The sequence below is a fragment of the Phacochoerus africanus genome, chromosome 12 (genome assembly GCF_016906955.1).
Source record: "Phacochoerus africanus isolate WHEZ1 chromosome 12, ROS_Pafr_v1, whole genome shotgun sequence".
Lineage (NCBI taxonomy): Eukaryota > Metazoa > Chordata > Mammalia > Artiodactyla > Suidae > Phacochoerus > Phacochoerus africanus.
Window position 1 is genome coordinate 309321 of NC_062555.1, and position 72089 is coordinate 381409.

The following is a 72089-nucleotide window of genomic DNA, read 5'->3' on the forward strand; positions in this document are numbered from 1 at the left end:
GGCTAGGGGTCAAATCGGAGCTGTAGCTGCCAGCCTACACCAGAGCCATAGCAACATGGGATCCGAGCTGTGTCTGCAACCTACACCACAGCTCACGGAAATGCCAGATTGTCAACCCACTGAGCAAGGGCAAGTATTGAACCCTCAGCCTCATGGTTCCTAGTCAGATTTGTTAACCACTGCGCCACAACGGGAACTCCAGAAAACATTTTTAAGGTTGATGTCAGAGAATGTTTTGCCTATGTTCTCTTCTAGGAGTTTGATGGTGTCTTGTCTTATATTTAAGTCTTTCAGTCAATTTGAGTTTATTTTTGTGCATGGTGTCAGGGTGTTTTCTAGTTTCATTGATTTTCATGCAACTGTCCAGGTTTCCCGGCAAGACTCACTGAAAAGACTGTCTTTTTCCCATTTTATGTTCTTGCCCCCTTTGTCTAAGATGAATTGACCATAGTTGTCTGGGTTTATTTCTAGGTTCTCTATTCTGTTCCATTTGTCTGTCTGTCTGTTTTGGTACCAGTAGCATGCTATCTTGATGACTGTGCTTTGTAATATTGCCTGAATTCTGTGAGAGTTATGCCTCCTGCTTGGTTTTTGTTTCTCAGGATTGCTTTGGCGATTCTGGGTCTTTTGTGGTTCCATATGAAATGTTTGGATTGTTTGTTCTAGTTCTGTGAAAAATGTCCTGGGTAATTTGATAGGGATTGCATAGAATCTGTAGATTGCTTTAGGTAGTATGGCCATTTTTACACTATTAATTTTTCCATCCTGGGATCATGGAATATAATTCCACTTCTTTACATCTTCTTCAATTTGCTTGATTAACATTAATCAAATATTAATAAATATATAAAATAACATCCCTTTATCTTTGGCAAATATTTTTCATTCTGTTAGCTACTTCTGTGCTGTAGTTACCTTCTTATTTCTAAATAATTCACTTTTACAACTGCCAACATTACACATGCCCTTCTATACATCAAATAGTCAATAACCAGAGTTTATATTGTTCTGGCAAAGTTATTATTATTTCCTGTTGAACCAAGTAATGTAGTATAACTATGGTTTGTATTTTACCCTCTTGAATGTTTTTTTTTATTTTTTTCTGGAGTTAATGACTGCCTCACCTTTTCAATACACTAAGGTTTCTATGCATCTATTACTAGTTTTTTTCTGAATATTCTAAAAGAGTCATCATGTATATCAATAAATTTTCTACACATTATAACACAATAAAATTTATTATTTCCTTTCCTTACCCCTCATCCTACACTCCCCATAGACACTCATGTTGTACCATGTGGACTGGTTACCATCTAGTCCACTGCACAGCTGTTATCTTAAGATTTCTCCTTGTCCTTTAACTGGGCATTTCTTTGGGAGCCTTTGTGAATCCTGTATCTTCTCCTCTGAATAACAGTTAATGTGAGAATATAATTCTTGGTAGAAAGGATTTCTTCAGAATTTTTAGTTTCCATTCTTGTTTTCTGGAATCAAACTTGCCCAAAGAATTCTTAATCCTGGATTTTATCTGAAAGATTTTAAGATTTTTTTTAATTCCTGATACTTTGAAATTTCACAATTATGAACTTGTTTTGAAAGTGGGGGTGTCACTGCTTCCCCCATATTATAAACATTCAGGGCAGCTTGATGTCCTTAGACAAGTACAGTTCCTACACTTTTTTTTTTGGTAAATGATTATTAATTGGATGCACCATATATACCAGATACTATTCTAGGCTTTAATAATAGAGCCAGAATTGGATACAAGATTCCTACCTTTGGGGAGCTTCCATTTTCATATGACAGAAACAGACAATAAACATGCACTCAAATCAATGAAAGATTTCTACATGTAATAGCTACTTTAAAAAACAATAACAGGTAGAATGCCTTGGCAGGGGGCTTGGGGGAAAGGCATTGTAGATTGAATTTTTGGCTTGTATATAGGTATAATATGAAGGACTCTTAAGGGAGGGTGGAATGGAAATGATAAATTGTGTTGTGTTGGAGGGTGTAAAAAATTATTGATACATATGACAGCTTTGTAGAGCATTCAGGAAAAAAATATTGAAAGAGGCAGAGAAACCTTAACAAATGGAAATAGTGAGGCAAACTAACTCCGGGAAAAATATAAGGTCATAGTTTACATCAGACCTGAACAAGGAGACCTATAAAGTGTTTTCTAAGCAGAGAAGTAGCAGGTATTGTGAACAAGATAACTATATTCAAGAATTGGTAAAGATGTTGGTGAGCCTGGAGCAGAGGGTATGAAGCGAGGGTGGGGAGGAGGGGAGATATTGTGAGAGGGTTCTGAGCCATGATGTCCCAGTTCACATGGTAAGAAGGGTGTTTTTCTGCCATTTGAAAAATGCATTGAGACAAGAGCAGGAGTAGGGCCAGATGGGAGGTATTTCAGTTTCCAGGAGTGAGTCTAAAGTGCACTGATCCCTTTCCTCACTGGCATCTTCCAGGACAAGGTGAGGAGAAGGGAATGAAGGAGGCCAGCCCCATGGGACCCGTGAGCAGTGCTAGGAGGTGTGGTTTCAGTTCTTCATGGCATGATATAAACAGGGTATCATCTTCCCTCATGGCCCAGTGGCTGCAACATCCCAGTCCAACACACCCAAAACCAAGAGTCTCAGCAGCATTGGCAAATTCAGTGCTGCAATTCAAGTGCAGTGGGGCCTTGCCTAGTAAGGTCTCACCTGTCTTCCCAGCTAGAAAGTGAAAAGGGGTCTTAGTGAGAGGTTGCCAGCCTTTGGGATTTCATGAGCCCATTTAAAAAATTCTCTTTATCAGCAAGACTCTCATTAGTAGCAGTTTCCCATTTTATATATAAGGAATTTAAAAAAAGAAACTAAATACTAATTTCAAGGATGGTTGGTGCCCCTGTAACTGGAATATGTAAGCACTTTGAGGCCATAGAGCAATGGGGACTTGTGTGAATGACACCCACATCCTGAAATGAGAAGCCCCTGGCCATGTTGGTTGTGAAGTCCTTCTGTGTTCATGTCCTGGGCCCTGGGGTTTTGGGGGGGTCCATGGGTCTTTGGCCTTTGGACTTCTCACAGTGGAGCATGCATATGTTGCATGTTGGGTGCCTTCCCTGGGCAGTAGGGGCCTTGGGACTGTGAGCCAAGGAGGTGCAGGCTGGTTTGCACAGGGAGTAAAGCATTCTGTGTATGAGGTCATGGCTGCTGGGCCCTGCATGGCAGCTCTCATCTGCCCCCAAGGGAAGTGGAGTGATTTTCTTTGGTGAGCATCATCTTCCTGCTGCTGTTTGCAGCCCTCATCATGTATATTATACATCAAGGCCTGTGATCAGTACAGCTGCTCCCTGATGGCCCCGTGATGGACAACACTACCAGTCAGGTATGACTCTCTGACATCTGGGCCAAGACACCAGCTGTGATGAAGACCACATTCACGTTCTAAGCTGCATGGGTCATGTACCAGGTCAGCCCTCCTGGCCCTGGCCACCATAATCAGGGCTCTGTCATGCCAGGAAGGCCTGCCCCCTGGTCTGGGGTGGAATCCTGGCTCAAGTTGACATCCTCATTCCCAGGACCCAGCAGGGCATCACTTGCAGCCTGGTGGATTGGCTGCATTTTCAGATCCAGAGCACAAATCAGCATCTGTGCCCAGTTGGGGTCCACACTGAGCAGGAAGCTGATCCCACAGAGGGCATGAGGGCATGAGGGCATGGCCACCAGGGAAGTTTATTCTTGGACAGCCCATGGGAAGCAGCATCCAGCCACAAAGGGCCACTCTTGTGTATGAGAGATGCCACTGAGCAAAGCCAAGGCTGTGTCTCCAGCAGGTAGTTGCACAGGCCTGGCCAAGGACAGCTTCTGCTCTGCTATGATCCCACTGGCCTACAAACAAGGGGTTCACCAGAAGGCTGGCTGCATCATGAACTGGTGAACAGGCAGTGTTGTTTATTCTCTGAACCTAGAACATTTCCAGGGAAACAATGCTGGGAGGAGGCATGCCCCCCACCCTTGCCACTGTTTCTTTTTTTTCTGCCCTAGAAGAAGACTCTGACAACTATCAGTTGTTTCTTCCCATAGTCCCAGATTCTGGTCCTCAGATCCCCTCTTATTTCATATATCTTTGTCCCTTTGGGTTAAAAAATGATTCAGAGCAGCACAAGTCACAATAGCCTAAATATGGAAATGATCCAAATGTCCATTGACAGGTGAATGGATACACAAGATGTGGTCCACACACAGGTGGAATACTCTTCTGCTATAAGAAGGAATGAAGCTTTGACACAAGCTGCATCCTGAATGGACCATGAGAACATGCTTGGTGAAAGAAATCATTTACAATGGGACAAATCTTTTATGATTCCATTTATACAAAAATTCCAGGGCAGGCAAATCCACAGAGGCAGAGAATAGATTAGCAGTTGTCAAGGGCTGCAGGAGGGGCAGTTGGGAGTGCCTGCTAATAGGTATTGGGCTTCCTTTTGGGGTAATGAGAATGTTCTGGAATTAGAGGTTTGTGATATTTACACAGGCTGGGGAATGCACTGAACACCATGGAAGTGTACACCTTAAAAGAATGAATTATATAGTAAGTGAACTAGTGGGTTCTCCTGAGGGGGGTGACAGCCCGTTGTGGAGATGGCTTTGGGGCTCTGAGTGTCCTGTTCAGGACCACCTTCAAGGCCCACAATCAGCCTGTAGCTGGATCTCCCAGAGCCATAAACCCTTCTGGAAGAAATAAGCAGCTGTGTGCAGGATTTCTGCCATTTGTACATCTGTCAGGCCCTCCTGCTCACAGGTAATTTGCCTTAAAATCTGTGTTCTAACATTTCTTTAGCAGGAGCTTTATGGCCACATGACCATCTCCATGGTCTTGGTCAATGTCCTGTAGGTCTGTGGTCCATGGTGTTGGAAGCTCTGGTGTCCACTGGATTCAGGGAAGGCCCAGAAGCCCTATAGGTTTCAAAAGACCATAATCTGCCTCCTTTAGATGGTAAGTGGTCCCCTTCCCAGTATCCTGGCAGCTGACTAGTGAGCATGACGTCAAGGAGTTTTGTGTCTGCCAAGTGCTGCACTGGCCCTGGGGGCTTGAGTGGCCCATGGCCTCTTTACATTGGGATGCCTGTTAGGAGCTCAGGTGTCAGTGGTCCTGGAAACACAGTCCTGGCATCTCTGGGAGGACCCTGCACTGAGCCCTTGCACTGTGACCTGTCTTTGTCCCTAGCTTCCAGCCCTGGACATCAGTATCTGGGCCATTGCCAGGTGCTCCTATTCAGGACATCACATCATCTCAGACAGTAGGGTCTCTTGATGGGGACTCTGGCCCTACCCTACCCACCTTCCTCAGGGTCCCAGGCATGGTGGGAAGTATAGGAGCACCCCCATGGTGCTCATCACTGGAGCCCAGGGACATACACCCCAGTCTGCTGTGGTTTTCCCAAGAGCCCCATCAGTGCTTGCAGTCTGTACATGGCAACTCCTGTTTTGCAGGCTGTCTACATGCTGGACTTATAGAAGGAGACCTGGTACCTGAAAACCATTGATGTCTGACAATGAATACTTTGAGTGGTACCTCTATATGCTGCAGGTAAGGGCAGGGATCCTAGCCCCTGTGCCATGCCCAGCCCAGCAGGGCACTCAGATCTGGGGTCCCCAGGCATGTGCAGCACTGAGCAGACATGGCAGGGCATGTGCTGGGTCTTTTCCTCAGCCAAGTGTCTGTAGCTGTTGTGGGTGGAGCTGGCACTTGGAGAAGCAAGGCTTTTCCTCTGTTTCTCAAAAGAAGAAAAGTTTGGTGGATGAGTCAGATCAGGCGGTCATAACAAACACCATGGCCTGGGTGGCTCAAACAACAGACATTCAATGTCCCTAGGTACTGGAGTTTGTAGTCCAAGACCCAGGTGTGGGAAGGGCTGGGCTCTCTTGAGGCATGTAGAAGGCCCTCTTCTCCCTGTACTCTCACAGGTTGCTTCCTCTGTGTGTGACTGTCCTGAGCTCCTTTTGCTATAAGGCCCCAATCCTATGGGATTAGCCCCCAGCCTAGTGACCTTGTTTTACCTTATTCATGTATATAAAGGTCCCACCTCCAAATACAGTCACATTCTGGGGATCTGGGGATTAGGGCTTCAGTACATGAATTTGGTGGAGACACAACTCAGAGTGTAAGACTGAGAGAGGAAGATGATACAGAGCTTTGGCTTTGGATAAAAAGTAATAATTTGGGAAAATGGGTGGATGGAGGGGACATGTATATTGATATTTATTCAAATCTTACTGCTGAGAGGATAAGGGGCCTTCTCTCCTACTTTGGTTTTCCCCTTAAATACCTTGAGTGTCTACGTGCAGGTGGAGGAGACATAGGGGAGCCCTGCCCTCTCAGAGGGTATGGCTCAGGGAGAGGTCATGACAGAGGCTTCCCAGTGAGGACAGAGGTTTCTTGACAGGAAGTGGGGTGCCAACCCCTGGGAGAGGCCCAAGGAGGAGCCCCTAGCCTCAGGGAAACCCCAAGGCAGCCATAGCAAGGCTGAGAGTAGAGTAATGGATCTGTAGGTGAGAACACTCCAGAAAGGGGTACTAGCATGTGCAGTCTTCTTGGCCAGGGGGTATATCAGAGTCAGAAGCCTGTGGAGAGCAGAGGAGGAAATATAAAGCACCAGACAGTTGGGGGTGACTGGGTCACAGGACATGGGGGTGGAATGAAGCCTGGCCAGGTGAAGCATCTAGCATTTCCCTGCACTAGTTGTACAAGGGCTGCTGTAGGGTGCATCTGGGGTGGGGACAGTAGGCCTAGAAGAGGGCAGTGTTCCCATGAGAGGAGGATGAGGAGGTGGGGATGGGGAAGTCATGGGCTCTGGGTGAAGTTCCCATGAGTGACAAATCAAGCTGGGTCCCCAGGATAGCCTTGGCATGTGTTATGGAGTTGAAGGTAGAAACCTGGCCCAGGAAGCCAGAGGAACCTAGGTCTGAACCTCTATGTTGGCCACCATCTAGGCGAAATGGCCTTGAGCCCATTCCCAACCATCTCTGAAAAATCATGGGGGATGACACCTTCATTGGTGCTGGGCCTGATGACTCATGCTGGGATGGGTGGCTTTTTTCCTGTACCTGCCATGTGCTGTGTGCCATAGACAGCTTCCTTGGGGATTTCTGAGGCTGCTGGGGGACAGGGAAGAGCACCCTCCCCCACCCCTTCCAGCTTGCAACATGCCCTGCTTTCCTCTGCATGGTGTGGGCTCCTGTACACAGGTTGGTAACTGATAGGCTGGCCAGGTGCCACTTACTCATTTTGTAAACTAATGGGTAGGTGCAGGGATGGAGGAAGGAACTTTTTCTGGGCACTTGAGGGGTGAGCCATGGGTTGGGTGGCCTGCTTTAACCTGTTGTGTGAGAATGGAGAGAATCAATATGAGAAGAATCTATAGGCGGCCCAGAATGCACACAGGTGAGGCAAGTATATGATCACATCAGTCCTGCCAGTGATTATGAGACCAATGTCAGCTTGCCGAGGATTCCTTGCAGCATCTCAAAGCATGAACCCTGAAAATTCAGGAGAAAGCAGGGTTGAGGGGAAAGAGCTCTGGGTGGGTGGCCACAGGTCCTGGCTCTGGTCTCCACTCTGGATGCTGTGGACCTCTTTCTCCACTTGGCTGGTTGTAGGCTCACTGGTTCCTTGAATCTGTGAACTCCATTTTCCAGGCAAGCAAAACAATAGCAATAGGGCATATATATGCATACATGTATATATGTGTGTGAATATGTGTGTGATTATATGATTGTGGTCCTGTCAGGTCCAGAATCTACAGGTCAGCCAGTAGGCTGGAAATCCAAGGAAGAGTTGAGGTTATAGCTGGGACTATAGGTCCTCTGCTGGTGGAATCCACTCTTGTTCCAGGAATTCTTTTATTTGAAAAGCCTTCAACTGATTAGATAAGGCCCATCTATATAGTGGAGAGTGAACTGCTCCACTTAGTCTAATTGGACATTTTTTGTTTGTTTTTTGTCTTTTTATGGCCACACCTGAGGCATATGGAGGTTCCCAGGCTAGGGGTCAATTTGGAGTTACAGCTGCCAACTGACACCACAGCAACACAGGATCTGAGCTCCATCTGTAAACTCTACCAGAGTTCACAGCAACACCAGTTCCTTAACCCACTGAGTAAGGCCAGGGAGATTCATTTCTGCTAAATCATAATGGGAACTCTAGAAATGTTAATCACATCTAAAACATACCTTCAAGGAGTTCCCTAATGGTCTTGTGGTTACGGATCTGGCATTGTATTGCTGCAGCTCTTGTAAATGCTGTGACCTGGGTTCAGTCCCTGGCCCAGGAGCTTCTTTAAGCTGCAGGCACAGCCAGAAAAAAAAATAGCTTCATAACAACTATAATAATGTTTGACCATGTAGCTGGGTTCTGTAGCCTGGCCAGGGTGACACACAGAATTAACTGTCACAATTTTACATTCAAATGATGTTTTATATACTTTAAAAAATATATGTTACAGATTTTGTAATTTGTACAATATTTATAGGAAATAAAAACAGATTATTAAAATGAATGTATAATGTTTTTTCCAATAAAATATGAATGATATCAAAGAAAACTATATATGCTATATATTTTATAAAATGCTATATCATTTATATTTACACTATATGTGATATGTGCATGTATGTATATGTGTGTAGATAGACATAAAGGTGGCCAAGTAGGTAGGTAGATACACAAATTTGTGTATTTACTCCTTTGATTCCCACCTCAACTTCTCTGAGGCAGTTGCATCTATTTGCTGGAAAGTGAGGCAGAGCCTGGCTTTGTAGCTGGTCAGGGGCAGAGCTTGGCTTTGAACCCAGGCCATATTCCTGTGCTCATGGACTTCCTTGCTTCTCAGATGAAGCCATGTCTGACCTCTGCCCTTTTGCCCTGCAGGGCCTGTACCTGGTTTACCATCCTGTGCAGTGTTCTCCCCCTACACCATTGGCATCCTGCTGCTGTGACTGCTGGGCTACTGTGTCTTCTGGATGGCCAACAATTAGAAGGACCTGTTCCACTGCACATATGGACACTGGATGATCTGGGACAGGAAGCCCTAGGCTATCAGGTGTTCCTACACATAGACCAATGGCCAGAAACTACACAGCAAGCTGCCAGTGTCTGGCTTCTGGGGTGTGGCCCACCACTTCAACATACATAGGCAACCTTATGGGAAGCCTGGTGTACTGCCTGGCCTGCAGCAGTGGTCACCTCCTTCCCTACTTCTACATCATTTGTATGACCATCCTGCTGACCCACTGCTGCCTGTGGGAGGAACACTGCTCTGCCAACATGTACAGCCAAGACTGGGTGGGTTACATGGCTGCTGCACCTTACCACCTGCTGCCTGGTATATTCTAAAGGGCCATACAGGAAGAGCTCTGAGGGGTGGTGAAGAACACTAGGTCAGGGCTGCTGGGGAGGCCTCCTAGCTCCACCCTCCAGGAGACTCAGTGTCCTCTTCTGCAACACGGAAAGACCCCAGCACTTGTCTTGAGGGTTGACACCACTGCCTTCTCACCAGCAGGAAGGACCAGTTTTCTCTATGCAGTGTCCACAAGTGAGGGAAGATGGCCTAGTAACCTGGGGCTGCCCAGTTTGCCTGCTGATGTCACTGTTTCTTCTCTGACTGGTGGCCCAATCCCTCCACCCACCAGATAGCAGGTGTCTCATACTGAAGTGGATGCCATCTATCCTGAACTCAGCCCTGCCCTTATCTTGCTAAATAAAAGTGGAAGTGGAAACATGATGTATGCTGGTGATCACCTTCATTCCTTTCAGCTCCGGATGCACCCTTTATCACCAGATCTGTGGCAATGAGCTGTGCCCTTCAAGCTTTTCTGCTCTACAGTGTGCACGGTGCTACTTCTGTCCATAGAAGGCAAGGAGGGATGCAGTGTGAGGAAGGTGCTGATCCTGCTTCTGGTTCCTCCACAGATTCAGCTTAGCAAACCCAGGGAACTTGGCCACCATCCAGGTGCCTAACCAAGGCTTCCCTGAGGGGACCTGAACCTGATCCTTAAGCAGGGCACCTCCACATGCTTTCTTATTTGGGGCACCATCCTCAACTTGCAGGTGTTCTTGACAGCTCTCTTTAGGCATAACCACCCTAGTGGGATTCATGATTTTTTACTCAGTCCTACCTGGGAGACACTGCAGGTTCAGTTGCAAACTCTCCCCCAATAAAGCAAAGATGGCAATAAATCAAGTCACATGTGTGTTTGGCTTCCCAGTTCATCTAAATGCTATGTTTACATGACTCTGTACACTTTTCAGTATGAAACAGCATTGTCTTAAAAGACAGTATACATACCTTGGTTAAAAAAATGCTTTTTTGGAGTTTCCATTGTGGCTTAGCGGTAATGAACCCAATTAGTATCCATGAGGATGTAGGTTTTATTACTGGCCTCACTCAGTCAGTTAAGGATCCAGGGTTGCCTGAGCTGTGGTGTATATCACAGACATGGCTTGGATCTGGCATTGCTGTGGCTGTGGTGTAGGTTGGCAGCTGCAGCTCAGATTAGACCCCAAGCCTGGGAAATTCCACAGGCCACAGCTGCAGCCCTAAGAAGACAGGAAAAAAATGCTTTATTCAGCAACATGGATACAACGAGAGAATCTCACATTAAGGGAAATAAGTCAAAAAGAGAAAGACAAACACCATATGATACCACTTATATGTAGAATCTTAAGTATGGCACAAATGAACTTATTTACAAAACAGAAACAGACTCACAGACATAGAGGACAGACTTATGGTTGCCAAAGGGGAGGGGGCAGGGGAGGGATGGATGAGGAGTTTGGGGTTGGTAGATTCAACAATTATATTTAGAATGAATAAGCAATGTGGTTCTACTGCACATCACAAGAGAACTCTATTCAATCTCTTTGGATAGAACATAGATAGAAGATAATATAAGAAAGGGAATGTGTGTGTATATATATATTCATATATATATTCATGTATATATATTCATATATATATATATATATATATATTATATATAGGTCAATTTGCTGTACAGGAGAATTTAACACAATGTTGTAAATAAACTATATTAAAAAAATTGGGGTTCCTGTCTTGGCTCTGTGGAAACATATCTGACAATATTTTTGAGGATGCAGGTTCCATTCCTTGCCTCCCTCAGTGGGTTAAGGATCCAGTATTTACATGAGCTGTGGTGTAGGTCAGATGCAGCTTTGATCTGGTGTTGCTATGGCTATGGTGTAGGCCAGTGGCTACAGCTCTGAATTGACCCCTGGCCTGGGAACCTCAATATGCCATGGGTGCAGCCTTAAAAAAGATAAAACAAAAATATAAGGAGTTCTCAGTGTGGCTCAATGGGTTAAGAACATGACATAGTGTCCATAAGGATGCAGGTTTGATCACTGACCTGGCACAGTGGGTTATAGATCCAGAGATGCTGCAAGTTGAGGCATAGGTTGCAGATGTGGCTTGGATCCAGCATTGCTGGGGCTGTGTCACAGGACAGGCAGCTGCAGCTCTGTTTCAACCCATAGCCTATGAAATTCCAAACGTTGTAGGTGTGGTGGTAAAAAGGAAAAATAAAAGTGAAAAAAAGAAAATCAGAAAAAAATGTTTGACTGCTGAACAATGTCAGAAAAATGACCAAAGTAACATGAGTTGTCACTGATCACAGATCACCATCACAAATATGAAGCAAATATTTGGGAGTTCCAGCTGGGGCACAGTGGATTAATAATCCTACTGCACTATGAACAACTATATGCCAACAAATATGACAATCTGGAAGAAATGGACAACTTTCTAGAATCTTGCAGCCTACCAAAAACTAAATCAAGAAGAAATAGAGCAACTGAACAGACCAATTACTAGAAATGAAATTGAGTATGTCATAAAAACACTCACTACAAATAAAAGCCCAGGACCAGATGGCTTCACAGGTGAATTCCAACAAACATACAAAGAGGATCTGGTGCCCATTCTCCTTAAACTTTTTCAAAAGATTGAGGAAGAAGAAACACTCCCCAAGACATTCTATGATGCCACCATCACCCTAATTCCAAAACCAAACAAAAAGAAAGCTATTGGCCAACATTTTTGATGAATATAGATGCAAATATTGTCAACAAAATTTTGGCCAACTGAATCCAACAACACATCAAAAAGATTGTACACCATGCCAGGTTCACAAGGATGGTTCAACATATATAAATCAATCATCATCATACACCACATTAACAAAAGAAAAGTAAAAAACCATATGATATTCCCAATAGATGCAGAAAAAACATTTGACAAAGTTAAACATCCATTTATGATAAAAACTCTCACCAAAGTGGGTATAGAGGGAACATTTCTGAACATAACCAAAGCCACTAATGACAAACCCACAGCAAATATAATACTCAATAGAAAAAATTGAAAGCCTTCTCACTCAAATCTGCAACAAGACAGGGATGCCCACTCTCACCACTGCTATTCAACATAGATTTGGAAGTTCTAGCCACACAATTAGACAAACAAAAGAAAAAAAAGCATCCAAATAGGAAAAGAAGAGATAAAACTGTCACTGTATGCAGACAACATGATACTATACATAGAAAACCCTAAGGACTCAACCCAAAAATTACTTGAACTGATTAATAAATACTACAAAGTAGTAGGATGTAGGATTAACATTAAGAAATCAGTTGCATTTCTGCATACTAAAAATGAAATATTAGAAAAGGAATACAAAAATACAATACCTTTTAAAATCACACCCCAAAAAATCAAATACTGGGAATACACCTGACCAAGGAGGTAAAAGACTTATATGCTGAGAACTCTAAAACATTCACCAAGGAAATTAAAGATGTAAAGAAATGGAAAGATATTCCATGTTCATGGGTCAGAAAAATTAATATTGTAAAAATTGCCATACTACCCAAAGCAATCTACACAGTCAATGTAGTCCCTATCAAATTACCCAGGACATTTTTCACAGAACTAGAACAAACAATCCAAACATTTATATGGAACCACAAAAGACCCAGAATTGCCAAAGAAATCCTGAGAAACAAAAAACAAGCAGGAGGCACAACTCTCCCAGACTTCAGGCAATAATACAAAGCCACAGTCATCAAAACAGTGTGGTATTGGTATCAAAACAGACAGACAGTAAAATGGAACAGAACAGAGAAGCCAGAAATAAACCCTGAAACCTATGGTCAACTAATCTTTGACAAAGGAAGCAAGGACATAAAATGGGAAAGATAAAATCTATTCAGCAAGAATTTCTGGGAAACCTGGACAGCTGCATGCAAAGCAGTGAAACTAGAACACATCTTCACACCATTCACAAAAATAAACTCAAAATGGCTGAAAGACTTAAATATAAGACAGGGCACCATCAAACTCCTGGAGGAGAATATAGGTAAAACATTAACTGACATCAACCTCATGAACAGTTTCTCAGGTCATTTTCCCAATGCAACAGAAATAAGAGCAAAAATATACCAACGTGACCTAATCAAAATGACACGGTTTTTGCACAGCAAAGGAAACAAAAAAGAAAACAAAAAAGACAGCTTAAAAATTGGAGAATATAATTTCAAATGATGCAATGGATAAGGGCTTAATCTCTAGAATATACAAACAACTTATACAATGCAACAGCAAAAAAGTCAACCACCCAATGGAAAAATGTGAAAAAGGCCTGAATAGACTATTCTCCAAGGAATATATACAGATGGCCAACAAGCACTTAAAAAATGCTCAACATCCCTGATTATAAGAGAAATGCAAATCAAAACTACCACAAGATACCACCTCACACCAGTCAGAATGGCCATCATTAATAACTCCACAAATAACAAGTGCTGGAGGGGTTGTGGAGAAAAGGGAACCCTCCTTTTGTGGGTTAGTGGGAATGTAAGCTGGTAAAACCACTATGGAGAACAGTATGGAAGTACCTTAGAAAACTATGCATAAAGCTACCATATGACCCACTCTTAGGCATACATCCAGAAAAAACTTTTCTTAAAAAACACATGCACCCTCATGTTCATTGCAGCACTATTCACAATAGCCAAGATATGGACTCAACCCAAATATCCATCAACAGATGATTTGATTAGGAAGATGTGGTATATATACACAATTGAATACTACTCGGCCATAACAAAAGCAACATAATGCCATTAGCAGCAACATGGATGGAACTAGAGACTCATACTGAGTGAAATACGTCAGAAAGAGAAAGACAAATACCATATGATATTACTTATAACTGTAATTTTCTATGTTATACAAATGAAAATTTCCACAGAAAAGAAAATCATTGCCTTGGAGAATAGGTTCCTTGCTGCCCAGGGGGAGAGGGAGGGAGTGGGAGGGATCTGGAGCTTGGGTTAATGGATGCAAACTATTGCTCTTGGAATGGATTTACAATGAGATCCTGCTGTGTAGCATTGAGAACTATGTCTATATACTTACATCACAGCACAACAATGGGAGGAAAAATTATGTATACATGTATGTGTAACTTTGTCTCCATGCTGTACATCAGAAAAAAAAAAAAGAATCCTACTGCAGCAGCTCAGGTCACTGCAAAGGCTTGTGTTCAATCACCTGGCACAGTGGGTTAAAGGATCCTATGTTGCCATAGCTGCAGTTGGTGTTCATTCCATCACCTGGGAACTTCCTCATGCATGAGTGCAACCATAAAAAAAAAAAAGCTTGAAGTACTGCCAGAAATACTAAAATGGACACAGAAAAGTGAATAAATGCTGATGGGAGAATGTTACCAGTAGTCTTTCTTGACAGGTTTGTCACAAACCTTGAATTTGTAAAAATCCCACTATCTTTGAAGGACAATCAAACAACATGTGTGCATATTAAACATTCCTTGTTCAGGAGTTCCCAATTTGGCTCAGTGGGTTAACAACCTGACAAGTGTTTGTGAGAATGCATGTTTGGTGCCTGGTCTTGCTCAGTGGGTTAAAGATCCAGTGTTGCCACAATTTGTGGTGTAAAATTTGCGGAAGCAGTTTGGATCCTGTGTTGCTATGGCTGTGGAATAGGCCAGCAGCTGCAGCTCTGATTCCACCCCTAGCCTTGAAACTAGCCACAAGTACAGCCCTAAAAAGAAAAGGGAAAAAAAGGTAAACATTCACTGTTCAGATTCTGTCAGGTTGACCACTGTAGGGACTGGACCCTCAACAGTCTCAGTTCCTGGTGTGCAGAAGGGATGCCCAGGGAACACGGATCAGATGCCTGGTTGCTACCCCCAAGCTCTGGGTACCCACCGTGGAGTTCAGGGGAGTGTCTGTGGTTCCCCTAGTGCTGACATTCTGTGGAGGCTGCTCTTCTGCTGGGTGTAAGAGTCCATTGAATTTGACAGAGGAAGAAATTCCCATTTGTCCAATTGCCCTCAGGAAGTGAAGGGGGAAACCAGAAAAATGGCACTAGGCCTGCCTCACACCTGGAAGAACCTAGGATGGGGATGGCTGGAAGTTGGGTACCCATGCCTTGGGCAGGGAGGACAGGTGTAGGGCAGTGCCACCCCTGCACAAGGTGGAATTGGTTGAGCAGATATGTGGCCTCCTGTACAGCCAGAGGGGGTCAAATCCAGCCAACTGCAGAGCTATAGATTTTTGGGTGTTTTACCCCTTAATAGGCCTGCACACAGGGCATATGAAAGTCCCCAGGCTACATGTCAAATCAGAGCTGCACCTGCTGGACTGTGCCACAGCCACAGAAAAGCAGTATCTGAGCTGTCTCTGTGACCTACACCACAGCTTACAGGAATGCCAGATCCTTAACCCACTGAGTGAGGCAAGGGATTAAACCTGCATCCTCATAGATTCTAGTCAGGTTCTCAAGCTGCTGAGTCAAGTCACAAACTCCCAGAGCTGTAGTTTCTAATGCTGGTGGCCCACCACTGACCACAGGAGCTTGTACATTGAAGGGGGTCCCAGGCATGTGTATTTCCAAAAGCCACACAGGTGATTCAGTACCAGGTTGGAGCAGTCCTACCAGGGTGACCCAGAATTAACCCACCATTTCCTCCCAAATGTTGGGCAAATATATTTTCAGGAGGCTGAAGGAGTGTGGTTGTTAGTTCAGACCCTATATTCCCAACTCAATAACTGTGTGACCATGAGCAGGTGACTTCCCTCTCTGTACCTTGGCATCTCTGTTTGAAATATAAGGGTGATTATTTTTTTTCCAATCTTGTGTGAGATTTATCATACAGACTGCTTGGGAGAGCTGCAGGTTCAAGCCTTGGATCTGCCTCTCAGTTTGCTAAGATTTGTTCATTTTTATTAGTCTTGGACCTGGGCTACAGTCAGATCTGTTTTGTCTAGTGCACTAAGCAAACACAGTGAGGCAGGGTGAAATGTGAAATCTGGCAAATGGATTTGCCCTTGATCACCCCCTTTGCCAGTGGATGGATCACATTGCCCCCTCTCCAGACAGGAAGGTAGGAGCCTAGAGCTCCACCTTTGTGCCTGGTGATGCTGATGTGGGTAGTGGGGGGAAAGGATGGTTTACATCCTGGAGACATGCTCCCATGGCTATGAACTTGGCTTCACTGTGGTCTCTAGCAACAGCTATTCAAGGAGGGAGGGAAGCCTGGGCTGTTCCTCCAGATTTGGGTGCTCCCTTGTCTGGATTTTGGTGTTATTTAGATCATGAGAAGGCAGGAAAGATGGCGACCCAGCTAGGTTCTCTGGGTAAGAGGCTGAGTTGAGTGGTTGCAAAATCAGGACATAAGTATATGCCGCATGCTTATTTCCTAGAAAGGGCCGGTCATTCTTATTCCATGAAACCATGATCCACCCCTCACTGGGCTCAGCTCTCCAAACTCACCAGGAATGATTTTAAAAGCTGCCCTGGTTGTCCCATGGGAGACTGCAGCAACTGGAAGGTAGGGATGGGATAGCTTTGGCTTCTAGAAATTTGGTGTCTGACATCAACTATTCATCAGTGACCCTCAGACAGACCCACCCACACTGGCTAATTCCTGGTCCATAATATAAGCAAAGGTTGAAGGCTTGTGCAGGGCCAAGTTGATCATCTGGACAGACAGGGATACTGAAAGAGAGCTAAGAGGCAGTTTACCAGGTAAGCTCACCTCTCTGGGGAACTTAAATACCCACATGAACACTGCAAACTCCATCTCTGCTGCCTCTCTGGGCAGAGTCTCATCCACATGTCCAGCTGCCCCCTCTTATTTCATTTGGGTGGGTGTCTGAAAGGCTGCTAGAACTTCATGCTTCAGCCACCTCCGGTGTCCTCCCCAGAATTTGCTCTCAGGAGGTGGAAAGTCCAGATTCAAACATGGAATCACCTCCCTCAACCCAGATCTATGGGGAGAGAAATCCTGAAAGCTCTCCCTCCAGATGGTGTCAGGATTGGACTCTCCCTCTCAGCAGTCACCCTAGTTCCAGCCCAGCCCTCTCTCACCTGAAGTGCTGTGAACATAAAGCCATCTCCTGCCTTTTTCCCCACAGCCCCTACCTGCTCTTAGCATATTAGTCCAATATATCTTTTCAGATATGAGAGCCAGAGTGTGTCCCTGCTCTGCCCAGAACTCTCCAAGGTCTTATCTCACTCAGGATGAAAACCAAGGTTGTCTCAAGGGCCGGAAATCTGCCCTTCCCTCTCACACACATTCTCCCCCTTTTCCTCAGCAACAGCATTTCTGCCCACCTTGCTGGTTGCCGGTCCTCCAAGGCCCTAGGGCTCCTCAACCTCAGGATATTTGCGCAGACTGTTGCCTCCACCCAGAACCCTCTTCCCCTCAACCTCCATGTGGTTCCTTCAAAGACCTAGACTTGGCTCAAATAGGACCTTCACAGGGAGGCTGCCTGACATACTCACCCCAGGATTGTCTGTCTTACTTCTCTTCATAGAACCTACACTCCAGGTGCAGAATATGAACCACCAGCTCCCTTTGGTTACCTGTTTCCCACACTAGGATGCAAGCTCATCAAGGGTAAAGTTCTGATTATTTTGTTCCCTGATATATCCCCTGCCCTTCCTATAGAGAAGGTCCTAACAGCATAGCTCCATCACCCAGGCAGGAACCCATAGACCAGGTCCAGGGCCTGTCAGCCTCTGTGCTCAGGCCTTCTAGTCTCTCTCTGGGGAAGGGACCCAGGTTAGGGCAGAGCTCATTTCCAGACCATCAGGACTTGCTTCTCTAAAGAAGGATGAACCAGGAATCCTTGGATGTGTTTCCCAGCCCTTGGTATAAGGACATGGTACTCTCACTCCCAAGTGGCAGAATTCCACAGGCAACCCCATGGGATGATGTGGGCAAGCATTGAGTGCAGCCCTGGGCACCCTTCCTCAATGGACTTGTGAGTACCATTCTGACTGGCTACCAGAATTCAAAAGGCAAGGACCAAGGAAGGGGGCAAGATGAATACTCCTCCTTCTCTGACAGTCAAAGCAAGCCCACCAGTTGTAGCATTTCTGAGCCTGCTTTCCCCCCCCCTCATCACAGCCACCCTCCAGGAGGAGGAGGTCTGGAGGCTGAGGAGGTGCTTGTGAGGTCCCATAGGCAGAGCAAGACACAAGAGTAAGTGTTCCCTTAAGAGTAAGTGTTCCCTTTTCTTATAGATGCACTTTCTGCCTCACCTATTGTTCTCAGGAGCCCAGGTAAAGCAAAGGATAAATAAGTCCTGAGTTGAAACAACTAAAAGCTGGACAATATATACGAGACAATGGTTTTCAGGTGCTAGACAAGAGCAGAGAAGGACAGAAATCTCAGGAAACAGAGATAACAAAAAACAAAACAAAAAACTGGAAGCCTTTCAGTTCTCCCAAGTCAATGAGGGAGATGAAAAATAATTTTGCAAAATGGATACAAGAGGAAACTGAAAATCTGAATAGCCCCAAATCTATTAAAGAAACAGATTTCTTAATTTAAAAATATTCCAACAGGGAAAAATACCAGACCTAAATTATTGACTGGTGAATTCTATCAAATATTCAAAGGAATAACAGTTATATTACGCAAATCTTGTCATAGAGGAGGGGAGAACACAGTGTTAGGTATTAATCCTACAAAATGAAACACAAAACTGCAAAAGAAGAATAGCTGGAGAAAATGTTATATTGTAACAACACAACTTGTATCTTCCCTGTTTCTTATTGCATCAGGAATCTGTGCTAGTGGAATGTGCTAAAAACAGAAACTGCCCCTTTCCCTGCATTACTATCTGCTACCTAAACTTTGGGGGAGCCTGAACTCTCTCTGCTTAGTGCTTCTGTCCACTTAGTAGGTCAATAAACCTGCTTGAGATCTCATTGCTCCAGTCTCTGCCTCCTTATTTATTCCCTTGCTGCTTCTAACACAATTCAAATCTCATTTCAGGAGGCAAAGAAAACTTTAAAAAGACATTACAAAAAAAATAACATAAAGGCCCAGCATCTGAAATTGTGTATCCACAGTGTAATATTAGCAAATTGAACACAGAGATAATTCCAAATGCTAATGAATCATGAAAAAGTGGGTTTATTCTAGGAGTACAAATTTGTTTTAACAACCAAAAGCCAATCAGTGTGATCCATCAAAGTGAGTGAATAATGAAGAAAAAACATTTGATCATATTCACAGATGGAGAAAAAAAATGGACAAAATGAGACACCAGTTTATGGTAAAAACTCTCAGCAAACTGGGACTAGAACAAATTTTCCACCCCTGAAAACACAGGAAGCATCTTATTTAATTCAAGATACTGAATTATTTCTCCATAAGTTCAGGGACAAACCAGAAGAGGCCACAGTCACTCTAGTTATCATTATAGTGGAGATCCTGGATGTCAAAATAAGGCAAGAAAAATAAATAAAAGGACATAAAGAGATGACATATGGTGGTGGAGAATAAAGGGACCAGAAGCTTCAAAGTTGGTGAGGCTGTGGATTCCCTTGGGATGGGGGTGTTTATAGGGGTGGCCGCTTGGGGAAGAACCTGGCAGAATCTGAAACTGAGTATCTGTGCCCCCTGGTGCCCCCTCCAAGCATCTATGTCAGGAGGGACTCCCAGAGACAAAGCCATGCCTCACAAGAGCATTCACAGTGGGACTGCTCACAAATAGTGTGAGAACCTGAAAATCTGTCAAAGCTGTAGTGGCTGAATCAGTTATGGCTCATGGGACACATGCATGGTGGGAGCTGGGGGGCCAGACTCCAGAGCAGACACTCTAGGAGTTCCAAGGACTTTCCAGCCACACCACTTTACGAAGAGACAGGGGTTGTTACCTCCAGCTATACCATTGCAGCAGGAGACAGGGGTACCAATGCTGAGGACACAGGGCACCCCTTTGGGGGACCAGAAACTACTGTATCTGCATCCAGTTACACCAGGAAGTGAATGTTAAAGTTCACACCCTTCATTATTTGCCTTTTCATGAAGGAAGGAAGAACTCCAGGCAGCTGGTCCAGATGAACCCACAGAGGAAGGGCCAGAGCAGAGCCGCGCACAAGCAGAGGGCAGAGTTGTGTGGAGTGGCCTCCTAGAGAAGAGTCCTGGGCAGCTGTGCTGCAGATTTTGGCAGAGACCCTGTGGGTGTGGAAGGAACTGGCAATGAGATGAAGAGGCCCTGAGCAGATGCACAAAATTGAGACACAAAGCCCCTGTGCTAAGTGGTCACTGGCATCCATCACACACAGACATGGTCCCTGTGGGCACACATTCTCCCCCCTCCTCACCCCAGGCAGCAGGTCAGTTTCAAGGTGATCATGGGGATGGCTTCAGGATCTGGTCCTGGATGTGTGGAAGCAAGGCTCTTAGGATTCACTACATCATCAGGGCCCATGTTACCAAGTCACTGGTGGAGGACATTCATCTGTGCTCTGAGTAAGTGGGTCCAGGAGCCCAGTCACCTCCTCTTGGTGCCATCCCCATCTCAGATGGGACACATGTGGTTTTTCCACCTCAAGCTGCCTTCTCCCTGCCTCACCTAACATGTGCCATCCTTTCAATCCAGGTGCTGGGAAGTCCTGACTACAGGGGTGAACCCAAACACTTGGGCTATGACTTGCTCAGGCCAGGACACCTGGACTCTCCTCTAGATTGTCACTGGCCCTGCCCAGGGCTCAGGGCAGCTCTGGCCAATGGTCAGTTCTTCTGCAGTGCCCAGGGATCCCCATCCCAGTTGAATGACTTGGGAGTCCATCTCAGGCCTAGGTTCCCAGATTTTTGGGGTAGGACTGAGCCTTGGAGGGCTCCATATGCAGAACAACAGTGGGAAAAGTAGAAAGGAGGTCATAAAACTAGACATGCAGGCCATGGAAGGCTGGAACTGATGTCAGGGAAGGCCCTGAAATCACAGCTGTGTCACAGCAGAGTGCAATTATTCTGCATCATGATGGCCCCCAGCCACCAGCATGAGGCTGTCTTGAAATAGAGTTTTAACTAAAGAACAACCTCCCCCGCCACCTTGGCTAAGAAGGCAGCTGCAAGCCTTTCCAGCTATGCTCATCACTATACCACCCTTCTTGTAATAATGTAACAACTGTGTGCCCTATGTCCAAGCCAGCAGCCTTGCTAATCATGTACCCAACATTGCTTATCAGTACTGCTTTGGTAATGTTGCTTGCTCAGTTTCTTAGGGAGGAACACTGTCTGCTTGGGGATGGGGGGGAGGCCCGGGATGCTTACATGGGAAAATCAAGACCTTTTAGTGTATAAAAGTTATTGAGAACAAAGACCTGGTGCTCAGACTCTGGAGGTGACTCCTCTGAGCCCACACCAGTGCTGAATAAACCTTGCTTTTCCATATCTCCGAGCGCTGTTTGTCTCCTTCCACTGCCACGGTTTTTGTGGTTTCTACAACAGTCTGACACCCGGCCCCCTGGGTGAAGCAGACAGATAGGTTGGTGGTTTCCCTGATATGCTCGACATTTTAAAAATGTTGTGTCTCTGATGTTTCAGTTCACCAGATGGCTTAGCTCTCCACAATGGCCTTTCCGTAAGGCACAGGGCAGAGAGGTTGTTCATGGGTTGCTCTGTCCATGGTGTTCATACAGCTTTTTGTTTTCATAGCTCTGCTTTTGCTGTTCAAAGCCTTTTGAAATCTTTTTCTAGTAGGTTGAGAAATGTCATTTAGCAAGGCCAAGGTTACCGAATAAATGCAAATCCACTTGAGACCCAGGCCTGTAAGTGCCACATCACTTTCTAGGGAACTGAGAGGTAAGCAGGGGAGGGTTGTTTCCCAGGTGTTGGAGAATCAAGCAAGGTGTACCTGGGGGATTCCATGTTTCCTATCTGTAAGTACTAGTGGTTTCATGTTATCTTGCTGCTTATTTTACCTTCTTACTCCAACTATTAAAAAAAACTCCTTGAGAGTTCCTGTTGTGGCTCACTAGTAATGAACACAACTAGTATCTGTGAGGATGAGGGTTCAATCCCTGGCCTTGTTCAGAGATCTCTGGCCTTGCTCAGTAATACCTTGCCTCACTCAGTGATCCCTGGCCTCACTCAGTGGGTTAATGATCAAGCATTTCCATGAGCTACAGTGTAGGTTGAAGACATGGCTTGAAACTGGCATTGTTGTGGCTATGGTGTAGGCCAGCAGCTGCAGCTCCAATTTGGCCCCTAGCCTAGGAACTTCCATAAGCTGAGGGTGAGGCTCTAAAAAGAAAAAAAAAACTTTTCTAGCTGAGGATTGAACCAATATTCAATCCTTATTGAATTCAATCCTCAATTCGTTCAATTCTGAAAGTGTCAGGAATTCCCTAATTTCTGTGGAACTGGCACAGATGCAACTTCCCAGGTCCCAGAGTCAGGGGTTCCTGGCTGAACATGCAGGAAAGTGGGCTGGGTTTCTGTTAATAGGTCTAAATACAGTCCATTGTGTCTGCAATTAAAGATTCTATTAAGGAGAAGGCTCCAACTTGGGCTGCTTAGGGCCTCTGGTAAATGAAAATATTTTGGAAATTTCTTCCAAACTTGTACTTGAAATTCACAAAAATTTGCACATCTCCCCAGTGACAAAGCCAGGGTGACACAGTTAGGAAGATCTAAGGTCTTGAGGGAACAGATCCTTGATTTGACAACAGACCTGTAACCCTATCCAGATTTTGCCAACAGCTCTTTCCTCTCCCCCCCTGTGGGCCTTGACCAGACAGGAACTGACACTTTGATTTTGATATGCTCCATAGAAGATAAAATTTGGCCTCCAACATAAGAGACAGGGAAGGTTGAGAGGGGTTCAGGATTAATTTCAGTCCAGCAATGAAGGAACATCTATGACAATGTGGTTTATGACTGTCACTGTCAATAAGATTTCTCTCCAGATTGTTACACTTTTCTATTTTATTCTCAGTTCTCCAATACATAGGTCTTTGTATCCTAAGCATTGGAAAAGGGAGGTGGTATTTCACATTGTTTTTCCAATATTTTTAGTGTTATTGGTCTATTGCATGCTGAAACTTTGACTTCGGAAAATGTATTAAGTAAGAATTCTACCTGTTGTTTGAGGTTCCTTCCATCTCCAGATTTGAGAGTGCAGTGCTATGTAATTGTCATGTAACTAACAAAAACTGAGACATAACTGACACAAACTCTAGGAAAGCACATATTTTCAGGGGCTTATCATTGGCCAACCCTGAGTTGTAATCTCTGATGATTCCAATTAAATCCATCTTTACTGGAGATATATCTGGCAGTGCATTTGTTTCAGGTCAACACCTGCTTTATACCAGCTGATCTGGTATTATAAAGTTAAATTTCAACTATAACTGTATGCCTAACAATTGTGATTTTCTAGAACACATGAATAATGAGTATGATGATCTTACAAGACAGAGATATAAGAAAGGCCCTTTCACCCTATCTTGCCCTCTATTTCTCCTGAATAGTATCTCAGTGTTATTTTGTTTGTTTGTTTGTTTTTCTTTTTTAAAGATACATCTACTGCCTATGGAAGTTCCTAGTCTAGGGGTCCAATTGGAGCTGCAGCTACTGGCCTACAACACCACAGCCACAGCAACGTGGGAACATGGTATCAAAAACATGTCTGCAAACTACACTAGATCTCACAGCAATGCCAGATCCTTTACCTACTGTGGAAGTCCAGGGATTGAACCTGCATCCTCATAGATACTTGTCATGTTTGTTTCCTCAATGCCACAATTGGAACTCCCCTCTAGACTGTTTTTAACCTGCAATACTGGTGACATGAAGCCATCTAATTCATATGAGTTTCAATAGGCTGAATATTTTATTTAATATTATATTTTTGCAGTGTCATTTTTTGTTAGTGTTAAAACATCTAATAAATTCAAAATATTACTGTAACAAAATTCTAGATAATAATATTTTCTTTCAATTAAAAGTTAAGTGAAAGGGTAATTTTAAATAATAGATTTAGGCCTATAATAGACACCCAGAGTCTTCCAGTGCTCAGTTACTAATGCTCATATAAAATAAGTGTGACCAAAATTTAAAAAAATAATGCAAAACTTATGAAGACAAGAAATTAATTCATCAAATTACCATGAACTATCCATGAGATAATTTTTTTCTGAAGGATATATCTCAGTTCCATTAACAATATTTTCTGATTTGCATGAGAAGTCAAAACAGACTACATCGTTCAAATAAAACCCAACACAGAAATAGGAGCAGTGGCCCATCCATGGATTTGTTGTGTGCTGCTGTTTATAAAATATTCAAATAGTTCTGCACATGTGTAATATTTCCAACTTAGACAGGGGACCCTACAGGTTGCACTTTCTAGCAAACAAACAATAGATGCTGCCTCGAGCTCTGAGTTGTATTCAAGGCCATGAGGGAAGCAGGTCACCAAAGTAAAGGGAAACACCAAACTATAGTGTCAGTCAATTCAGGTAAATAATTATGAAAAAATAGTATATGGTTCCATTTAGTTTAACCAAGCAGTTCTATAACTATCAAAAGAAAATATTCACTATGCAGTCTTGACATTCATGCTTCCACTAACATCTGAATGACTGAACAGAACCATTGCTTCTATGCTGTACTGCTTAATCAAAACCACTCCCAGAATTTGAAAATTTCCTTTGCATCAAAAAATTAAAAACAATAGAAAGCCAGCGGTATATCATCCTGTTGGCTATTTAAGCAACTTGAGTAGTCACAATAAACTAAAATTTCTCATAACTTCTAGGTAACCACTACATACTATACCTGGACATCATAGGTCTATATACTAAATATTTGCAAAATGAAAACATGCATACACAAAATATGTCAAGTTTTACAGATGTGATTTGAATTAAAATTTACTTTGACAATGTACACACTTCTTTCAAAATACCTTAAATGAGTAATTCTGTAATTCTCCATAATTCTGAAATTTAGTTTTTCTTCTTAATATTCTAAGGTATAAATCTCAAAAGCCCTGGCAAGAAAGATTCTAAATTAGTTTTTGGATTTGTGTTCCAGTAAGAGAGTCTCCCTAGAAATAGGTTATGTGTTCATAATTGAAAAATACAAAGACTATATTAAAGAAATAGTCACATTTAAGAACCAGTTCCATGGTTCTCAGTGGCATAAGTTTGTTCAGAGATTTGAAACCATCTTGCTGAACACCATCTTTCCAGGGTGGCATTCTCTCATTTATCCTATGCAAACACTTTGTTTCTTCAAAACTGCAGATTCTATGTAGTGGAGAGTATCCTCATATTGCATTTTGAAGGGTCTGCCATTCTCCAGCCAACACTCCATTAAGCAACATCCCTGTGGGAGTCAGGCCATTGAGGGTCAGCACACAAAAGACTTTATAGGTCAAGTATACTGATCTCTGCTCTAGCTCAGATAGATAATATTATGGTAAGTTTGTACCTAGGAAAAATACACAGCAAAGAGGATGAATATACCTCCTTGACATAGAAAAAATTCTCAAAAATAATATTGAGTGAAATAAAAATCAGAAATAAATGTGTAAAAGCTGTATGATTTTAATATTCTATACCTCAAAAAATATCCAAACTAAAGTATTATATCGGACATCAATTTTTGATGGGTGTGTGGTTAATTTCTGAGGTGCTGGTAATGATTTTTTTATTTGGACTTATTCAGGGAGCAGGAATCTTTCATGCCTGAAAATTTACTTGCAATATACTTTAACAGATGCAAGGTTTTTTTCTTTTTTAATTTTATTATTTATTTTTAATGCAATGCTCTGGCATTAGCAATTTTATGAAAAAATAAAAGGTACTAAAAATAAATGCTTGTGTGGCATGCCTGGTAAATGATGCACAAAAATACGTTATTTTTTCCTTCAAGGTAATCTGTCAGAAATCAGTTTTTTCCTTCTTCAAAACAGTTCTACATCATTAGCATTCGAGTTGGCTATAGTTCTGATGATCACTTAGCAGAGCGTGAGAGCACTGAGAAGGCCAAAACTGGCAATAATAAACCATTATTTTGTTACTGTGATGTTGATCTCTCCCATTCTAGGAGTGAACTCCCCATCCTGAGGAAGAGAAGAGATCCCCAAATTTTGAAGTGGCTCCAGGCCAAAGGAGTTGTCACTGATAAAGTCACCTAGGGCTGATCTTTGGTTAACTGCTTGGGTTCTGGTGAACCTTTCCATATCAAGTGGTGCATTATCTGTACATGGAAAATTTGACAGAATTTCCAGGGCTTTAAAGATACTGTCTGCATATAGGACTGGTACAATGTTCACTAAGCCAGAGAACAACACAGGATTTGTGGAAATTCTGTGCAGGGAGAATCCAGACATCATTCTGCTTATAGCTCTCTCTGAAGACTCCACAGTGATCAAAGTCTAGATCTGTTTCCTTATCACCTTTTTTGACTATTCTGGTCATCAGTCTGCTGATGGCTTTCTTGGCTGTATCTCCAAGATGATGCAGGTTCCTGTCTCAGGCATTTGCATACCTGATCTTCTGAATGAAGTAGAATATAAGCCATTCTGAAGAAATAATCATCAAAACAATAAAGGATAGTGACACGAGGACTAGAGAGCCATGGCTGAAGTTCTCCTTCAGCATTCAAGTTCCAACAGCTATTGTTATTTGTACAAAGATGTTTTTCTCCAGATAACTCAAAATATCTTTACCCCTCAATTCTGTAATCATGACAGAAAAAATATATATTTCCAGTGCCTGGATGAGTCATGGTGACTGGCTCCTCTTTGGATTTATTATGGTAGATGACTATAGCAACTGCATTGTGGAAAGAAGCCCCATGATATTTTCTTTTTAAACATGCAATTTCCCTTCTGCAGCAAGGCAATCCACTGTTTGGTGTTTGGAGGGACATAGAATCATGTTTGACCATCACAACCCAGAGGATCAGCAAGTCCATGGATTGGCAGCGATGCTAGCACCTGACCCCTGAACTAGTCCTTGGGTGAGTCGAGCCCTTAGTGCCTGCTGTGGATGTGGAACATGGGCAGGGAGCCTTGGCCAGACTCCTGTTCCATCACATTGATGAACCCCATGTAGTACTTCCAGCTCATGTTGTCTTCCCTTGTTTTCCACTGGCTTCAGGTCATCAGTGCTAGCACTACTGAGGCCCACCCTGCCCCTCACAACTCACTGCACCTCCTGCCTCCTATGGTGGACTGGGTTCCCAGCCTGCACAGAGAGGTGGGGTGGTTGAGGCCTGAATTGAGGAGGGAGCATGTGCAATAAAAGTTTTCTGTATGTGTCTTAGAGTCTAAAAAGTGTGCATAAACAAAGTATGTTCATTATCCAATTGCATGAATTTTTTTTATTTTTTAAACTAATAGTTTCTTGTACAAAATGAGTGTTGATTATATATTTGTGAAAATGATGTAGTGAATAATTTCATATCGTATATCATCCTATGATTAATCTTTATGTTATTAAAAGAGCTTCCTTTCTTGTGGAACAACACTATCTTTATCCACCCATGGACATTCCCAGTCATTCTCCAAGCAGATATGAGACATAATGATCTTGCTGTCATGCAGGGAAATCTATATGGTAATACTCCAGGATTGAGGAGAAAGTAATCTTTTTGGCAGCCTTTTGCATGCACAGAATTTTAGTGTCACCAGGTGCACCAAGAAATCCCTACATATAGATTTTTTTTCTCACTTGGCTTGTATCTGAAGAATACATTTTCTCCAGAAGACATGTTTTTCAGTTCTTTAAGATCTCCATTTTAATGAAAACATAAATCCCATTCTCCAATTTTAATGAAAACTCAAATCCCAATTAGGAAATAGTTTAGCTTATCCACCTTAGAATGATAATATAGCTATCCAAACTCAGGTTTCAAATTGTTTGGTGGGGGGAGTTTGAAGGGATGCTGAATACACTGTATTGAGGAGAAGCTGTGTTAAGAAGCTAAAGCTTGGTTCTGTCAGAATAAAACATAACACAAGGGAATTTTGCATCCCACAGGAAAAGAAAGCACCTGAGGGAAACAAATACATTGGATAGGAATAGAATTAAGTGATCAAGGACAATTCTACACATCAGATGTGTACCAGAGAGATCAATAATGACAGGGAAAATTTTTGTAACACAAATGCATCAATTTCTTGATTTTAAGTGGTGGAAAATTGTTAGCAATTAATTATGTGTTTTGAGTTTTGCCTCAACAATGTCTCCCCAGGAGTAGAGTTGGTATTTTGGTATTGGGATTATCACACCAAGAATGATCATGACATATAAAAAGGCCTCATTGTCCCTATGAAACATTTTTCCAAAGTATCTAAAAAGGTACTTATTACATAAAATCCAGCTTGATGAGTTTCCTAGCTTTTCAGAGAAGAAAAAAGGTAGGAAAACAAGAAACAAATTCAAAAAAATCAGAAAAGTAACACAAACATAGATGAAAATCTGTGTTCCTGTTAAATTCCAAATGAGAATTCAGATGAAAGGGAAGTTAGGTATGATCAGTATTTTTAATTTTAGGCCCTTTAGCTGTTGCTGTAAGTTTATGGTCATTGCCCTAATAAATAAGGAAGCTGAATAAACTATTACATCTGACCTTGCAATTTATACATTTTTTTGGTGGGAATGTATGTTCAATCCTTTGCTTAATTTATATTGTTTGTTTTCTTCTTATTATTGAGAACTCTTCATATATTTGGGACATATGTTCTTTGTCAGATACAAGGTTTTCAACAATTTTCTTCATTTTGGGGGTGTATATACATAAAAGTAAAAATAAACATTCCCAAAGTATTCTCTCTGATGTGTTTACCAACACTGTTCTAGTTATCTTTTGTTACATAAATAATGACTAAATGACTTAAAACTAAATGACTTAAAATAATGACCATTGACTCATTATTTTGTTCTTTTTCATATTGACTGAGGTCACATGAAGTATTTAGAGGAATGATTGGTTAGACTGTAAGGTCACTCATATCTGGCATAGGATAAGAATGATTAAAAGATTGCCTCAGATTTTCCCCTTCTCACCCCACATAATATCTGAACCTGCTACATGGTTTACTCAGGTTGGTTGGACTTCCTACATGGTACCTCATGGGTTTCAGACATTGTCTTCTTAAAGGCTAGACCCAGAAGTTACTTACAATATTTCTGATGATTTCTGTTGGTCAAAACAGTTAAAGTAGAACTCAAAGGGAGGGTAAATAGGCACTGCATCTGTAAGGAAAATGTTTAGAATGTGTATAGCTATCTTTAATATTCCCAAACCATCATTAGCCCTTTGTAGAGCTCTGTAACTTTTAATTCTGGGTTTATTTATTAACAGTTTTAATATTTTAATCAAATCTATGAACATCCATACATCTCTTTTACCTTTTGTCATGCACATACTTACAAAATCACTTTGTAATTGTCAGTACTTGAAAAGTACACATGTAGAAGGGATAGTGACAGATGTTTTGATCATTCAGATCATTGTGAAAGGAGGATTTGTTCTGGAGCTCTGAGAAGTAGTCCAATCACAGTAGATACCAAGATGGTAGGCCAAAGTTTTAGGAGAATAAAGAATTCCATTGCTATATGCTGAAGAGGATTAGGGGAAGACCTTAAAAGGAATATTCTAGTATTTTATAATTTTACATAGAACTGATATGGATAATGGCAAGTGACTTATTTTAAGAAAAAATATGGACATTTCCATTGTAGCTCAGTGGTTAACAAACCCCAACTAACATCCATGAGAACATGAGTTTGATCCCCGGCCTCACTCAGTGGGTTAATGACCCAGCATTGTTGTGATCCGTGGTGTATGTTGCAGACATGGCTCATATCCCACATTGCTGTGGTTATGGCATAGTCCAGCAGCTACAGCTCTGATTGGACTCCTAGCCTGGGAAGCTCCATATGCTGTGCATGCGGTCCTAAAAAGATAAAAAGATCAAAAAAAGTAACTGCTGATTTAGAAAAATCATCACCTATGCACAGTCTTAAGTGAATCATCTTTGTAAATATGAGTTGTATCAGTAGAAAAATCTCCAAATAGAATATTTCTACTCTTTGTACACAATTCTCCGACAGAAATATTTACCAATTAATATTTATAAAGCACCACTTTTACAAATCATTTTACCATGGAGTTTAGAAAATACAAAATAAGCATTGATCTTATTCCTGAGGCTTAACAGTAGCAGAGACATTCTGAAATGAATAAATATAAATCAGAGAAGAGTTTACTATGAAACAATGAGGTGGACATTTAAAGAAAAATTGAAGATGTTTAATTTTTTTTGTCTATCTCTTGTTTCAGGGCTGCACCCACAGCATATGGAGGTTCCCAGGCCAGGGGTCCAATTGGAGCTGCAGCCACCAGCCTAGGGTCACAGCAATGCAGGATCCAAGCTACCTCTGAGGGCTACACCAGAGCTCATGGCAGTACCAGATCCTTAACCCCCTGAGCTAGGCGAGGGATCAAATCTGCATCCTCATGGATGCCACTCAGGTTTGTTAACCACTGAACCATAATAGGAACTCCAAAGACATTTAATTATTTTAAATTACAAATTAAAGACATTCAAAGTCAATTAACTTTCCTTGAATATGTGGTTGGAGGATGGGGGTTAGACATGTGTGATGATGAAAGCAGAGTTGAAAGGTAGAATTGACCAGAAACATATAGAATCATTATTCATAACAAAGGGTAGAAACAACATTCATCCAATGAAATAACAGATCAATAAAGTGCATTATATGCATAAAATGAAATATTATTCTACCCTTTAATGAAACAAAAATCTAACGCATTCTACAACATGAATGATCTTTGAAAATATTCTACCAAAGAAGCCTTACAGCAAATAGACCCATATTGGTTGATTCTGTTTATATGAGATGACTGAAGAGGAAACTACTTAGAATCAGAAAGTAAAATAGTGGTTTCCAGGGCTGGGGGAGGGGGGGAGGGGAGTGACAGGCAATAGGTATCAGTTTATAGCAGTGATCAAAATATTCTCAAAGTATATATTGGTGATGAAATGTATTAAAAACCAAAAAGCTATACATTAGATCTTTGACTTTTATGGTACATGTGTTATATTTCAATTAAAATTATGATCAAAATGTAGTAACTTTCCTAAATGAGGAAGTGAATGGGAAGGTTTCAAAAGCACAATTAGAAGGAGTTAGAGAAGATTAAGCAGGGATCTGTTTGAGTTTCATTAGATTTCTTCTGACTAGAGAAAGAGGATGTAGAAAGAGGTTAACTGTGAAATAAACCATAAAAACAATTTGCAGTTTTCTTCCTAACATAGATCAATTTGGTGACAATTGTGAAGGCTAAATGATCAGCCTATGCTAATTTGTTTCTGAATGCAGAGGGAGAACATACAGAAGCAGAACTATAATTAATGGAGTGTCTGCATAACATCAAAGCCTAAGGGCAATTGTAACTTCAGAGATTTAAGTCCCAAAGTGCCTGGTAAAATGAAAGGTCATCTGCCTATTGTTCATGAACTCAAGCCCTCCTTATCTCAGGTTTAAATGTCCTATTTTAAATGTGGGAGCAAAACTTACCTTTCTGAGAAAAAAGAGAGAGAGAGAGAGAGATTCATGAATAAAGCGTCTTATGCCTATACCTGCTCACTCATTAAAATTTGTATTTATTGACTAACAACTATAATTTCTTCTCAGAACAGGAAGAATCTGTCAAAACATGTTAATATCCACAATATAACATTTTATTTATTTTATTTTGCTCTTGGTTCATAGGAAAGACTTTTCTCTATTTATTATTGAACAAATGTATGTGCTAATTTAAGATATGTTTTGTTTTATTGTAGGTACCACATTAAAATAAAAATGTGTTGAATTCATCTTCATATGAACCATTTAATATATTTACTTAGTTCTATGGAAAAAGCCCACTATTTACATTCTATACTCTTATATAGTAAAAGTATGTACACATGCAAACACATGACACTAGGGTAAACACATACAATCACAAGGGAGAGCAGTCTATGTGTCTTATAAGCATGTATCGCTGCTCATCATTTCTATTTTATAACAAAAAGCACTATTTAAAATCTAAAGTCATGTAAACATGTGTGGTAAACTCTGTTGTTTTCAATTTCTCTTAGCTCTTTTCTTCCACTAGGAAAGAGACTGTTTTGACAATAACCACTCCACAAAGAGGTAAAGTGTATTGTGGAAAAGCAATAATAAACTTTGAGGAAACAGGTCAATAATACAATAGTACTTATTTTGTGGCTCACCAAATACTGAATTAAACACAAACAAAAACCAGTGAAATATTTGACATTTTTTAATTTATTACTGGTCACTCACTGTTTCTAAAATTAGGAAAAAAATTCTTAAATCAATCATATTTTTGAGAAACAAAAATTGTAAACATTTTTTTTCTATCCATGTGAATATTTTCATACATAGAAAAAGTTTAGTCCTATAACTTAAGAGCATGGTATCTATAACAAAATCTTCCATATGATTTTGAAGAGGACTGGAGAGGTAAATTCATCCATATTTACTCCCTGAGGAAAGGCAAGTAAAGATAGAGAAGAGCTGTAGAAAGTAACATACCTCATGAGTGACATTTAGATTCTCATCTAAGTTTCATAATGTCCTTTCTCAGATAATTTTTGCTATTAGGGAATAGATAGCAAGGCCTCTTTAATAAGTGGACACAAGATTGGATAATTTTCTAAATATAAAAATGCACTGAATGAAAGAAATCAAATTCTGCCCTATGATATTTTGCAGAGGTACAGAAATGCTACACATCCATGTGTCATTTTCTTGATCATTTTCTCAGAAATTTAGACAAGAACAGAGAAGTGATAGAGGAAATTGCTCCTCCTTGACAATTTATTTTCCTAGGAATTACTAATAACCTGGAGAACAAAGGACACTTTTTACCACATTTCTACTTGTTTATCTCATTAATCTTCTGGCAAACTTTGGAATGATGACTTTAGTTCAAATGGATCCCCAGCTGCACACACCCATGTACATTTTCCTCAGCCACCTCTCCTTCTGTGACCTCTGCTATTCCACAGCAATTGGGCCCAAGATGATGGTGGACCTAATTGCCAATAACAAGTCAATCCACTTCTATGGCTCTGCTCTACAATTCTTGATCTTCTACATATTTGCAGATTCTGAGTGTCTACTGCTGGCAGTGATGGCCTCTGATCAGTACAAGTCCATTAGCAACCCTTGCTCTATACAGTCAGCATATGTAGGAGAATTTGCTCCCTGCTCATGGCTGGAGTTTACATGGTGGGAATAGTGTATGCTTTGATACACACAACAGTAGCATTATGCTTATGCTTCTGTTGGTCAAATTGCATTAGCCATTTCTTCTGTGATATTCCTCCTCTCCTACTGCCATCTTGCTCAGAAACACAGGTCAATGAGTTAGTGATATTCACCATTTTTGGCTTCATTGTACTGAGCTACATTTCAGGAGTCCTTGTCTCTTATAGTTGTATTATTCTCTCCATTTTGAAGATCAGCTCAGCTGAAGAGTGATCCAAAGCTTTCTCCACCTGTACTTCACACCTAACTATTGTCGCAATTTTTCAGGAAACTATATTCTTCACTTGTTTCAGGCCAATTACTTCCTACTCTCTAGATCAAGACAAAATGACCTCACTGTTTTACAGCCTTGCGATTCTCATGTTAAACACTCTGATTTATACCTTAAGGAACAAGGAGGTGAAAGAGGCCCTGGAAAAACTGAAACTCAAAGGGTAGTTTTAAATATTTATACTACACACACACATACACATTGTGTTTATTGTATCTGTAAAAATATTTTGCATGATACAAGAGAAATAATGTCTCGAATACTTTAATTGATAAAACAGATATTTATTCTAAAGCCCAATCTTAAGAAAGGTTGCAATTACCCAAATATGTCATACTTCATTATGTGTCTAGAATTTATATATGTTACTTCCTTCTTTGTAGAGGTAACCTTTCTTATGATCCCAATATTTTGCTTCATTCTTTCATTCAAAAAATAATTTGATATACTTAAATTCTTTGTGTGTTTACTAAGTGAATTTGGAACTTTAAGTGCTTTGTATTAAGCACTTAATACAAAATACATTATGTAGCTTCCATACCAATGAATCTTGTCTATTTGAAGTACCCAACATTAATTAATTACCAAATAATTCATTCTATTCTCAAAACTATCATGAAGTAAAAACAATGGGTATTAAATCCAATGAACATTTCCAAATCTAATGTAAAAAAGTCTTCATTGAATGGAGAACTTTATCCTCAAATATAAAAAGATGCATGTTGTGTTAGGAAAATATAGCAGGCAGAGAATATGACAATTAGAGAGGTCTGGAAGCCTCCATTCTGGAGGTGAACTTTTTAGAAGTAATGAGGTTTTGAGGATGGAAAAAAATTAATTCCACCCTCATGTTCTGTAGGCAGATATAAACTTAAATTGATATGAAATATTTTAAAAATAGAAAAAAACAAATTTAATTATGTACATAGGAAGAATCCCTATAACGTGAGCAATTTCCAAAGACAGGTAAAATAAAGTATATAAATTATTTTTCACAAAAGAGAAAGGGGTAGGAGTCTAAAAATTAAAAGCAGAGGAAGTCAATATTAACATATATTTTCTTGGCTGTAAAGAAACAATGAGGGATAGAGAGAAATTTTTGTTAACTTTTTCTTGGTGTACCTTTATTTATTTATTACTATTATTTTTATTTATTTTTTCCCACTGTAGAGCAAGGGGATCACGTTATCCTTACATGTATACATTACATTTTTCTTCCCCACACTTTGTTCTGTTGCAACATGAGTATCTAAACAAAGTTCTCAATGCTACTCAGCAGGATCTCCTTGAAAATCTATTCTAAGTTGTGTCTGATAACCCCAAGCTCCCGGTCCCTCCCCCTCCCTCCCTCTCCCGTCAGGTGGCCACAAGTCTATTCTCCAAGTCAATGATTTTCTTTTCTGAGGAGATGTTCATTTGTGCTGGATATTAGATTCCAGTTGTAAGTGATATCATATGGTATTTGTCTTTGTCTTTCTGACTCATTTCACTCAGTATGAGTCTCTAGTTCCATCCATGTAGCTGCAAATGGCATTATGTCATTCTCTTTATGGCTGAGTAGTATTCCATTGTGTATATATACCACCTCTTCCCAATCCAATCATCTGTTGATGGACATTTGGGTTGTTTCCATGTCCTGGCTATTGTGAATCGTGCTGCAATGAACATGCGGGTGCACGTGTCTCTTTTAAGTAGAGTTTTGTCCGGATATATGCCCAAGAGTGGGATTGTGGGGCCATATGGAAGTTCTATGTATAGATTTCTAAGGTATCTCCAAACTGTTCTCCATAGTGGCTATAGCAGTTTCCATTCCCACCAACAGTGCGGGAGGGTTCCCTTTTCTCCACAGCCCCTCCAGCACTTGTTATTTGTGGAGTTATTAATGATGGCCATTGTGACTGGTGTGAGGTGGTATCTCGTGGTAGTTTTGATTTGCATTTCTCTTATAATCAAAGATGTTGAGCATGTTTTCATGTGTTTGCTGGCCATGTGTATATCTTCCTTGGAGAACAGTCTATCCATTTCCCCGAGTCCTGTGGAGCTCCTGTGCACAAGCCCCACTGGCCTTCAATGCCAGATGCTCCAGGGGTTCTTTCTCCCAGTGACAGATCCTAGCATGTGAGGGTTTGATGTGTGGCTCAGAACTCTCACTCCTGTAGGTGAGTGTCTGTGAACCAGTTAGTTTTCAGTCTGTGGAGCTTCCCACCCAGGAGGTATGGGGTTGTTTATATTACAAAATCACCCCTCCTACCTCTTAATGTGTCCTCTTTTTCTTCTGGAGTAGGGTATCTTTTATAAGGTTTCTGGTCCATTCAGGTGGAGATTGCTCAGCTTTTAGTTGTGAATTTTGTTGTTTTAGGAGAGAAGTTGAGCTCCAGTCCTTCTATTCCTATATGTCTATTTATTGACTTCATTTCTGGTCTTTATGATTTCCCTCCTTCTGCTGACTTTAAGTTTTGTGTGTCATACTTTTTCTAATTGATTTAAGTAGTGGATCATGTTTTCAATTTGAGATTTGTCTTCTTTTTGAGGAAAGCCTTTACTGCTATGAATTTCCCTCTGAGTTCTGCTTTTGTAACATCCCATAGTCTTGGAGTGGTTGTGTCTTCATTATCATTTTTCTTGAGGTATATTTTAATTTCCTTTTTGGTTTCCTCATTGACCCATTGGTTTTTGAGTAGCATGTTGTTTAGTCTCCTATAGTTAGCTTTTTATCTTTTCTTTTCCTGTTGTTGATTTCTAGTTGCATGCCATTGTGGTCAGAGAAGATACTAGAAATATTCTCTTTTTTTTTGTCTTTTGTTGTTGTTGTTGTTGTTGCTATTTCTTGGGCCGCTCCCACGGCATATGGAGGTTCCCAGGCTAGGGGTTGAATCCGAGCTGTAGCCACCGGCCTACGCCAGAGCCACAGCAACGCGGGATCCGAGCCGTGTCTGCAACCTACACCACAGCTCACGGCAACGCTGGATCGTTAACCCACTGACCAAGGGCAGGGACTGAACCCGCAACCTCATGGTTCCTAGTCGGATTCGTTAACCACTGTGCCACGACGGGAACTCCCAAATATTTTCTATACTCTTATATTTGTTAAGGTTAGCTTTCTGCCCCAGGATGTGATCAATTCTTGAGAATGTTCCATGTGCACTTGAGACGAATGTGTATTCTGATTTTTTGGATGTAATGTTCTGAAAATGTTGACTAAATCTAACTTTTCTATTTGGCCTTAAGATCTCTGTTGCCTTATTTATCTTCTGTCTGTAGGGTCTGTCCATTGATGTGAGTGGGGTGTTAATGTCTCCTACTATGATTGTACTCCCATCAATTTCTCCTTTTATGTCTGTTAGTATTTGTTGTAGGTATCTGGGTTCTCCTATATAAGGAGCATATATATTGATGATTTTAATATCCTCTTTTTGAATGGATCCTTTAACCATTAAATAGTGTCCTTATTTGTCTTTCTTTATAGACTTCGTTCTAAAGTCTATTTATTATGGTATGAGTATTGCAATTTCTGCTTTCCTGTCTTGTCAATTGGCATGAAATATCTTCTCCCATCCCCTCACTTTCAATCTTTAGGTGTCCTTTGCCCTAAAGTGAGTCTCTTGGAGACAGCAGATTGAATACTTTTGCTTTTTTATCCAATATGCCACTCTGTGTCTTTTGATTGGATCTTTCAGTCCATTGACACTTAAGGGGATTATTGATAGATGTTTACTTATTGCCATTTTTATCCTTGTTTTCCAGTTGATTCTATGTTTCTCTTTTCTTCCTTTCTTTTTTTGATTCAAGGTTTCCATTCATTTCATGCTTGAGTACTCTTCCATATTTTGAATGTAATGTTCAGTTTTGTGGTTGCCCTTTTTTAAAGTATGTTAACCCTATATCTGCTTGTTTTATCCTAATGGTTATATAGGCTCAAATACATCATTAAAATTTAGAAAAGAATCTATATTTTCATACATTCCTTTCCCAAATTGTATGATTTTGAGAGCATTATTTTATTTAATTTTTTTAAAACATCTTCATGGTTAGATTAAGTATGCTGACTTATTTAAGTGATTACTTTCCTGTTGGGTTTCCTCCATTCTATTTCTTCTTATTTCTATTTTTTTTATTTAGAGAAGCCCTTTCAGTATTTCTTCTACTATGCATTTAGTATTGCTCTACTCTTTTACCCTTTGTTTGTTAGAAAAATTCTTTATTTGCTCTTCTATTTTAGATATTATTCTTGCTGAGTTAGAGTATTCTAGGTTGAATTTTTTTTTCTTTCAGCACTTTAAATATATCGTGCTACTCCCTTCAGGCATGTGGTGTTTCTATAGAGCAATCAGCTGACAGCCTTATGGTGGCTACCTTATAATTAACACTTTGCTTTTCTTTTGCTGCCTCTATAAGCCTCTCTTTATCTTTAACATTTGCCTTTTTGTTATAATATGTCTTTGTGTGGGCCTGTTTGGATTCAACTTGTTTGGGGTCCTCAATGTTTCCTTTAATTTGGTATCAGTTCCCTTTTAGCTCTGTAAAGTTTTCAGCCATAATTTTTTCAAATATATTTTCAATCCACTTTTCTTTTTCTTCTCCTGGAATTCCTATTCTGTGAAGATTGCCTCATTTTATATTATCCCATAGATCTCATATTTCTTTCATATTTTATCATTTGCTTTTCTATCTGGTGTCCTGATTGGATGGTTTCCATTGTTCTACCTTCCACATCACTAATTCATTCCTATGCATTATTCATTCTGCTCTTTATTGACTTTAGGTCAGTTTACATCTCTGCAAATGAACTTTCTAGTTTTTCTTGTCTCCTTATGTTTTCTATTTCCTTTCTAAGGGAATCTGCATTACTGTTTGTATCTTGTCTTATTTCCTTGATATTCAGCCTTAAGTCCTTCAGTATTTTCACTATCTCCCTTTTGAAGTCATAGTCTTGTCAGACTGCAGAAATCTGTTTCATTTTTGACTGTTTTGGGTGATTTCTCCTGTTCCTTACCTGGGAATGGTTTCTGAACTTCTTCATCTCCCTTATGTTTTTCTTTTTCTGTGAGTTTGGGTAAGCCAAACTGTATTCTTGTAAGGCTATATCTATGCCAGAGCAATGCTTTGTATTTTTTTGAAGTGGTTAATATTTATTTTTGGTTTTGGATTTTGAATATTAGCTGTCTCTTTCTTAAGTGTGAGCAGGCTCTTATCCCCAGGCTGCTCAGTGTGTTTTCAGGAAGGAGACAATGGTTAGGGCCAGTAGACAGTGCCTGGTTGCTGGACTCTCAACAGAAGAAAGCACCTGCAGGAAGGCGGTACAGGCTACTTCTAGTTGCAGGGCCCTGGGAAGTGGTAATTTGTTCCAGGCTGATCTACCAGGTGTCCAGAGAATTACACAATAGCAGCAGCAGGGTGTGTGAGTTCCCAGTGGAATGAGAGCAAAAACTGCCAGTGTTCAATTGCAGTGCCCTCCTCTGAGGTGATTGGAACCACAGGTGGTGCTTGTTCAGGGACCCCAATTGGAACAGGCCCTGCCTCTCCCTGGAGTCAGTGATATCTGTTATCAGTTGTTCCCACCCCCTGTAGAGCATGCATGAAGCAACCTGTCTCTCTTAGCCTACATAGGAGGTGATGCACAGGCTGCTCCTAGTTGCAGGATTCTAGGAAGTGGCAGATATCAAGTGTGGGGGTACTGCCCAGTGGCAGCAGCAGGGCCACTGTGTTCTGAGGGGTGCAAGAGAACCATCAGATGGTGTTCAGTCACAGTGCCCTTCTCTGTGGTGCCCTTGAGGTGATTGGGGCTGCAAGTGGTATCTGTTCATGGACCCCCTAATATTGACAATTTCTGGCTTCCATTCTCTCATCCCAATAACGTGAATCACTTTTCTTGTGACATTTTCACCCTGATACAACTTGCTTGCCCTGATACTTTCCTTGTTGGTCTGTTGGTTGCCTCAATGGTGGGGTAATGCTTGTGATAGATCAATAATGTTATTAGTATCCTATGTGATCATCCTGTGCTCCTTGAGGACTCACAACTCTGAAGAGAGGAAAAAGCCCTGTCTACCTACAGCTCGCTCATCACAATTTTGTCTTGTTCTTTGTTCCTGTATTTTATTATGAAATCAGTAGCTACTTTTTCCACAGATGAATCCATAACAGTATTCTCTACTATTGTTACTCCCATGTTAAACTCTGTTCCCTACACATTAAGGAAAACAGAGGTCACAGAATGTCAGTTAAAGGGTATTAAACAGAAATTAAATTTCAAATAATAATAATATAGTATGGAAATTTTATTTCTATCTTGATATTTACATTGCCATATTTATTATTATAAGCTTCTTTCCATACTTCTCACCTGACAATAATAGCATCTCTCCAATGTAGTTGTTATTATGATTATTCCCATTCTACATTTGAAGAACAGTGAAGTTCAAAAAAGTTAAATAATCCACCCAATATCACAGGCAGAGATAGTGTTCAGATCTTCATTCTTCTAAAAACAAATCTGATTCTCTTTCTGTCATGTCAGTTCTGTCAGAGAAATATCAGCATTTCATCAGAACCTCTACTGTTTGTAGTAATTGAAAATTTTCCTTTATCATCACATAGTTATATACTATACCTACATATAAAACCATTGGGTTCTTAGAAAGCTGTATGTCCTGCTGGTATCTAGGATGGTGTGGAATATGAAATAGAAAGAAAATCCTGTGAGTAGTCTCTTGGCATATAATTGATACAGCTATCCAATATTGGATTACTAATACTTTTGGGATAAGTTGTCAGTGATTATAAATATTAACTTACTGTCTTTAACCTGATTTCAACATTTTGAAGTATTTCATTTTTCATTTTTTTATTTTAATTTTTTTTCTTTTAGGGCCACACCCATGGCATATGGAAGTTCACAGGCTAGGGGTTGAATCAGAGCTGTAGCTGCTGGTCTACACCCCAGCCACAGCAATGCCAGATCTGATCTGCATCTGCAACCTACACCACAGCTCACAGCAGTGCTGGATCCTTAACACCCTGAATGAGGCCAGGGATTGCACCTATATCCTCATGGATACTAGTCAAATTTGTTTCTGGTGAGCCAAGATGGAAACTCCTTGAAGTGTTCTCAAATGGTCAAATGACACTATAATATTCAAGCTTAGTATTCTAATTTTACAGAAAAAAATGGGGGATTAGAAAGTTTAAATTATTAGACCATAGGACCTGTAAGTCATCTTTGAGGCATAATACATTCCTTTACATTCTGTGATCTTTACATTATGTAGAATGTTTTGGTATGGATTTTAATTATAATTTAGTAAATGAAAATATTTTGATTATATACAAAGGAAGGTGATAATTTTATATGAGCAATTACTAGCAATTAAAGCTACATGCTCTTCAAAAACACACAGTAGACTATAGCTGTAAAATAATTACACTATTAGAAAGCTGGTTTTATTCTTAGTTCCTTGCATTTGAAATTCTCTTTGACAACTTCATTAGAAGATTATTATTATTATTATTTTGTCTTTTTGCCTTTTCTATGGCCACTCCTGTGGCATATGCAGCTTCCCAGGCTAGGGGTCTAATCAGAGTTGTAGCTGCCAGCCTATGCCAGAGCCACAGCAATGTAGGATCCGAGCTGCATCTGTGACCTACACCACAGTTCATGCAGTGCTGGATCCTCAACCCACTGAGCAAGGCCAGGGATCAAACCCACAACCTCATGGTTCCTAGTCAGATTTGTTAACAACTGAGCTACAATGGGAATTCCAGAAGATAATTAAATAAGGTTATCATATAATAATTCATAATAATCATATATATAATTCATTCCATAGCTGGTCAAAGAAAGAATTTATCTACCAAATACCTAAATTTGTTGTGAATTAATTTTTGTTTCTTCTCAAAAATGAAGTCAGCTATCTAAATACAAATGTGTGTGAATGTCATAGCTGTGTTTAGAGTTTCCTCTTTTGACAGAAAGATCCAGCTCCCTCTTCATGGCTACCATATATTCTACTGAAGAAATCATCAGACTCAGTGATAACAATTATCAAGCATAATATGGTTACAAAATCATTTTGGAAATTAAGAACACTAACTTCAGGATCAGTAGACAGGAGTTTTCTTTCACATTACATCATCATCTCCTTTTTAAATGTTAAACAACTTACTCTATTTCTACAGGTGTTTTATTTAGTAACATTGGAAGGTGTTTCCACCATTTGTAATTCTACCCAAGCCAATGTATTTAATCCCAATAATATTGGTTTTTTTTTTGTCTTTTTTTTTGTTATTTCTTGGGCCGCTCCCGTGGCATATGGAGGTTCCCAGGCTAGGGGTCCAATTGGAGCTGTAGCCACCAGCCTATGCCAGAGCCACAGCAACGTGGGATCCGAGCCGCGTCTGCAACCTACACCACAGCTCACGGCAACGCCAAATCGTTAACCCACTGAGCAAGGGCAGGGACCAAACCCGCAACCTCATGCTTCCTAGTCAGAATCGTTAACCACTGTGCCACAATGGGAACTCCCCAAATAATATTGTTATATTTGCTTCTACTTCAATTTGAAGTAAAATTGCAAGACTCATGAGACTACATTCCACCTATTGTTCCTGCTAAACAACTTAGGGGATGTCCTTTTTTGGTAAAATGCTTTGTGGATGGACTAAAACAATGTGAGCTCTGCTCTTGAGTGCTTTGTTATTTGGAGAACATGGTCCTACTATCTACTGAAATGCATGAAGCTGTCCATAAAGACAATTTGGCAGGTACTTGGTTTTTGTGAAATTAGTCCCTGAAAATATCAATGTTCAACCCACACTTCAATCAGCTTCTGACTAACAATGATAAGATCCATGTAAAATTTTTCCTTTTTTCCTTCTTGTTGCCCTTCATTTTGAGAATCTGTGTTACCATCTCTCCTTCAGTTCCTCTTTGAAACATTATATTCACAGACATCATTTACAGATTTAGACCTATTCTAATCTCTTTCCTTTCTAGGCTCTTCTAGGGATTAGAGAGCTAAACTACTTAGATGTAAGGATTCTACCCTTGCTCACTACCTAGCTCTATAGCTCCTAAATAGAAGCTGGTGACCACTTAATGAACCATTGTGAATGGATTCATATCCTTCATTAGGTTGGGATTGATGACTTTTTCATTACATTATAATTCTCTGATTTGACTTTGTTTTTCATTTCAGAGTTTAAACAGAACTTAAGGACATTTTCAACATGACTCTTCAGCTAAATTCATATTATAATTCTTTAGATATTTTCAACTCATCACTCAGCCTTTGTTTTGCAACTATACCTACAGATATTATTTCAGAAATATAATAGTGAGATGTCCATTCAAACTAAGTTTAGTCATGTGGTTTCAGCTTTCATCAAGTCTTCTCCTTAATGACACATGTTACTCATAAGTGACCGTATTCTCTAGAGTCTATCCAGAATTATGAACAACTTATTTTTCTTATTAATGCAAACATATTTGAATATGTTTAGTGAGTTTCTCTACAGGAATATTTATGGGTTGAATTAAATTTATTTACAAAATAATTTCAAATACTGGTGTTTATTTCCTTTAATAGATAATCATAACTGGCTTTAAGAGTTGGTAGCAGCATATATGTGTCACATGATTTAGTTGTAAAACAATACTTTAAAATTAAAATCCTGGTCCAAATTTTAGTTGTAAGACAATGATTTAAAGATGAAAATCTTGACCTGGATTTTTTTACCTTTGGAAAATTAAGTTCTAATTCCCTATCTATGTTAATTTGTTCTAAATTGTGAATATTAATTTTCTATTTTTCTCTTCCATTGGGATGTTTTACAACTATAATTAAATGATTGAAATATATGAATTTTACAATCTCTATGAATAATTGAAGAATATAACTGTTTTAACCACCATCATATTAATTTAAGACCAGAATTGGCACAATACAAACTTTAAAGAAGTACTATAAAATTTACCTGATGTGAAATTCCAATATTTCAATAGGGTTTATAATTATCACTTAATTTATATTTGAAAAAATATTTTTAAATTATGATGCATCAATGGTAGATCAATTAAAAACAAATTATTATTATAACATTGAAAAATCAGATAGTTACCCTCCTAAATTATTAATTTGCACAACCCTTAATATTTAGACTCCATAATAAGCTTGTATGTTATCAAATACCTAAAATCATAACTTGTCATATTTTGTTTCTTTTTTTTCTTGTCATATTATTTTTGTGACAAGAATAACTTAAGGATGAATTCAAAATTAAATGCTCTAAAAGTTTTCCTCTTCTAATCACTTATATGAAATAATAGGGTTGTTGGCAAGGTCTGCTAATTGTGGTAAAATACCCATGAGGTCCAATTAGCCACAGCTAAGAAAATTCATAGAATTTGCCTGAAAACAGCACATGTAGTATCACTTTTAAGGCTTATCCAAATATATCATTTATAAATCAACAAAGAAACATTGAGGCTAAATTGTTGGCATTTGTAATCTTATAGCCTCTTCTTGGTGAAATAGCAGCTGCCTGGGGCCCTGGCCATGGAGTTATGTCAGACAAGTTTATAGGTGAGATTCTTTTCCACTAAATTGTATAATTATAAACTCTTAGGTTTAAATGGACCTTATATATAATGAAATCACATTTCATCCTCACCCCTTTTTCAGCACACACACAAAAAAATCACAAAATATAGACTCAAGTACAAGAATACCAACTTAGCAGTAAAAATATTTTGGGATATATTTTCTTTATTGACATAAGTTCAAAATATAATAATAATAAAATAGTTATAATTAATTAGAATAATACTATAATTCATATTTTTCTCCATCTTTCCCATTTAAGAATACATCATAAAAATTTTCTTAAGATATTGCAAAAATTTTAAAACAACTCTGTTAAAACCTATACATTAATCAAAGAGAAAAACTATGTTTTAATAATCCATTTCTCCAATGTCGAACAATAAACATTGTTTATAAATTTTCACCAGCTCTTAATAATTGTGTTGACGTATATGTAAATGATAGTTTTCCTCCCTTAAAAATTTTCCTTTGGGGTTTATTCATAGATGGTATACTGCAAGAGCCAAAGAAAAATGAAAAAGTGATTTCTATTTCTTCAAGTTACTTTTAAAACACTTTTCTCATTCATGTCTTACACTTACTTTACGTATTCTCTACTCTTCTGATCTGTTAGGGGAGCCCTAAACAGAATAAGTGAATACAAAGGAGCTGCTGCATTTTGTTTCTACATATTTATTGAATTTTTTGTTTTGATAATTAAAAAATAAAGCTCTTTACTCATATATCTTTGAATGAAAATGCTTATTTTTGTCCAAAGCATTTTATTGTATTTATACGTCCTTTTCCCTTTTCTTAGGAAATTAATGTCCCCAAATTTCTCATTTTATTAATAATGAAATAGCCTGTAACCTGGAATGATGGAGGAAGGAAGCTGTGGTAAGATGGGAGAAGATGGCATGAGAATGCATGCAGCAGAACTATAAAGGCATGGGAAGGTCATTCATATCTTGGATGGATGCCTTGATGATGTTTGATAATGAAATTTCAGGGATTCAGGGCATTTAACAGGAAGATTCTTTAGACTTTGCATGAACACATCAATATACATAATAAGTGTCCAATAAATATTTATCGAGTGAGTGAACTTCAGGATGTATTTAGAGTAGGTAATAGATTTTATGTGTTCTTGTGTTAGTTACTATATATAAAAATATATAGTACATTATCTCTCTATCTTACCTAGACTGTTTCTGTCTGTTTTTCACATTTATTTTTTATTTCTAAAACACTGAAAAGAAAATTTACTTTGCTTGATAGAAACTTTGGTAATAAATGCCTATACAAGAGTTTTTGAGGGTTTGTTTGTTTGTTTTAACTTGTATGGCTGTAATCACAGCCTAATGGGCCAGGGATTGAATCACAGCCACAGCTGGGATCTACATCAAATCTACACAAAAATTTGATGTTTTAACCTACAGTGTTGAGTTAGGAATTGAACCTACAACTCCTGAGAAATCTGGGCTGCTATAGTCAGATCTTAACCTAGTTTGCCACAATGTGAAATTCAGCAAGAGGTTTTTATTTTTATTTATTTATTTTTTACCAAGTTACAGAAGATCTACATTTACTGAATATGACTATTTTAAATTGTATGTTGAATATAATTTTGAAGAATAAAAAATATCAATTAAAAACACTAATTATCTACAGTAAAATAAGACAGTACACAGTTTTTTCTATTGGCGATTATGTATATTTATGCCATAAACTGTGTCAGAAACTATTAAAGGGTGGGCAGATTCCTTTCAGTGTCCCTTTATGTTTCTCATAATATAGATAGAAATTATAAACAGAGCAGTATATATATAGGGCATTTGAATTCCTGCCAGGTTTATGATCTGGGGAAGTAGTCTTATTTTACCCATGGAAAATGTCAATCCACTAAACATTTACTCATTCTTTATAGATTTTAGACACTACAAACATCATCCCAGGAATTACAGTAAGTGAGGAAACATACATGAATAGATATGTGTTCTGGGGATTACCAAGGAGAGTGTGTCACCAATGGCTTAAATGCATATCTCAAAACTCTGCTTGTGATAGATATTTATTGGTGGTGTCTTTATTTCCACTGTTAGAGTTAAGGGTTCAAATGTCAATTCTCATGGAAGAGGGAATAATTCTTAAATCTGTGCGGCGACATTCAGTGTATAAGATACATTTGAATATTACAAGGTATAAGCTCACAGACACAGAGAAAGTCTCAGAAGCTAGGACACTGAGAAGACTTGCAATGTTATTTGCACTTGAGGCAGGAGGAAAATCTGATTTCATGTATATAGCACAGTATTTACACATTGAATGTTGCCCTATCCATGTATCTCAGGTGACAGGTAGTAGGTTTTTTAAGAGATGTAAATGTAAATGATCATGAAGGAAGTAACAAATAATTTAAATAAGAACGGGGGGCACAAGTGCCAAGGACATGCTAGACATTTACAGTGATTTCTGTTTCATTATTTTTTCTCAAAAATATGGGATACATTCTCTCTGTATTAAGAAGTATAGTTTTTTTTATTGGTTTTAGATAATTTAGGCTCCAGGAAGATATTTTTACCTAAATGGATCTCCACATGCCTCCCAACAATGTGACTGTATTTGTTCTCTTGGGACTTACACAGAATCCACACTTGCAGAAAATACTCATTATGGTCATTTTGTTCATTTTCCTAGTTACCTTGCTGGCCAATCTGCTCATTGCTATTACCATCTCCCTCAGCCCCACACTTTCATCTCTCATGTACTTCTTTCTCACTCACTTGTCCTTCACAGATACTGCTTTCAACTCTGTTACTACCCCCAAAATTACCATTGACTTCCTGTTCCAGAGAAGAACCATCTCCTGGGGTTGCTGCCTGACTCAAATCTTTTTGGAACACTTCCTTGCAGGGTCAGAGGTTATCATTCTCATTATCATGGCTTATAACTGCTTTGTGGCAATCTACAAGCCTCTGCACTACACAACCATCATGTGACATGGGCTCTGCCAGCTCCTTGTGGTGGTAGCTTGGATTGGGGGGGGGTACTACATGCGACTGTAGAGATTCTTTTCATGATTGACTTGACTTTCTGTGGTCCCAATGTCATTGACCACTTCATGTGTGATTTCTTTTTGCTGATGGAACTTGCCTGCAGCGACACCTACTGGCATGGAATGGTGGTATCAGCTAACACTAGAGGAATGTGCTTGCTTATTTTTTTCATGCTACTCATCTCCTACATAGTCATCCTAAGCTCCCTGAAATTTCATGGCTCTGAAGGAAGACACAAAGCCCTCTCTACATGTGGATCACACTTTACTGTAGTGGTACTCATTTTTGTTCCTTGTATTTTCAACTATATACATCCTATAGCCACCTACCCTGTGGACAAATTTGTGAGTTTGTTTGAAAGAAAACTAAGAATTTTGGTAGAACATTGACAGAGTAAAATAAGACCAAAACTAATATTTGTTGATTGATTTTTAGTGGCTTGTTATGTATTAGCCATTTTGATGACTTTTAATGAACCTTGCCATTTCTTTGTTCATGTTGATAGTTTCTGAATAGACAATGTATAAACAATAAAACCCTAGTTTGCTCATTCGACAGTATGTTCTTCTACTACTTTACTAAATGCTTCTTTCGTGTTACTTGTGTGAAATTGGCTTTTTCATAGGACCTTGATCTCAGAACTTCTTCCATTTTTGCTTAACCTATGGTAGAGCAAGTGAGGATTAAAATTCATAGGTAGATACATATGGAAAGGACAGTGTGTGAAGGAATCACAACTGAATTTTTTTGGTACTATGAATTTACCAAAAGAACAAAAGTAAAACCCACAAAAGCAGAAAATAATAATTCACAATATTTTTAAAGTATGTTTTATTTACAATGTCATGCCAATTTCTGCTGCATAACAAAGTGACACAGCCATACATGCACACACACATGCATGCACACACACAAACACACACACGCACACACACACACATATTTTTTTTCTAATGTGATTTCCCATCATGTTCTATCCCAAGGGAGTAGACCCAGTCCCTGTTCTATACTTTAGGAGTTCATTGCCTATTCATACTATACTTTAGGAGTATAGTCCCTGTTCTATACTTTAGGAGTTCATTGCCTATTCATTCTAAATGTAATGCCTTGTAACTACTAACCCAAATTCCCAGTTCATCTTACTCTCATGCCTCTTCTGCATGGAAGATACAAATCTGTTCTCCGTGTCTGTGATCCTGTTTCTGTTCTGTACATTAGGCTCATTTGTGCCATATTTTAGATTCCACATCAAGTGATATCACATAGTATTTGTCTTTCTCTTTCTTACACACTTCATTTAGTCTGAGAATCTCTAGTTGCATCTATGTTGCTGCAAATTCCATTATTTTGTTCATTTTATGGCTGAGGAGTATTCTATTATTTATATGTACCACATCTTCTTAATTCATTCATCTAGTGATGGACCTGTAGGAAGTTTCCATGTCTTGGTATTGTGAATAGTGCTGCAATGAACATAAGTTTGCATGTATTTTGTTTCAATGAAATTTTTGCCTGGATATATACCCAGGAGTGGGATTGCTGGATCATATGTTAGTTCTATATTTAGTTTTCTGTGGAACTGCCATATTGTTATCCATAGTGGATTGCACCGATTTACCTTCTCACCAACATTGAAAGAAAGTTCTCTTTCCTCCATAGCCTCCCCAGCATTTATTATATGTAAAAAAAATGAATGATGAGAGCCATCCTGACTGGTGTGAAGGGGAGCCTCATTATAGTTTTGACTTGCATTTCCCTAATCATTGTTGATGTTGAGCATCTTTTTGTGTGTCTATTGGATATCTGTATGTCTTATTTAGAGAAATGTCTTTTTGGGTCTTCTGCCTAATATTCCACTTCATTGTTTGTTTTCATTTTGTATTGTATGAGTTGTAATGTTTCAGGATACTAAATTAATACACAAAAATCTATTCCATTTCTGTATGCTAATAGTGAAAAATCAAAAAGAGAAATTAGGGAAAACACCACATTTACCATCAAATCAAAAAGAATAAAACACCTGGGAATAAGCTTACCTAAAAAGACAAAAGACCTGTACTCTTAAAACTATGACACTGATGAAAATAATCGAATATGACATTAGAAAATTAAAACCTATACCATGCTCTTGGATTGGAAGAATCAATATCATCAAAATGACTATGCTACCCAAGGAAGTCTATACATTCATTGTAATCCCTATCAAATTACCAATGACCTTCTTTATATTTGTGGGGAGCCCAGGCAATGCAGGGACTTGAGGAAGGGGCCTTGGCTGAAGGCAAAAAAAAAAAAAAAAACACAAAGGCAGGTTCCTAACCAAGAAAGGGAGCTCACCTGAACAGTGGAAACCAAAGGTGGGCTTCTGGTCAGGATAAAAGCCTGTCTGTATAGGTGAAAAACTGAGGACAGGCTGAGGCCTGCCTATACTGTGCAATCCGAGGGCAGGCCTCAGGTTACATGCCTCTCATGTTGATGTTGATGGGAAGAATCGAGGCTTTCCTAGGAAAACAATTTCCATATTTGCGCTGGAGAACATGAATTGTTTCTCAGGTGACCTAGTCTTTCCTGTTGTTTTATTTGTTTTTCAGTTTTTTCCTCAGACTTTCCTGATTATTTGCTTATTATTCTTATTTTCCATTCTTATTTTCCTGTGGTGATTTGTGATTTAACAACATTACAACAATAATATAATAGGAATTTCATCCTGAAGGACTTTCCTCTATTTAAGTCCAACTTAAATAAAATATACAGTGTTTATGTACTAACTAGTTATATAGTAAACTTTAGAGTTAGGATTTTAATGAGGTTCATAGAAGTTATACATACATTATTCATGAAACCCAGCTGTGAGTTTTGTCCTTGATTTTAAAAGCTTTTAAGTGATAGCTAGTTAAGTTGATTTATATTTTCTTATACTGTCTCCCTGCCATAACACTTTAAAGATAATCACTAGTCTAAAAACAATATTTGTGAATGCCAAATTCTTGCATCTGTGACCTCTTCAACTTGTGGAGACTGGCTGGCCATGGGATGATTTGTACTGAGTCTCCTCCTTTCCACATGATGTATTGTACCTAATTGCCCTTAAATTGTACTCACTAAATTTAGTTAAAACAAAGATCTTAGAACATGATGTATAGCTGCTGTACCATGTAAAAGTTAATCAATGTACTTTTAACACTGTGATGTAATCTATAGTTAAAAAACTGTCTATATAAACACTCATCTATGCCAATAAAATTTTAGCAGTCCAGCGCCCTGAGAGAAGGGACAAAGAGGCTGTCTCCATGTGCATTCGCCAATGCTGTCCCTCTCCTTCGGGGAGTGCACTCCCTGGCAGCCAAAGCTGGACTATGGCATATATTAATAAAATTTTTTTAGGGCTGCATCTGCAGCATATGTATGTTCCCAGGCTAGGGGTCAAATCAGAACTACAGCTGCTGACATATGACACAGCCATAATTCTGCTGAATCTGAGTCATGTCTGCAACTTATACCACAGCTTATGGCATCACTGGATATTAAACCAATGATCAAGCCTAGGGATCAAAGACACATTCTCATAGATAATAGTCAGGCTTGTTTAGCTTCACCACAATGGCCATACACATAAACAAAATATTTTAAAATTTGTATGGAAATAAAAAAGACCCTGAATATCCAAAGTAATATGGAAAAAGAAAAGTGGAACTGGAGAAATAAGGCTCCCTGGCTGCAGACTATAGTATAAAGCTACAATTCTCAGAACAGTATGGTAATGGCTCCCCCCCAAAAAAAAAGAAATATGGATAAATGGAACAGGATAGAAAGCCCAGCAATAAACCCAAGCACCTATGGTAACTAATGTATGACAAAGAGGCAAGAACATATATGGGAGGAGAGATAATCTCTTCAATATGTGATACTGGGAAGACTGGACAGCTACATGTTAAAGAATGAAATTAGAATATTCTCTAGCTTCATATACATAGGCAAAACCAAATGGATTTAAGACCTAAAGACTATAAAATTTGTGGAGGAAAAAATAGGCAGAATGCTTTTTGACATAAATCACAGCAACATCTTTGATGCACCTCCTAGAGTAGCAACAATAAAAACAATATACCAATGGGACATAAAAAAAAAAAACCTCAGAAGCTTTAGCACAGAAAAGGAAACCATAAAAAATAAACACCAATTCACAGAATGGGAAAAATCTTTACAAATTATGCAACTGACAAGAGTCTAATCTCCAAAATATATCTATTTCTTGCTAAGTTTTGGTTGGCTCTATGCATATTTCTAGAAAGATGTCCATTTCTCCTAAGGTGTCAAATTTGTTGGCATATAATTTATGTTTTTTTCTTAATTTCTGTAGTATCCATTGAGGTTTCTACTTTTCCATTTATTATTATTATTATATTTTAACTTGGATTCTCTCACTCTTCTTGGTTAATCTGACCACCAAGACTCATGTCAGCTTTGTTTACTCTTTCAAGGAAACCACTCCTGGTTTGAGTGATTTTTCCTATTGTTCTGAACCTCTATTTTATTGACTTCCTCTCTAATCTTTATGACTTCCTTCCTTCTGCAGACTTTAGATTTTTTTGGTCTTCTTTTTCTAATCATTTTAGGAGTAGGTTACATTGTTGTTTTGTGATTTTTTTTGTTTTTGGGATGGGTTGCATTGCTGTGAACTTCCCTCTAAGAACTGTTCTTGCAGAATCCCATAGATTTTGTATGGTTGTGTTTTCATTGTCATTTGTCTCAAGGTATTGTTTAATATCATTTTGATTTACTCATTGACCCATTAGTTTTTTAATAGCATGTTGTTTAGGCTCCATGTAGTCAGATTTTTTCTCATTTTTTTCCTGTTGTTGATTTCTAGTTTCATGCCATTGTGGTCAGAGAAGATGCTTGAAATAATTTCTGTACTCCTAAATTAGTAGAGATTAGTTTTGTTCCCCAGATTTTGGTCAATCCTTGAAAATGTTCCATGTAGACTTGAAAAGAATGTGTATTCTTGGAATTTTTTTCTTTTGTATGTGATGTCCCCAAAATATCAATAAAATCTTATTATTATATTGTGTCTTTTAGGGTCTATGTTACCTTTTTGACTTTCTATAGATCTGTCTGTTGATTCATGTGCAGTGATAAAATCTCCTACAATTAATATATTCCCATCAATTTCTCCTTTTATTTCTGTTAGTATTTGTTGGATGTATTTGACTGCTCCTATATTAGGGGCATATATATTGACAAGTGTAATATCCTCTTCTTGAATTGATTATTTTATCATTAAATAATGTCCTTTTTACATTCTTTATGGCCTTTGTTTTAAAGTCTATTTTGTCTGATTGAGTATCACGACTCCCACATTTTTGTCTTTACCATTTGCATTAAATAACTTCTTCTGTCCCTTCACTTTCAATTTATGTGTCCATTGGCCTAAGGTGGGTCTCTTGTAGGGAGCATATTGTATGCTCTTTTACTTGTTTTGATCAAGACTGTCACTCTTTCTTTTGATTGGAGGATTTGGTCCATTGACATTTAAGGTAATCATTGATAAATATGTATTTATTGCCAAATTAAACCTTGTTTTCCAAATTGTTTCTATGTTTATGCTTCTGTTCTTTTTGTTTTTTTTAATGTATTTTTTTTTGTTTGTGGTTGCCCTGTTTTTTACATATATTAACCCTATCCTATATCTGCTTGCTTTATCTCTATTTATTTATTTATTATTTATTTATTTATTTTTAGGGCTGAACCCATGGAATATGGAGTTTCCAAGTTTAGGTAGCCCCTGTCCTGCACCAGAGCCATAGCCACAGCAATGCCAGATTGGAGCCCCATATGTGATCTATGCCACAGCTCACAGCAACATCAGTTCTTAACCCACTGAGCCAGGGACTGAAACTGTGTCTTCATGGTTGCTAGACAAATTTGTTTTCACTGAGCCATTATATGGGAACTCCCTTCTAATTAAGACTGATAGTCATATAAGCTCAAAAACATCCTTAAAAAAGACAGTCTAGATTATTTTACTCTCCTCAAAATTTTATAATTTTTATGCATTTTATTACATTTTCATGTTTATCCTTTCACACTTCCTGTGCTTATTATTACTTTTTTTAATGGCTTATTTAAGTGACTTCTTTCCAATTGTGATTTCCTCCATCCTATATGTTTTTACTTCTTTCCTACAATATTTCTTTTAGAATGTGTTCAGTGTTGCTGTATTCTTTTAGTATTTGTTTGTCTGAATAATTATTTGTCCTTTTAATTTAAATGACAATATTTCTTAGCAGAGTATTGTAAACTGTGCACTTATCATTTTTAAAAACTTTGACTGTATCATGCCACTCTCTTCTGGCCTTCCTAGTGTTTCTGCAGAGAAATCTGCTGATTGATTTATGGGGGTTCCCCTATAACTAACTCTTTGTTTTTCTATTGCTGTCTTTAGACTCTTCATTATCTTAAACTTTTGCCATTTTTATTATAATATGTCTTGGTGTAGTTCTCTTTGGGTTCAAATTATCTGCAGCCCACTCTTCTTCCTATATCTGGATATATGTTTCCTTCTTTATATATAGATAGTTTTCAGCTATATTTTTTTCAAATATATTCCATGCCCTTTTTATTTCATTTTTTAATCCTATATATATATATACACATACTGTACAGCATGGTATTCCATTTACACATACGTGTATACATTCTTTTTTCTCACATTATCATGCTCCATCATAAGTGATTAGACAGAGTTCCCAGTGCTACACTGCAGGATCCCATTGTTAAACCATCCCAAAGCAACATTCTGTTTCTATTTACCCCAAGTTACAGTCACTCTCACTCCATCCTTTCCCCTTTGCAACCACAAGTCTATTCTCCAAGTCCATGATTTTCATTTCTGTGGAAAGGTTTCTTTGTGCAGTATATTAGTTTTCAGATATAAGTGATATCTTATGGTATTTGCCTTTCTATTTCTCACTTACTTACTCAGGATGAGATCTTCTAGTTCTATCAATGTTGCTGCAGATGGCATTTTTTTCATTCTTTTTTATAGCTGAGTAGTATTCCGCTCCCCCCCCCCCCCCCCCCCCCCCCACACACACACACACACACACACACACGTCTTCCTAATCCAATCATTTATTGCTGGGGGCCAGCTCCAGCAGCCAGGGAGTACACTTTTCCCAAAGGAGAGGGACACGTGTTGGCTTTTGTAATGGAGACAGTCTCTTTGTCCCTTCGTTCAGGGCGCTGGACTGTTCAAACTTTATTGGCATAAGTGGTTGATTATATAGACAGTTTCTAACTACAGATTACATCATAGTGTTAAAAGTACATCAGTTAACTTTTACATGGTACAGCAGCTATACATCACACTTTAAGATCTTTATCTTAACTAAATTTAGTGAGTACAATTTAAGGGCAATTAGGTATAATACATCATGTGGAAAGGAGGAGACTCCTTTCCTCCAAATCATCCCATAGCCAGTCAATCTCCACAAGTTGAAGAGTTCACAGACATAACAAATCTTGCTTTTAGACTAGTGATTATCTTTAAAGTGTTATGGCAGGGAGACAGTATAAGAAAATATAAATCAACTTAACTAGCTATCACTTAAAACTTCTATAACTCATAGCTAGGTGTCTTTTGGTTAAGAATAAGATATGTCTAACTTCTATGAACCTCATTAAAATCCTAACTCTAAAGTTTACTGTATAACTAGTTAGTAGATAAACACTGTATATTTTAAGTTGGACTTAAATAGAGGAAAGTCCTTCAGGATGAAATTCCTATTATATTATTGTTGTAATGTTGTTAAATCACAAATCACCACAGGAAAATAAGAATGGAAAATAAGAATAATAAGCAAATAATCAGGAAAGTCTGAGGAAAAAACTGAAAAACAAATAAAACAACAGGAAAGACTAGGTCACCTGAGAAACAATTCATGTTCTCCAGCGCAAACATGGAAATTGTTTTCCTAGGAAAGCCTCGATTCTTCCCATCAACATCAACATGAGAGGCATGTAACCTGAGGTCTGCCCTTGACTTGTACTGCACAGGCAGGCTTTCATCCTTACCAGAAGCCCACCTTCAGCATGCACCATTCAGGCAGGCTTTTATCCTGACCAGAAGCCCACCTTTGGCTTCCACTGTTCAGGTGAGCTCCCTTTCTTGGTTAGGAACCTGCCTTCAGGTTTTTCTGCCATCAGGCAAGGTTCTTATTTTGAGTCCCTACATCTTCTCGGCTCCCCGCAATTTATCAGTGGACATTTGGGTTGATTCCATGTCTTGGCTATTGTGAATAGTGCTGCAATATATACGTGGGTGCATGTGTATTTTTTAAGGAAAGTTCTGTCCGGATATATGCCAAAGAGTGGGATTGCTTGGTAGTTCAATGTACAGTTTTCTAAGGTAAATTCCATAGTTAATTCCATAGGTAAATATCATAGTCAGATATGTTACCATTTTGCCACAATGGGATCTCCCATTTCTTCATTCTTGATTCTGATAATTGATTCTTTGTCTTTTTTTTTCTTGATTTGTTTTGCTAGGAGTTTATCTATTTAATAAAATTTTCAAAGAACGAATTCCTGGTTTAATGCATTTTCTCAATTTTTCAATTAATTTCTTTATATTCCTTGATTTCTTTTTTAATCATTTACTTACATACATATTTTTTTCTACTGTACAGGTGACCCAGTTACACTTACATGTATACATTCTTTTTTCTCACATTACATATTCCACTGTAAGTGACTAGACAAGTTCCCAGTGTTAAAAAGAAGGATCCCATTGCTAATCCATCCTGAAGGCAACATTCTGCATCTATTTACCTGAAGTTCCCAGTCCTTCCTATTCCCTCCCCTTCCCAACTGGCAACCACAATTCTATTCTCCAAGTCCATGATTTTCTTTTCTGTGGAAAGGTTCCTTTGTGCTTTATATAATAATGCTAGATACAGGTGATATCATATGGTATTTTTCTTTCTCTTTCTAACTTGCATAACTCAGGATGACTCCCTAATTACATTCATGTTCCTGCAAATGGCATTATTTTGATTTTTTATGGCTTAGTATTCCATTGTGTATATATAACATGTTTTTCTAATCCAATCATGTATTGATGGACATTTAGGTTGGTTCCAGTTCTTGGCTATTGTGAATAGTGCTGCAATGAACATGCGGTTGCATGTCTTTTTTTAAGGAGAGTTTTTTCCATATATATGCCCAAGAGTGGTATTCTTGGGTCATATGGTAGTTCTATGTACAGTTTTCTAAGATACCTCCATACTGTTCTCCATAGTGGTTTTACAAACTTACATTCCCACCAACAGTGCAGGAGGGTCCACTTCCCTCCACACCCCCTCCAGCATTTGTTATTTGTGGACTTATGAATGATGGCCATTCTGACTGGTGTGAGGTGGTATCTCGTGGTAGTTTGGATTTGCATTTCTATAATAATCAGGGATGTTGAGCATCGTTTCAAGTGCTTGTTGGCCATCTGTATATCTTCCTTGGAGAAATATCTATTGAGGTCTTTAGCCCATCTTTCAATTTGGTTGTTGGCTTTTTTGCTGTTAAGTTGTAAAAGTTGTGTGTATATTTTAGAGATTAAGCCCTTGTCTGTTGCAATATTTGAAACTAATTTCTCCCATTCTGTAAGTTGTCTTTTTGTTTTCTTTTTACTTTCCTTTGCTGTGCAATTGCTTGTCATTTTGATTAGGTCCCATTGGTTTATTTTGCTTTCATTTCTTTTGCTTTGGGAGACTGACCTGAGAATATATCTGTAGGGTTGATATCAGAGAATGTTTTGCCTATGTTCTCTTCCAGGAGTTTGATGGTGTCTTGTCTTATATTTAGGTCTTTCAGCCCTTTTGAGTTTATTTTTGTACATGGTGTGAGGGTGTGTTCTAACCTCATTGACTTGCATGCAGCTGTCCAGTTTCTCAGCAAGACTTGCTGAAAAGACTGTCTTTTTCCCATTTTATGTTCTTGCCTCCTTTGTCAAAGATTAATTGACCATATGTGTCTGGGTTTATTTCTGTGTTCTCTATTCTGTTCCATTGGTCAGCCTGTCTGTTTTGGTACCAGTACCACACTCTCTTGATAGCTATGGCTTTGTAATATTGCCTGAAGTCTGGGAGAGTTATGTCTCCTGCTTGGTTGTTGTTCCCCAGGATTGCTTTGGCAATTCTGGGTCTTTTGTGGTTCCATATAAATTTTTGGATTGTTTGTTCTATTTCTCTGAAAACTGTTGTGAGTAATTTGAAAGGGATTGCATGGAAGCTGTAGATTGCTTTGGGTAGTATGGCCATTTTTACAATATGAATTTTTCCAACCCAGGAGCATGGAATATCTTTCCATTTCTTCACATCTTCTTTAATTTCCTTGATTAATGTTTTATAGTTCTCAGCATATGTCCTTTACCTCCTTGGTCAGGTGTATTCCCAGGTATTCAATTTTTTGAGTTGCACTTTTAAAAGGTATTGTATTTTTGTATTCCTTTCCTACTATTTCATTGTTAGTATATGGAAATGTGACTGATTTCTGAATGTTAATCTTATGTCCTGCTACCTTGCTGAATTTGTTGACCAGTTCAAGTAGTTTTTGGGTTGAATCCTTAGGGTTTTCTATATATAATAATATGTCATCTGCATATAATGACAGTTTGAGCTCTTCTCTTCCTATTTGGATGTCTTTAATTTCTTTTGTTTGTCTGATTGCTGTAGCTAGGACTACAGCAATAACACTGGTGCAAGTGGGCATCCCTGTCTTGTTCCAGGTTTTAGTGGGAAGAAGGCTTTTAGCTTTTCTCCATTGAGTATTATATTTGCTGTGGGTTTGTTCCTAAATGGCTTTGATTATGTTAAGGAATGTTCCCTCTATAACCAGTTTGGTATGAGTTTTTATCATGAAGGACTGTTAGAATTTGTCAAATTTTTTTTTCTGCATGTATTTAGATGATCACGTGGTTTTTGACTTTTCTTTTCCTAATGTGGTGTATGACATTGATTGATTTAGGTATGTTGATCCTTCCTTGTGAACCTGGGATGAATCCCACTTGGTTGTGGTTCATGATCTTTTCGATACGTTGTTGTATTTGGTTGGCTAAAATTTTGTTGAGAATTTTTTCATCTAAATGCATCAAGACATTGGCCTATAGTTTTCTTTTTTGGTGGTATCTTTGGTTTTGGAATTAGTGTGATGGTGGTGTCATAGAATGTCTTTGGGTGTGTTACTTCTTTTCCAACCTTTTGAAAAAGTTTAAGGAGGATGGGTGTAATTTCCTCTTTGCATGTTTGTTAAAATTCACCTGTGAAGCCATTTTGTCCTAGTCTTTTATTTGTAAGGAGTGTTTTTGTGACATATTCAATTTCATTTATAATGACCAGTCTCTTCAGCTGGTCCATTTCTTCTTAATTTCATTTTGACAGGCTTTAAGTCTCTAGAAAATTTTCTGTTTCTTCTAGGTTGTTGAATTTGTTGGCATGTCATTATTGATAGTATTTTCTCATGTATTTTGGTATTTCTGCAGTATCTTCTGTGACTTCTTTTTTATGTCTTATTTTGTTTATTTGGGTTCTTTCTCTCCTCTTTTTGGTGAGTCTAGCCAGAGGTTTGTCAATTTTGTTTATCTTTTCAAAGAACCACGTCTTTTTTTTGATTGATTTTTTCTATTGTTTTTATCTCTATTTTATTGATTTCCTCTTTGATCTTTATAATTTCCTTCCTTTAGATTTTGTTTATTCTTTTTCTAATTCATTTACGTGGTGGATAAGTTGTCAATTTGAGATTTTTCTTCTTTTTAGAGGAAGGCCTTATTGCTATGACTTTCCCTTTGAGCACTCCTTTTGTGGCATCCCATAGCTTTTGACTGGTTGTCTTCCATTTCATTTGCCTCATGGTATTTTTTAATTCCCTTCTTGATTTCCTCCTTCACCCACTGGTTTTTTAGTACCATGTTGTTTAGTCTCCATGTAGTCGTTTTTTCTCACTTCTTTTCCTGTGGGTGATTTCCAGTTTCATTCCATTGTGGTCAGAGAAGATACTTGAAATAATTTCTATACTCAAATTTGTTGTGCTTAGCTTTGTGCCCCAATATGTGAACAATTCTTGAGAATGTTCCCTGTGCACTTGAGAAGAATGTATATTCTGATTTTTTCTTGGATGTAATGTCCTGAAAATGTCCATTGTCTATTGTTTTCTTGGATGTAATGTCCTGAAAATGTCCATTGTCTATTGTTGCTTTATTGATTTTCTGTCTAGAGGGTCTATCTATTGATTTGAGAGGGGTGTTAAAACCTCCTGCTATGACTGTGTTCCCCATCAATATCTCCTTTTATGTCTGTTACTATTTGTTATAGGTATCTGGGTGCTCCTCTATTAGGTTCATATATGCTGATAATTGTAATATCCTATTCTTGAATGGATCCTTTAACCATTATATAGTGTCCTTCTTTGTCTTTCTTATGGCCTTCATTTAAAAGTCTATTTTTTCTGATATGAGTATTGCAACTCTTGCTTTCCTGTCTGGTCCATCGGCATGAAACATCTTTTCCCATCCCCTCACTTTCAATCTGTGTGTGTCCTTTGCTCTAAGGTGAGTCTCTTGTAGGCAGCAGATTGAAGGATTTTGCTTTTTTATACAATCTGCCACTCTGTATTTTTATTGGAGCATTCAGTCCGTTGACATTTAAGGTAGATATGTATTGATTGCCATTTTAAACCCTGTTTTCCAGTTGATTCTATGTTTCTCTTTTCTTCCTTTCTTGTTTTGGTTGGATGATTTCAATTTATTTTTTTGTTTGAATACTTTTCTTTTCAGTTTCTGTGAATGGAATGTCTGCTTTTGATTTGTGGTTGCCCTGTTTTTTAAATATATTAACCCCTACCTATATCTGCTTGCTATAGCCTGATAATCATATAGGCTCAAACACATCCTTTAAAAAATGAATGAAAAAGAATCTAATTTTTCTTGCTTCCCTTGTCCACATTGTATGAATTTGATGCCTTTTTTTTTTCTTTTTCTTTTAACCTCTTCATGTTTAGATCTGTATGCTGGCTTATTTACGTGACTGCTTTCTAATTGTGGTTTCCTCCATGCTAGATTTTCCTCTTTTTTTTTTTAAACTTAGAGAAGTCCTTTCAGTATTTCTTTTAGAATGAGTTTTGTATTGCTGTATCCTTTAGCTTTTGTTTGTTGGAGAAATCGTTTATTTCCCCTTCTATTTTAAATGATATTCTTGCTGGATAGAGTATTCTAGGTTGCATATTTTTTTTCCTTTCAGTGCTTTAAATATATCTTGTCCCTCCCTCCTGGCCTGTAGTGTTTCTGTAGGGAAATCAGCTGATAGCCATATCAGGGTTCCCTTATAATTAACAGTTTGCTTTTCTCTTGCTGCCTTTAGAATCCTCTCTTTATCTTTAACTTTTGCCATTTTGATTATAATATGTCTTGGTGTGGGCCTGTTTGGGTTCAACTTGTGTGGGGCCCTCTGTGCTTCCTGTATCTTGATATCAGTATCCTTTAGATTTGGAGTTTTCAGCCATAATTTTTTCAAATTTATTTTCAATCCCCTTTTCGTTCTATTTTCCATCTTGAATTCCTATTATGCATAGATTGGCCTACTTTGTATTATCCCATAGGTCTCTTACATCACTTTCATGTTTCTTCATTTGGTTTTCTGTCTGCTATCCTGTTTGGGTGATTTCCATTATTCTATCTTCCATGTCACTAATTTGTTCCTCTGCATTATTCATTCTGGTCTTTATTGCCTCTAGTTCAGTGTGTATCTCTACAAATGAATTTTCTAGTTTTTCTTCTTCTATTTTCTATTTTCTTTCTGAAGGAATATGCATTACTGTTCATATCTTCTCTTAATTCCTTCAGTATTTTCACTATCTCCCTTTTGAACTCCAAGTCTGTCAGACTGCAGTGGTCTGTTTCATTGTTGACTGCTTTAGGTGAGTTCCTCTGTTATTTTAACTGGGAATGGTTTCTGAGCTTCTTCATCTTGCTTGTCTGTGTGTGTGTGTTTGTTTCCTGTGAATTGTGGGAGGCCAAACTGTAGTCTTATAAGTCTAATTCTATGCAAGAATACCCCTTTGTAGTTTTGGGGGTGGTTACTTTTTTTTTTGGCATGGGAGTTTGAATCTTTGATGTGATGTGACTCTTTCTTTGGTGTGAGCAGTCTGTTATCCCCGGGGTGCCTGGTGTGTTTTCAGGGAGAAGGAAGCAATGGGTAGTGCCAGCATTCAGTGCAAACCCGAATTGGGTCCTCTGTGTTTTTGGTGACATGTAAGCGCCACTCTCCATAGGAATACCTATAAAGATCAATTCATGAAAAGATCCATTCTCAGGAAAATTTCCTAGAGAGGTAGGGTAACAAGCCACACCACACCATCCCCTGCACGGATTAAGGCAACCTGGCTGGGGATCATTTCTGTAGTTTCTACAACCTTTTGGTTAATGTGTCACTTAGGCTATTTTCCCACAATGTGGCAGTCAAGTCAAATTGGAGGCTAAGTCCACCTCCTTCAAATTTCTCCCAGAAATGTAGATTTGTGTGTCTTCAGAAAACTGACAACCCTCTGTCTGGACTCAACTCAAGATGGGTTGATGAAAATAATACAACAAATAAATAAAAATGTCATCAGACTATGTAGAAATGAAGACCAAAAAAACCATAGGAGAATACTATAAATAATTATATGACAACAAATTTGACAACCTAGAAGAAATGGATAACACTCTGGTGATGTACAGCCTGCCAAAACTAAATAAAGAAGAAATATGCCAACAAAACCAACCAATCATTAGAAATGAAATTGAGTATGTAATAAAAACACTCCCTACAAACAAAAGTCCAGGACCAAATTTCTTCACAGGAGAATTCTACCAAACATACAAAGAAGCATTTCAATGCATCCTCCTTAAACTTTTCCAAAAGGTTGAAGAAGAAGGAACACTCCCAATGACATTCTATGAAGCCACTATCACCCTAATACCAAAATCAGACAAAGAAACTACCAAGAAGAGAAAAGAAAAATACAGGTCAATAACATCGATGTCTATAGATGCAAAAATGCCCAAACAATTTTAGCCAACTGAATCCAACAATATATAAAAACGATCATACACCATGACCAAATGGGATTCATCTCAAGTTCACAAGGATGGCTCAACCTACTCAAATCATCCAACGCCATATACCACATTAACCAAAGTCAATCCTTGTGATAATTTCCACAGTTGCAGAAGCAGCATGTGACAATGTCCAACATCACTTCATGATAACAACTCTTATCAAAGTGGGTATATAGGGAACATGCCTTACCATAATCAAAGCCATTTAGGAACAAACCCACAGCAAATATAACACTCAATGGAGAAACGCTGAGAGCCTTCCCATTGAAATCTTGAGCAAGACAAGGATGCCCACTCTCACCACTTCTATTCAACATAGTACTGGAAGTCCTGGCCACAGCTATCAGACAATCAATAGAAATAAATTTTATTCAAATAGGTAGAGACGAGCTAAAATTTTCACTGTATTCTGATGATATGCTATTATATATAGAAAACCCTAAAGACTCAACCCCAAAACTACTTGAACTGATCAACATATTTAGAAAATAAGTAGGATATATAATTTACATTTCAAAATTACTTGCATTTCTGTTACTAATAATGAAATGTTTGGAAATGAATACAAAATTACATTACCCCTTAAAATTGCACCCCCAAAAATCAAATTCCTGGGTATTCACCTTACCATGTAGTTGAAAACTTATATTCTGAATACTATAAAAGTTTAATCAAGGAAATTAATGAGGATGTAATAAAATGAAAATTATTCCATGCGCCTGCATTGGAAAAAGTTAATTTTGCAAAAGTGACCATACTATCCAAAGCAATCTACAAATTCAATGAAATCCCTATTAAATTACCCATGACATTTTTCAAAGAACTAGATGAAACCATCCAAAAATGTATATGGAATTACAAAAAAAAAAAAAAACCAGAATTTCCACAGAAATTCTGAGGAACAACATCCAAGCAGGAGGAATACCTCTCCCAGTCTTCAGGCAATATTACAAAGACACAGTCATCAAGACATTTTGGTACTGGTACCAAAACTGACATACAGACCAATGGAACAGAATAGAGAAAACAGAAATAAACCTAGACACCTATGGTCAATTAATCTTTGACAAGGCAGGCAAGAACATAAAATGGGAAATAGACAGTCTTTTATGCAATTATTTCTGGGAAAGTGGAAAAAAATGCATGCAAATCAATGAAACTAGGATGCACTGTCACACCATGCCATTTTGCCATTTTGAAAATAAACCCAAAATGGCTGAAAGACTCATGTATAACACAAGACACCATCAAACTCCTGGAAGAGAACATAGGCAAAACATTCTCTGACATCAACACTACAGATGTATTCTCAGGTCAGTCTCCCAAGGCAAAGAAATAAAAGCAAAAATAAGCCAAAGGGACCTAATCAAACTGACATCTTTTGCACAGCAAAGGAAAACAAAAAAGAACACAAAAAGACAACTTACAGAATGGATAAATGATGCGACTGACAAGGGCTTAATCTCCAAAATATCCAAGCAACTTATACAACTAGAATATTTAGAAGTGTTTGCATCACAGACTCTCTTATGAAATACAATTAACAACATACAGGAGCACACCTGGACAAAAGAGGGGTGCTTTTGTATTGATGCCAGTCACTCCGCCACTGGCTAAACTGAAAAGGTGCCACTTCTTTCCTGATCTCAAAACCACTCTGAGTCTCAGAACAACTTAACCTCAGATAACAAATATCCAAGCAAAGAATTGGACAAATTCTGGTTATCAAAAACTGAATCGTGTCTTCGTCTAATTTGCAGGTGAATAGGGAAATGTAGATTTTTGAATTTTGTGTTGGAAAAGTGAATTCATAGTTTGGAAACTAACAGCTTATGCAGATTGCATTTAAGGTATTTTTTGGTATAGTCACATTCCTGTTATTCACTGCAGTTGGGTATATATTTTCATAAAATTAGTTTCATTTATCTTGAAGATAGTTTTCCATTCTGAGAATAATTCAGAATGTGAATGTTTCTTGGTTACATGCAAACAGAAAAGCAGAAATTCAAAAATTTGAGGCATCTGCAGAGAGGAAATTTATGGCTGCCACAGAGAATTATCTATATAGTCATTGCTTTTTACTCACTATCTGCTGTGTATGAAGTACATGTAGTGCTGACAGAAACACAAATGGATAGAATAATCTTCCAAGTAAACTGGAGGCATAAGACGTCTTTCAGTAGCCAGACTTCTGGTGGAAGGGACTATCCTTGCCCAGGGGGCTTGGCCTGGAGATTCCCAAGATTGATGCTGCTTTTCTTGTGGGCAGGGCTGGGTCCCATTGCTATGAAGTTAAAGGGAGAATTCCAATATGTTCCTTGCCAACGCCAGTGTCATTGAATAGCTAGACCAAAGAGCTAAATAATATTCCTTTTTTTTGTATACACCTCATTTATTTTTCCATTCATTTGTTGACAGACACAAAGGTTATTTTCATAACCTGGCTATTGCGAATAATGCTTCAATTAACATGAGAGTAGAGATATTGCTTTGAAATGCTGATACAATTTCCTTTGGATATACGCTCCGAAATGGGATTGTTGTATCCTATGGTAGTTCTATTTTTAATTATTCTAGGAATGTCTTTAATTTCCATTGTGGTGGAATAAATTATTTATCCCACAGCAGTCTACAGTGTTTTTTCACATCCTTGTCAACATTCCTTTTCTATGAGGACCTTAATTTCATGCAATATGTCTCTGCCATCATTATTTAATCATTTCCAAATACTCCACCTCAAATATTATCATGTTGAACAATCAGATTTCAACAAACAAATTTGGAGGGACATAAATATTCATACTAAAACAAGGGACTCATTTCACTATTTGGCTTATACGTGTACAGTTTCTCATCATAAAGAAGAGATTTTGGAGTTCCCGTCGTGGTGTAGTGGTTAACGAATCTGACTAGGAACCATGAGGTTGTGGGTTCGATCCTTGCCCTTGCTGAGTGGGTTAATGATCCGGCATTGTGGTGAGCTGTGGTGTAGGTCATAGACAAAGCTCAGATCCCACGTTGCTGTGGCAGTGGCTGGCAGCTACAGCTCCGATTAGACCCCTAGCCTGGGAACCTCCATATGCCACAGGAGAGACCCAAGAAATGGCAAAAAGACAAAAAAAAAAAAAGAAGAAGAGATTTTGTTTTTCCCAAATGGTCTTAGACCTTAATAAAGATAAGTCAGTTATATATGTATGGGTGTTTTCCTGAGTCTTCTATTCTGTTCCTCATGTATGTGTGTCTTTTTATATATCTCCATGATGTTTTGATTTAGTAGAGTTTTGTAATATATTTTGTAATCAGGATTTGTGATGTCTCCAGCTTTGTTATTCTTTTCAAGATTGCTTTTGATATTTGTAGTCTTATGAATTTTACAATTATTTTTGTAGACTTGTTAAAAATGCCATTGGTCCTTTTATAGTGATTTTATTGAATCTGTGGATTGATTTGGATTGTGTCTATTTTAACAATATTTATTCTTCCAAATCATGAATATGGTATAAGCTTCCCATTTATTTATATCTTTAATTTCTTTCATTAATGTCAATACACAAATCTTTATATGTAAATATACTATATATATACAATATATATTCAAATATATGTGTATATACAATATAAAAATATATAATATACATACTTATGTATACAAATATTCACATGTATATACAATATACAATAAAAGAAGTATACAATATTTATAATATGAAATATTGTATGTAAAATACACAATATAATACATACAGTATTATATATACAATATACTAATATACAATATACAAATTTGTGTACACAAATTTACATTATACATACTATATATACAAATATATGTATGTATATACAATATATATAAAATATATGTATACAAATATGCATAAAAATATATGTATATTTACATACAAATGTACAATATACAAATCAATATAATAATATATAAATCTTTCACCTACTTAGTTAAAATTATTCCTAAGCATTGCTTTCTTTTGGTGCTATTTTAAGTAGGATTAAATTTCTAATTTCTTCTAGAGATGTTTCATTGTTAGCATATTTAAATGCAACTAATGTGTTTAGGTTGACTTTTTATCCCATAACATTGAATTTTTTTGTTGTTGTTTCTAAGGGTTTGGGATTTTTTTTCATTTTATGTATATAAGATTATATCTACTATGGAGTAACTATATCAAGCTTTTTATGTTAGTATCATGTGTTTGAGATTTATGCATATCAATGTGTATATCAATAGTCCATTAGTTTTATTGCTAGTAATAGTCCATTTTATGGATGATTATAGCTCATTTATCTCTTTCTCAAGGAAGAGCTATTTTAGTATTTTTCATAAATTTGAAATCAAGAACTGCATAAATATCCAGATACATTTATTGAAGAAACAAACAAAACTTGAAAAATATAGCATAATTATGTTTAAGACACTAGGTCTCAGAAGCAATTGACGGTGATCACAGATACGAGAAACAAATAAGTTGAGCTCTAGGATTTTTTGTTTATTCCCTTTAAGATTTTCCATGTCATTGTAGAAAAAGTTCAGAAGATTCTGGGAGACCACCTGAGGAAGAGATAAAGAGATCTTTCAGGATCTGTGAAGACCAAGGCAGCTAAAGTAATTTAGGAAGAATGCTATAGAGGATAGACATATATACCTGTGAAGGGGAGGAGAGAGAGAGATAAATATATATAGAGAGAGGTACAAGTGGGGAAGAGAGGAGAGCAAATTGAGAGAGGAGAAGAATGGACAGAAAGAGAGAAAGGGGAGTAGGGATGGGGAGGGAGAGAAGGAGGGAGAGAGAAAGGGAAATTGAGGGAAACAATGCAGTAGAACTGTGGAGAATTCCCCTAAACTACTCATCAGTGTATTGATTAGTGAATGCATTTGAGGACACTACCTGTGTCTGGGGGAAAGATTTACCCAGATGGATTAGAGAGAAGTGATTGCTACTCACAGGGGACCAGGAAAAATGCCTCTTCTCAATGGTAGAAAAACCTCATAATGGAGTTCCCATCGTGGCACAGTGGTTAAAGAATCTAGGAACCATGAGGTTGCGTGTTTGATCCCTGTCCTTGCTTAGTGGGTTAAGGATCCAGCATTGCCACGAGCTGTGGTTGTAGGTTGCAGATGCAGCTCAGATCCCATGTTGCTGTGGCTCTGGCATAGGCTGGTGGCTACAGCTCTGATTCAACCCCTAGCCTGGGAACCTCCATATGATATGAGAGCAGCCCAAGAAATGGCAAAAAGACAAAAAAAGAAAGAAAGAAAGAAAGAAAGAAAGAAAGAAAGAAAGAAAGAAAGAAAGAAAGAAAGAAAGAAAGAAAGAAAGAAAGAAAAAAACCTCATAATTCACAGGGCCAGTGCATTGCTTTGAATACTTAGCAAGATTTTGCATCAGTGGTGGAACATAAATATCCCTAGACTGAACACTTCTCAAGGCCTGCCTCATAATCTATAATAGCAATAATTTAAAAAATTCAAAATGAACATATCCAAAAGAACAAACTAAATATTGTATTCAGAATTTTGTGTCTTCATTAATGTCATGTATTAATCTGGTTATTTTTCTTGTGATGCCCTTGTTTCATTCTTTTATAAGAGTTTTGATGGAGGCATGAAATCTGTTAGGAAGTAAATTCATTTCCTCTATCTCTGTATGTTTTTATATAATATCAGTAATATTCATCAATTAGTTATATAGAATTCACTGATAAAGCAATATGGGAATATAATTTTGTTTTCAGAAAGAAAGAATTCTAAAGATAATTTACTTAAGTATTAGACTATTCTAATTTCAATTATTTTCTGTATGTGTTTAGAAAGTTTTTTTTATAACAGTGGACCATATTTTTAGTTGGCATGTAATTGTCGTAAGTTCATTTGTAACACTCTTCAATTATCTTTTACAATCTTAGAATTGGCAATGATGACTTCATTCTTGAATATGATAATTTGTTCTTTTATTTTTTTCTTAATCTATTTTGCAAAGAGCTTATCAATTTTATCAACTTATAGAAGAACCAATTCCTAGTTTTATGTATTTTTTCTATTTTTCAATTATTTTCTGTTTCCCTGATTTCTGTCTCTTATTTGCTATTTCCATCTATGAGATTCTCTGGGTTTAATTTTCTTTTCCTCTTCCAGCTTCTTGAGGTGGAAGCTTAGTTTATTCCTTATACAATTTCTTGTCTTCTAACACCTGTAATTAAAGATAGAAATTCCTCTCTTATCACTCCTTTAGCTGCATTCATTTAATTTATATATAATTTATTTTTGTCTTTGTTATATAAAGCCACTTATATATATATATCTTTCACATATATTTTATATGCACATGTATCATCTTGAAAATTTATTTAAAAAATAGTCACAGTTACCTTTGGGATTATGTTAATTTGTAAATAATCAAAAAAATGATATATTTTTGTTATCAAATTTTATCAAATTGCTTTATGACTGACTATATATATATGTGTGTGACTTCTGTTTTGTTTTTGGTCCTTTGAAATGCATTGTGATTATGTCATGGCCTAATGTATTGCCTATTTTGATGAATTGTTCATGAATTTGAATGGAAGAATAGTCCCGCAAATGTTTCCCACATTTCCTTACTAACACAAATTCAGTCAACTTATCAGTCTCATACTATGTAACAAACTATGTACAAAATTTATCTGCATTTACAACAGATTTTTTTTGGAATTAGCACTCATTATTTCTAGAATTCTGTTGAGATATCATCTTCAAATATGAAACTTATACACATTTGCCTATTTTGAAGTTCATGATATAAACAAGAAAGTTTTTACATATTTCATTTCTGCCCATACTGGTCTTTTCCTTTTTTATAAAATGACCTCATTTTTTAAATGACTTCCCTCCAGAAGACAGTATTCTGTAAGTCTTGTTCTTCATCTACATGGTGATTATCCTTGTGGCATCTCTGGAGATAAATAGCCTACCATCAAAATTATAATTATGCTCCCAATGAATTTAATTAAAGAGTATTCATTATTGGGGATGGAACAATTGGATGACTAAATAATATGTGCTCTAGTTCCAACGTAGATAAGGTATTTATGGACTTTCCCCCTTACCTAATATGGCAGACTTTTATGAATTTAAGTGATGGACTCAAAACAAATTATCTGTATGATATTATTCACCATCCTTCAGGAAATTCCAAATTCAACAATAAAGACAGGATGATGAACAATCAAAATATTTCAAAGGCCATTTCACTTTCATGGGTATAAAATACAAATAATATTTTTATGTAAATAATTCATAAATGATTTCCAGTTTTCTCAACAATCAAGATGTTGATTTAATATTTTTGGTGTTTATGACAAATTGTCCTAACAACAAATATTTTGGATCTTTGTTCACACAGAGTTCTTTAGGTAACAGGACATTCATATTCATGTTGCAAATCTCAACAATTTCAAGGGTAATGTGTTCTTGAATGACTGAGGTGAATTAGATTACCTGCACACATGGAAACAGTTGGTCACTTGGAGACAGTTCAAGGACCAGTGATGGTGCATATATTTGGCTCTTTGTGTTCACAGAGGTGGCATCAGAAGGGCAAGGAAGAAGGCGTCATAGTCCAGAACATGCATCATCTCCCTTTCTCCTTATGCAGGTAACCCAGTAGGTATATGCTTCCACAAAATTCTGAACCTGGCTTTAGATTTTGCATTGGTGTTGTGAAAATTTAGTCTTTTAAGAGTTTTCCTTTGTGACTTTCATAATCAGTTATGTTAGGAATCATTTGTGATTAATAAAATATGTGGAGATGGATTCTGTTTTATAATAATTTTTGGATATTTAGAAAGATATGCAGTAAATTTTCTTGCTCTAACAAAGTTTTCTTAGAAATTATTTTCAAGTGTAACTAATTGGGGATAGTTTCATGGGTAAATGTGATGAGAGTTTAAATTAACATGTTATCTAATCATTGTTAATCTGTTAAAAATTTAAAAATAATGTAGCATCTGTATAATATAATTGAGTTTCTTTCAAGAACCCAAGGTAATATTGCAATAAGAAAGTTGTTACTTAAATTCCTACTTTTCTTTTCAGAGGTGAATTTAAGCATCCTTTATAAGTTTTGGCCATTTAGCTGTATTCGTCCTTAATTACTTCTTCATAATATTTATTTATATATTTAAGAAATCTAAGTTATTTTTATTTTGGCAAGGATGTAATGACTGGAAAGGGTCAAGAGGAGACTCCTAGGGTTCCAAAACAATTCTGTCTTCATTTGGGTGTCTGCTTTGTGAAAATTCATCAAGCTCTACTGTTAATGACTGTATAACTTGGTCTGCATGTATACAAATTATGAATACACAGTTATCCAAGGAAGATGTACAGATGGACAACAAGCACATGAAAAAATACTCAACATCCCTAATTATTAGAGAAATGCAAATAAAAACTACCACAAGACACCACCTCACACCAGTCAGAAAGGTCATCATTAAGAAGTCCACAAATAACAACTGCTGGAGGGGGTGTGGAGAAAAGGGAAACCTCCTGCACTCCTGGTAGTAATGTAAGCTTATACAACCACTTTGGAGAACAGTATGAAGGTTCCTTAGAAATCTATACATAGAAATAACACATGACCCAGCAATCCCACTCTTGGTCATATATCCAGACAAAACTCTCCTTAAAAAAGACACATGCACCCACATGTTCATTGCAGGAATATTCACAATAGACAGGACATGGAAACAACCCAATTATCCATCAACAGATGATTGGATTAGGCAACTGTGGTAAATATACATAATGGGATACTACTCAGCCATAAAAAAGAACAAAATAATGCATTTTGCAGCAACATGATTGGAACTAGAGACTCTCATCATGAGTGAAGTAAGTCAGAAAGAGGACAAATACCATATGATATTGCATATCTGGAACCTAAAATGTGGAACAAAAGAACCTTTCCACAGAAGAGAAAATCATGGACTTGGAGAATAGGGGTAGGGGAAGGTAGTGGTGTGGATGGGGAGCTTGGTGTTAATAGATGCAAGCTATTGCCTTTGGAATGGATTAGCAATGAAATCCTGCTGTGTAGCACTGCGAACTATGTCTAGTCACTTATGACAGAGCATGATAATGTTAGAAAATAGAATGTGTATATGTATGTGTAACTGGATCCCCATGTTGTACAGTAGAAAAATATATATTGGGGAAATAACAACTTAAAAAAATTGAAAGTTATTAACTTTTTTTAAAATGTTGCTGTCAGAATGATTTATGTTTTAAAGTATTTGTCTCATTTTGCCCAGAAAATTA

General features: G+C 38.1%; 5 pseudogenes; 4 read left to right on the top strand and 1 right to left on the bottom strand.

Annotated features, from left to right (window-relative positions):
• Positions 1–8886: 8886 nt before the first annotated feature.
• LOC125112943 (7-dehydrocholesterol reductase-like) lies at positions 8887–9381 on the top strand (annotated as a pseudogene).
• A 15839-nt stretch (positions 9382–25220) lies between these two features.
• On the top strand, positions 25221–34144 carry LOC125112851 (olfactory receptor 5W2-like; annotated as a pseudogene).
• Positions 26413–28121, bottom strand: LOC125112617 (E3 ubiquitin-protein ligase RNF130-like; annotated as a pseudogene).
• Positions 34145–47160: 13016 nt separating the features above from the next.
• Positions 47161–48020, top strand: LOC125112944 (olfactory receptor 4C13-like; annotated as a pseudogene).
• A 22256-nt stretch (positions 48021–70276) lies between these two features.
• The window catches only part of LOC125112945 (olfactory receptor 4A47-like), a 3842-nt pseudogene continuing 2029 nt past the window's right edge, over positions 70277–72089 (top strand).